General features: G+C 41.5%; 3 protein-coding genes across 6 annotated transcripts; 1 reads left to right on the forward strand and 2 right to left on the reverse strand.

Annotated features, from left to right (window-relative positions):
* Positions 1-246: 246 nt before the first annotated feature.
* Positions 247-6,817, forward strand: gapdh.L (glyceraldehyde-3-phosphate dehydrogenase L homeolog; the record flags this gene model as incomplete). Its single annotated transcript, NM_001087299.1, is given in 12 exon segments — positions 247-261; positions 853-907; positions 3,334-3,433; positions 3,515-3,621; positions 3,724-3,814; positions 3,897-4,012; positions 4,664-4,745; positions 5,785-5,936; positions 6,028-6,106; positions 6,214-6,297; positions 6,407-6,504; positions 6,636-6,817. Coding segments are annotated over 11 exon segments (1,002 nt in total). The 3' UTR covers positions 6,706-6,817.
* Positions 6,818-13,936: 7,119 nt separating this feature from the next.
* Positions 13,937-43,054, reverse strand: iffo1.L (intermediate filament family orphan 1 L homeolog). Of its 2 annotated transcripts, none has more exons than XM_018225056.2 (9): positions 42,105-43,054; positions 33,159-33,219; positions 32,327-32,422; positions 31,014-31,154; positions 27,293-27,435; positions 26,955-27,075; positions 25,430-25,525; positions 17,040-17,170; positions 13,937-15,517 (listed from the first exon to the last, which is right to left on the reverse strand). In XM_018225056.2, the coding sequence occupies exons 1-9, from the start codon at positions 42,662-42,664 to the stop codon at positions 15,427-15,429; spliced, it is 1,440 nt and encodes a 479-aa protein (XP_018080545.1). In that variant the 5' UTR covers positions 42,665-43,054; the 3' UTR covers positions 13,937-15,426. The 2 variants fall into 2 exon arrangements, with proteins under 2 accessions (XP_018080545.1, XP_018080544.1); XM_018225055.2 differs by having other exon boundaries at positions 27,293-27,459; positions 42,105-43,051.
* Positions 43,055-50,360: 7,306 nt separating this feature from the next.
* Positions 50,361-62,316, reverse strand: nop2.L (NOP2 nucleolar protein L homeolog). 3 transcript variants are annotated; one of them, XM_018225057.2, is made up of 17 exons: positions 62,164-62,316; positions 59,616-59,728; positions 59,383-59,422; positions 59,213-59,277; positions 58,643-59,019; positions 58,483-58,532; positions 58,002-58,099; positions 57,662-57,858; positions 55,431-55,520; positions 54,850-54,937; positions 53,518-53,658; positions 53,280-53,419; positions 52,840-52,929; positions 52,397-52,519; positions 52,020-52,117; positions 51,542-51,672; positions 50,361-51,037 (listed from the first exon to the last, which is right to left on the reverse strand). In XM_018225057.2, the coding sequence occupies exons 2-17, from the start codon at positions 59,719-59,721 to the stop codon at positions 50,667-50,669; spliced, it is 2,205 nt and encodes a 734-aa protein (XP_018080546.1). In that variant the 5' UTR covers positions 59,722-59,728; positions 62,164-62,316; the 3' UTR covers positions 50,361-50,666. The 3 variants fall into 3 exon arrangements, with proteins under 3 accessions (XP_018080546.1, XP_018080547.1, XP_018080548.1); XM_018225058.2 differs by having other exon boundaries at positions 62,168-62,275; XM_018225059.2 differs by lacking the exon at positions 62,164-62,316 and adding an exon at positions 61,995-62,142.
* Between the last annotated feature and the right edge of the window lie 8,121 nt (positions 62,317-70,437).

The raw sequence follows: 70,437 nt of genomic DNA on the forward strand, positions 1-70,437 counted from the left end.
GAGGGGGGGTTGTGTTTGTGTAAAAATAGAAATAACAAGAAAGACGCGGGGCGGATGCGCCTCTTTTACCAGTGTTACGGGAGCAGCACGTAGGCTTTTTCTAACGGTGTCAGCCAGAGAGGGAGGGGCGCTGTATACCCTCACGCCACGATTTGTCACTGATTGTTGGTGGGCGGGATTAAGTTGGCCCACTTTGCCGGGTATATAAAGGCGCTTTCGCAGTCTATACGTCACTCTTCTACAGGACACAGACTTACACAGGTGAGTCCGGGAGGGGTGTGGGCTGAGCGGGGGGCGTGGCACGGTATGTAGGGCAGTTTCTTCTACTGCGTCTTATTACTTCGTCTGCATTTGCTGCTTATCTTTCCAGCGCGGGCGAGAACTAAAAGAGGTTTGTGGGAAGTGTAGTTTGGGTTCCTGATACTGAGGCTCAGTAATGGGGATCAGGTGACTGATAATGGGGTGACACATGGGCTGCAGGTACTTGGATAAGACCTCTGGGGAAGTATTGGGGGGGTGTGTGTGGAATGAAGGGGTTCCAGTAGGGACTTGAGATTTATTGTATAGTGAGAGGCAGGTCTGAGCTGTCTGTATGGATTAATGGGGGGGCTGTCTGAATGGATTAATGGGGGGGGGGGCTGTAGGTTAGCGTGCCCTCTAGTGGCCAGGTATTATGGGCTGTGTGTGGGGGACAGTCAATGAGAAACTAATTGGGGGTTCAGACTGCTTTGGGGAGTTAGTATTAAAGGCAGACAATTGGGGCACGGGGGTATATGAGCTGGACTGGGACTTATTGGGGGGGTTGCCCTAATTTTCTTCTGTTAACCCATTAATTTCCCTTCTTGCTTTCAGGGGTTGATAAACCAAACCAAGGGACCACAAAAATGGCAAAGGTTGGAATCAATGGGTGAGTAAAAGGGTTAATGGGGGCGGGGATGATGCTGGGGTTTAAGGGGGTAACTAATGAGGAGCAGCTAATGGGGGGGGGGGGTAATTTAGCTGATGAAAGGTCAGTGAAATGGAATTCTCTGCAAAGTTTAGTGTCGGCTCAGAGTGAAAGGCCCTTTATTTCTGGTACAGAAAGGGTTACAGGTAATAGATGTTACACACCTCTCTCATAAATGGTTAATGGTCCAGGCCTGTTGATCAAAATGGCTGCTGCTCCTTAACCCCACCCCTGCCAGAACCATGCGGAGTGTGCAGCTTCCTCACGTCCCACTGAGTCACCTCACCCCCAACTCCTCCTTCGTCTGCTGCGGCTTCAGATTGCCCCACCTTCTGCCGGATGGATGGACAGTCACTGCGCATGATGGTGTCCCCAATCTCTGGCTGCATCTCAAGGACACCCCAAGGTCACTGTCCTATTGATGAGCTCTACCTGGCCGGCTTCTGATGCACCTCTTATCAGTCTCCTCCCCCTGTTTCAGCAATGTAACGTGTAGTCGGTAATTACACAAGTGTAACGAGTAGTCGGTAATTACACAAGTGTAACGAGTAGTCGGTAATTACACAAGTGTAACGAGTAGTCGGTAATTACACAAGTGTAATGGGGAAGCTGAGTCACGTCCTGCTCCCTGGTGGCGGTTGCTGCACGTAGTCCCCTGAGTTATTTTATTCTGCTCACTAACCAGAAGCCTCGCTTATATCCGCACTGAGACCGACTGATAATGTCCCAATTTAACATGAGCAAGTCTCTAAAAGTCCATCCCAGACACTAAGATGCAGCCTCCTCCCTGCATGGATAAGGGTTCCTATTAATATAGTTGTGGCCAATTACTGTAACTCTCACCAGTGGGACATTATCATTCTGCCGTGCACATCTGTACAGTCACTGCCAGGATTCTGCTCCAGCCAATCACTGCTCAGTCTCACTACACACCCTCCTGTCTGTCCTTAATGCACCATAAACTTCACTCCTGAGCAAAGTTCAGGCCTGAATGTTTAGCAGCTCTGCTTGGTCTGAGCCACAAAAAACTGACCGATTCTTCCTGTAATAACAGCCTTTCATGTTGTGCTGAGTGAGCAATGCTTGGATAAACTGCCCCAGGCTGCGCTACTTAACTGCGTTAATGGGGATTTGTCTTGTCAGCAGGTGTTAAATCTCGAATGCCGCTTGCTCAAAGGCCAAGTAAAAAAAGTACATTTATTCTGCTTGGTTTTCAGCTGCAAAACCCTATTTAGTAAAATGTGGCATATTTATATTTGTGGCCCTCCTATTATATTCACTTGTGCCGTTTAGATGACTATTCAGATTACTTGACCCTTTGTTTTATAGGCTTAATTAGGGAGGAACTCCACAATGCGGCTGGTGCAGACATATCGCCATGCAATGAAACGCATGCGACGTGTTGGATTTCTCCTTCACTTCCTGTTAATCTTCAGAACACCAGACGCGTCGCATGCATTTTGCCGCATGGCAACGTGTCTGCACCAGCCGCATTGTGACGTTCCTCCCTAACATCTCTGCAGAAGTCGGTCATAAATAGCAACTTGCCCCCATTTAGTTGTATCACTCAACTGATGACTATTTAGCATCCTCTTGTACCTCTACTGCAAAACTGTTCCCCCCCCCCTGATAACTGCATTATGGGCAATGTCACGTGATGGTCTAACGTACTGATCAGCAGAGTCTAACAGTCGGTGCTCTACTCAAGCCAAACACCTGCCCACTATTTGATTTTTGGGTTGAGGACGTGACTATAGCACTGTCCCTCAGCCATTGCAGAAACAAAATATCCAGCTTGTATTATGGGAGCTGAGGTTTAGAATTTGTTTCAATGCCTATTTGACATCACAGTTAAAGGAGAGAAATGAGAACCCTAATCTTGTAGGCAATTATTAGTAATATATGGTTTCTTTTTAAAATGTAATCTCTAAATAGTCCCTTTATTGGAGCTCCCTATAGATGTTCACTGGTCCCAGTTTCAAATGAGTTGGGCGTGTCCTAACGGTCCCTGCCAGGAAGCACAGTAGGAGGGGACAGCCAATCACAGCCCTGCAGTTACACAAGCGCAGACAGGCTTCAGTTCCCTATCAGGTCCTGCTAGCTGCTGATTGGTTCCTGTCCTACAGTGCAGTGAGCTGAGTGCACAGCCTGGGAATTCAGGGAGCATGATGTGTAAGACAAGGGAAGGATTTTGCAGAAATATTCAATAAATCTGCCTGAAATGCTTTTTTTTTTTTTTTTTTTTGCACAATTCTATCTAAATGAGACACTTTCTCCTTTAAGGGGAACAGTCCAGATATAGCCTCAGAACTGAAGTACTGTTAATAGTTAAACTGCTTCAGTCATATCTCTAGTTATTTGCTTAACCCCTTGTGAACTATTTCTAGATTTGGCCGCATTGGGCGCCTGGTGACCCGCGCTGCCTTTATGAGCGGTAAAGTTCAAGTCGTCGCTATCAATGACCCCTTCATCGACTTGGACTACATGGTAAGGGCTTGTGTTATCTGCGTCTCCTACTGGAATCTAAACGTTCTATTTGCCAGCGCTAACTCCTCCCACTTTTTTCAGGTGTACATGTTCAAGTATGACTCCACCCACGGGCGCTTTAAGGGAACAGTGAAGGCTGAGAATGGCAAACTGATTATCAATGACAAAGAAATCACCATTTTCCAGGAGTAAGTGAGATTATGGTGCTCTTAAATTGCTGGGGTGCAGAACAATGACATGAGGTGTTTGTGGGGTCCCTTATCAGTATTAACAGTCTCCCCTCTGTTTAGGCGTGACCCCAGCAACATTAAGTGGGGCGATGCTGGTGCCGAGTATGTAGTGGAATCTACTGGAGTCTTCACAACCAAAGACAAGGCTTCTGTGAGTAGTGATACTCTGGTTATAGCTCAGGATCTAGAACCCTCCGACTAGAACACTCTTTGACAGTTTATTTTACTTGCAGCTGCACTTGAAGGGAGGTGCCAAGCGTGTGATCATCTCTGCCCCCTCAGCAGATGCCCCCATGTTTGTTGTTGGAGTGAACCATGAGAAATATGATAACTCTCTTACAGTTGTGAGGTAAGCATTATGGATGCCGGAGTACCTTAAATGGAAAGCAACGACCACTTAAGTGCCACAGGCAGCTGCAAACTCTCTACATTAGTGGATTAATTCGGGGTTTGCACATGCCATTGGCTGCACCATTCCCTGCACTGCAGACCTTGCTGTTGAGTATCCTAGCAACCATGCAAAATTCAAAGCATAGATGTTGCAGAACAAAATCGTACACTAAAAATCAGCGAATACATAGTGGTGTTGGGATGCCTGTTCACAGCATATGTTCCAATAAAAATTTGGTTTTTCAGGTGCTCCTCTACTGGCTATATGGAAACTGCAGCCTGAAAGGGAAACTTGACTAGACTATACCTGATCTTTTTTCAAATGGTCCATGAATGAGCCCTTTGTCCATGTACAAACACTGGTGTCTCATATAGGTCTCCTTTACTGAGATTGGCAGCCATGTGCACTTGGCTGAGGAGCTTCAATGTTTATAGTAAATCTCCCAGGCAATCTTCTAAAGCTAGTTGGAAGCCAAAGTAACAGTATCAGTCTTCCCTGCATGTCTTGGGCTTACCTGCCTGTAGCTGGATTACACTGCTGCCAGCTTGAGTTGTACTTTGTCCCATCTGCTGTGACAATGGAATTAACGTTCCCTGTTTTCCCCCACAGCAATGCATCCTGCACAACAAACTGTCTGGCTCCTCTTGCAAAGGTCATAAACGACAACTTTGGCATTGTTGAGGGACTGATGGTAAGTTCAGAGCTCAAGAATTGTTGTGGGAATAAAAGGGCATGAGCTTTACTTGTGCTATAAGGCTTCCCCCCTCACCTGCATGAGGAGTCCTTGTAGCAGTCAAAACATATGGTGGTGACTATAGGGGGGGGGGGTATTATGGAAAGTGTCACACTTGGCCAAATAGAGGTTCAGGGTCTGTAGATGCACATCACACTTAGTGGCACATTTATCAAAAGTCAAACTTCATTTTTAAACTCTCCTAATTCAACCAATGGAATTCTATGAAAACATTGAATTTTCAAAACTCTGAATGGAATCAAACGAGTTGCACTTCAATTCAAATTTTAAGGACTCTGAAAAACTTGAATGTCAGGAATGCTGCACACAACTCAAAATTGATCCTGGACCTCATTGATTTAAACAGCAATTCAGCAGGTTTTAGGTGCACGAGTAGTTGAATGCCAAGTTCTTAAAGGAGAAGGAAAGGTTAAAACTTAAGTAAGCCTTATCAGAAAGGTCCATCTAAATATACCAGCTCTGAGTCCTCTGTCAAAAGAAACACCACATTTCTTTCCTTCTATTGTGTACTCATGGGCTTCTGTATCAGACTTCCTGCCTTCAGCTTAAACCTCATTGCCCTGGGCAAGAGCATGCTCAGTTTGCTCCTCTCCCCCCTCCCTTCTCTACTGTAATCTGAGCCCAGAGCAGGGAGACTCAGGCAGGAAGTGATGTCACACCACATTAATACTGCAGCTCCTATCATAAACAGAGTTTCGAGAGCTTTTTACTCAGGTATGGTAAAACATTCTACAGAATAAATATAGCATTCTAGCTTGCACTATTGCAGCTAATCTATTGGCAATAAAATGCCTCTGTAGCTTCCCTTCTCCTTTAAAGGGCCATAGTGTGCTAAATCATAAAGCTCTTTTTTTTTTTTTTTTTTTTTTTTTTTAACTTTAATCAAATTTGAGTAACTCCTTAGTTGAATTTCCGTTTTAACCATACAGACTCTTAACAACGCTTGATAAATCTGCCCCTGATTTTTTTTTCCCAGACAACTGTCCATGCTTACACTGCCACCCAGAAGACAGTGGATGGCCCATCAGGGAAGCTGTGGAGAGATGGAAGAGGTGCCGGTCAGAACATCATCCCCGCCTCAACTGGTGCAGCAAAGGCTGTCGGAAAAGTTATCCCTGAGCTGAACGGGTAAGATGCATTTTAAAGGCCGCTCTAATGTGATCTCATATTGTGTGCAACTGTCTATATCCTTATAGTAATTGTTGTGTCTATTCTTTAGCAAACTCACAGGAATGGCTTTCCGTGTCCCCGTTCCAAATGTGTCCGTTGTGGATCTGACCTGCCGCCTGAAGAAGCCTGTGAGTTGGGGACAAGGATGGGTTCTATGTCAAAAGCTCTTAACAGGAAAGTCTTGGGCAAACTGTAGTGATATTGGGTAATTCTAACTTACACTTGTCTCACTCAGGCAAAGTATGATGATATCAAGGCTGCAGTTAAAGCTGCAGCAGAGGGACCAATGAAAGGAATCCTGCAATACACACAAGACCAGGTGAGTTATATTCCTGTATGAAGACTGACCCTCCCTCCAGATGTAAGTGTTCTAAGCTGATCTGTAGCCCTAACAGGCCATGTCTACTTAATGAATCTCTTGCCATTAGGTTGTCTCCACTGACTTCAATGGCTGCACTTATTCCTCCATCTTTGATGCCGATGCTGGAATTGCATTGAATGAACACTTTGTGAAGCTGGTTTCCTGGTAAGATTTTTTTTTTTTCTTTCGTTTCCCAGTGATGTAACAAACTTCTCTGTAGCTACACCCCTTGTTGGGGCTGAACCACCCTGCTGGGAACTAGTTTCCTTGTCTCTAACCTCTCCTCTGTCCTGCAGGTATGATAATGAATGCGGCTACAGCCAACGTGTTGTGGATCTTATGGCTCACATGGCATCTCAGGAATAAGCACTTATCCATCAGTCAACCCCTCTTCTGTCACTGAAGGGGTCCAGAGTCACCAATCTGCTAGTTTGTCTGTGTCACTGTTTGTGTTACTAAATAAAACAATGAAACATCACTCCCTTGTCTCTTTGCCCAATCTCTGGGTCTATAATGGGTTCTCTAATCTGGTGTAAGGGTCCCGGGTGAGAACAATGACAGATCTATAGAACAGTCAGGTAATCTTCTGTCTGCAGATATTGGTGAGTGTGCATGGCCAACAGCCTGGGAATAACCTAGGGAACTAGTTTGATGGCTCTAAGCTTTCCCTGTAACTAGCGTCAGACTGGGACACCAGGGGTCCCCCCCAAAAGAAACCGTAGACTAGGGAACTAGTTTGATGGCTTTAATCTTTACCTGTAACCAGTGTCTGACTGGGAAACCAGGGGCCCACTCAGTATACTTTCTCAATCAACCTAGTGTCTTATCTTTATATACTATAACCTGTTATTCCATCTAGTTAGTCTTTTGTTGTCATAGAAATAGGGAATGGCCATGAAATAGGCCAAATGGTTAGAAACAAGAGGCCCACTGGGAGTTTTCCTGGTATCCCAGTGGGCCCATCCAACACTGCCTGTTACTGTTAATTCTATGAAGGGTTGAGTGTGGCTGGAGAAAGTTGGGATTTTTCTATATTGTTTCATGGAACAATGCACCCCTCTCACTAGGGATCTTGCTGATATAGTGCACAAAAGTATAATACAAAATGGATTTGTAGAGCAAGGGATTGGGTGCACTATAAAATACAACTCAAAAGGCTTAGCATGGTTTCCTGGTTTCAGCAATTATAGGTCAGTCTGGTAGTTTGTGCTACATTTCTCAGGAGCTTGATATAAGCTTAAAACATGCAGATGCTGCTTTCAACCACAAGCAACTGTTCCTAAAACATTTAGCTTAGCTTATATCATAAGTGACACAAACTTTTCAAACGGGTTTATATATAAATATTGCTCTTTTAAATCTCTTGCCTTGAGCCATCATGTATTTACTTCTGGTCAGGTGATCTGAAGCGGCACACAAATCATGTTAAAAAGTGTGGAAGTAAAAGTCAATTGGCTCATGTGACCTAACATGTATGGTTTGTGTGCACTGTGAATCCTACAATCCCAGGGGGAGGCCCTTTCATTATTGTGAAAATGTATATTTACCTGAAGCAGGGTTTTATGCAAAATCTTAGAGGTCTACATTGTTCAGGGGGTATAGTCTTCCTAACACTGGAGACAAATGTCACCAGTGATGTTGCCCAACACAACTAGTGATGTGTCAGCATTTTCCCAACTGTAACGCGCCTGCCCTTATCTGCACTTCCGGGTTGCTTTTATAGACCCGACCCGCGATGACACCACAAAAGGGGCAGGGCAAGCAGATGAATCCTCTATAAAAGACTAACCCGAAAGTCGGCATTCAACGGTGGCGGGGAGAGCAGGAGAAGAGCTCAACTGCCACCCACGAAGAAGCATTTGAGGTCGGCCCGACCCATGGGTATCGTGTCGGCCCACACATGACTAATGGCAACCTTTTTTTCTTGACTTGTATGGCTAATGTTCAAATAACTGCTGATTGGCTGCTATGGGCAGCATCACTGGTCATGACTCCAATGTTAACGAATACACCTATAGGCTTGTTTTGCAGGGTTTGAGTACAATGTGATTATTGGTTCCAATACACCAGTAATTTACTGACTGTTGCAGCTTAATGGCCTTTATGTTCAGAATAAACTCCCGCCCTGTATTGGGTTCCAGGAGCCGGGTACATATTTACACATGATACATTATGGCTCTCAAAGTATAAATGTTAAGGCACGACCTGGCCTCTCCCTCCTATTTGTTGTTATACTTTGAGGACCTTGTTATAAATATACTTGTAGTGGTGATGGGTCCCAGGTCACACCAGTCAACTGGGGACAGCCAAAGACAAATGCATCCGCTTGTAGCTTTTCTTAAAGGAGAACTAAACCCTAAAAATAAATGTGGCTTAAAATGGCATATTTTATAAAGTGAACTTATTGCACGAGGCTAAAGTTTGAGCTTGTCAATAGCAGCAATGATCCAGGACTTCAAACTTGTCACAGGGGGTCACCATCTTGGAAAGTGTCTGTGACACTCACATGCTCAGTGGGCTCTGATTGGCTGTTGAGAAGCTAAGCTTAGGGCTCGTCACTAATTATCCAGCAGAAAATGAGCTTCCCTGGCTGGAATATAAGCTGATGCTACAGGTTTGCTGATTATTCAATTCTGATGCTAATTGCACTGGTTTCTGTGCTGCCATGTAGTTATGTGTATTAATTACTAATCAGCCTTATATTGTGACATTTCTATTCTATGTGTACTGTATATTGTGAGTGGGTCCCTAAGCTCAGTAAGTGACAGCAGCACAGAGCATGTGCAGTGAATCAGCAGAAAAGAAGATGGGGAGCTACTGGGGCATCTTTGGAGACACAGATCTTTACTGCTAAAGGGCAGTTGTTGCCTTGGGCTGGTACAGAAGCACAAAACATAATTTCTACCTAGTTTCTAGGCTTTAGTTCTCAATGTTCCTACTGGTTTGCGACGTCCTAACAAGTTCAGGAGATATGGGGGAAGGGCTAACAAGTTCAGCAGATATGGGGGAGGGGATAACAAGTTAAGGAGATTTGGGAGAGGGGCCTACAAGTTCAGGAGATATGGGGGAGGGGCTATCAAGTTCAGGAGATATGGGGGGAGGGGCAAAAAGCTCAGGAGATATGAAGAGGGGCTAACAAGTTCAGCAGATATGGGGGAGGGGATAACAAGTTCAGCAGATATGAGGAGGGGCTAACAAGTTCAGCAGATATGGGGGAGGGGATAGCAAGTTCAGGAGATGTGGGGGGAGGGGCAAAAAGTTCAGGGCAAAAGTTCAGGAGATATGGGGGAGGGGGGGATAACAAGTTCAGGAGATGTGGGGGGAGGGACAAAAAGTTCAGGATATATGGAGAGGGGCTAACAAGTTCAGCAGATATGGGGAAGGGGATACCAAGTTCAGGAGATGTGGGGGGAGGGGCTTGTGGGGACATGAATTATCAGGGGAGCTTGTGGCTGGGTGTTTACAATACACATCATGACAACACTGCAAGGGTCTATACTGAGCTTACTGGGTGCTCATGCTCTAGAGCAGCTTGAGGCTAAAATATTTCGCTATTACCCTAATGAATGGGCCATTATTTCAAATCTGTGCTCCCAATAAATCACAATATTCCAGTCGGTCACAGACTCCTGTCTCACCAGCCGGCCCTCACCTGATCTGCCCCCAAACTTGCACAAGGACACGTCTCCCAGGCACATGAATAGGTTTGCTTGTCTGTAAGGCTAATATAGGCAATTAGTGGCTATGTACAGTGTGGGAATAAAGCCAATGATTTCTTTATGAGCTTTCAAATGTCAGTAAGCAGTGGCTGGTGTATATACTGTGTGTGCTGGGCCCAGACTCTTCCTAGAAGGAGGAATATGACCTGATTTTCCATTATTACATCACTCAATAACCAGGGACATAGAGTCGGTACATAAATCCTTCAACTCCGACTCCTCAGTTTATGTTACTTTCGACTCAATACTCCTGTTTTTTAAAGGAACAGTAACACCAAAAACTGAAAGTGTCAAAGTAATGAAAATATAATGTACTGTTGCTCTGCACTGGTACAACTGGAGTGTTTGCTTCAGAAACACTACTATAGTTCATATAAACAAGCTGCCGTGTAGCCATGGGGGCAGCCATTCAAGCACAGGATACACAGTAGATAACCGATAAGTACTACTATAGTTCATATAAACAAGCTGCCGTGTAGCCATGGGGGCAGCCATTCAAGCACAGGATACACAGTAGATAACAGATAAGTACTACTATAGTTTATATAAACAAGCTGCTGTGTAGCCATGGGGGCAGCCATTCAAGCACAGGATACACAGTAGTTAACCGATAAGTACTACTATAGTTTATATAAACAAGCTGTTGTGTAGCCATGGGGGCAGCCATTCAAGCACAGGATACACAGTAGATAACAGATAAGTACTACTATAGTTTATATAAACAAGCTGTTGTGTAGCCATGGGGGCAGCCATTCAAGCACAGGATACACAGTAGTTAACCGATAAGTACTACTATAGTTTATATAAACAAGCTGTTGTGTAGCCACGGGGGCAGTCATTCAAGCACAGGATACACAGTAGATAACAGATAAGTACTACTATAGTTTATATAAACAATCTGCTGTGTAGCCATGGGGGCAGCCATTCAAGCACAGGATACACAGTAGATAACAGATAAGTACTACTATAGTTTATATAAACAAGCTGTTGTGTAGCCATGGGGGCAGCCATTCAAGCACAGGATACACAGTAGATAACAGATAAGTACTACTATAGTTTATATAAATAAGCTGCTGTGTAGCCATGGGGGCAGCCATTCAAGCACAGGATACACAGTAGATAACAAATAAGTACTACTATAGTTTATATAAACAAGCTGTTGTGTAGCCATGGGGGCAGCCATTCAAACACAGGATAGATACCAGATAAACAATCAGTATTGTTCACATTTATCAATTACGTTTTTAATGAAGAGGGTCGGACTGGCCTACCAGAGGATCTCCTAGTGCTCATACTGTAGCTCATCCATATCAGCACCCTTGGCTCATATAAACCTATACCATCAGGCACTGTCTATATCCAATTTCTGGGAGAGGGGTGCTAGAGTCAGGTTCTCGTGGGCCCTAGGATACTGCAATAACCCAGAGAGCTGAACAACTGCCCAGACCATAACATCTGTATGTAATGTACATATGGTGTACCGAGGACCTCCAAACCTCCATCTGAAAATTCAAAATGGGAGCATTTTAGGAAAGCCCTTACTCTCTTATGCCTCTTTAGAGAGTCCATAATTTGGGATTTTCTCACCTAAACTGGGGTTGTAATTATTTTAATGGTTTTCAGGGGTAACCCAAAATCAGTTTAAAGTCTTAGTTCCCGTAAGCAGATTCTCGGCAAGAAATATTGGTGCCCAAAGCAACTCTACTTGGCCAGATGTCCTGATTGGCAACCCCCCAACCCCAGCTGCTTGGTCTGCACCCATCTTTAACCCCAGCTCCTTCCCATAGTTCTGGTCCCTCTCTTTTTAGAACATCTCTACAGCAGCAATGGTTTATATAGTGAATAAAGTACCCCCTCTTGTAAATTATAAGGATATTATAAGTTACCGAGGAGTTTCATGTCCATATAAAAGTACGAGGCCAAAGGCCATGGAACTCCGAGGTAACTTCTAATATCCTCATATTTTGCAACTGGGGGTACTTTATTTATTATAATACACAAGCTTCAGTGAGTCATGTGACAGAAATGACATCAGGACTCACCGTTTATAACTGATGACATCAGAACTCACCGTTTATAACTGATGACATCAGAACTCACCATTTATAAGGATACAATTTACAAGATATTCAAGGCTTTTGTGTATTATATAAATATTAGGGATGCACCAAATCCACTATTTTGGATTTGGGTGAATCCCCGAATCCCTTATGAAAAATTCAGTCGAATACTGAACCAAACCAAATCCTAATATGCATATGCAAATTAGGGGTGGGATAGGAAAAAATGGGAAACATTTTTGTGATGAAAAGTCACTTGATTTGCCTCCCGCCACTAATTTACATATGCAAATTAGGATTTGAATTCGGTTTGGCCAGGCACAAGGATTCGTCTGAATCCTGTTGAAAAAGGCGGAATCCTGAATTCGGTGCATCCCTAATAAGAGGAGTCTCTTTCCCCCAGTCTGAGTTCTTTGCCCAATGGTTTCCTGACACAACAGAAAGGATTACACACAGCGAGACCCCACAATAATAACTTGACACAAGACACATTAGTGCTGTAAAGATCTGTTTTATAGATTTTTTTTTTACTATATACAAGTGATTTGATATGATATATATATAATATATACATCATATTGTCTGGGCTAAGGTCGAAAGCTGTCTCGTTTCAGCATCATTAAGCAACGGGTGGATAATGTAGGTCCATGTGTGAGACTTGGGCTCATTTTCTATAGATCAAGGAGCTCCATCTGCAGTTAGTGATTTAGAGCACCCACATCTTCAAGGATCTTGGGAAATGTAATCAGTTTCAAATACAAATATAGAAATTGTTCACTAGTTTCAATGCAGCTGCTAGTCTTTATTTGTACCCCTCCAATCCTGACATTAAAATCACTTATGCTCATGGAATGTTCTATATTCTCCCATGGTTTTCTATTTATTGCTTTTTTAACACAAAACCCTGCTTTTTGGCCAAGTTACAGCAGTAGGTCAATACAGAATTTGATTACAGGTTTTTTATGCTGCTGCAGACAGTTTAGACCTTAGCCATAGAATGTAATTACTATATATATATATATATATATATATATATATATATATATATATATATATATATATATATATATATATATATATATATATGTTGTATATCTACTAGGCTTTGAGGTTGTATGGAGCAAACACAATGTACCTGTAACACCGATGACGAGCCTCTGTAAATTGGATGATAGAGTTTACCCTAGGGGTGCCTGGGTTCTCCACAAGTAGGTTCAACACTTCAGGGTCTTTGCTGATAGACCCATCTAATGATACATCAACATTCGGTCATGTAAAGTAGAGTCAGTCCAATACATATGCTGTAAGGCAGGGATCCCCAACCTTATTTACCTGTGAGCCACATTTAAATGTAAAATAAGTTGGAGAGCAACACAAGCATGCAAACTCCTGAGAGTTCCAATTATGGGCTGTGATTGGCTATTTGGTAGCTCCTATGTAGACTGGCGCCTACAGGAGGCTCAGTTCGGCAGTACACCTGTTTTTATACAACCAAAACTTGCCTCCAATCCTGGAATACAAAATTAAGCACCTGCTTTGGTGCCACTGGGAGCAACATCCAAGGGGTTGGTGAGGGACACATTGCTCACAAGCCACTGGTTGGGGATCACTGCTGTAAGGGATGGAGAACGAGCCAAGTTGGGTGATGACTTCTTGGTTTGTAATATGATGTACTTGATTGAGGTTCCATAATAGACCCAACATGATCCTATAAATCCCCTATATCCAGTAGCACCAAATATGCATCCCATGAGGAGGAGGATTCATGCACAATAGCAGATTCTTCACGAGCCAAAAATGCTTACAATCTGCACAAAATCTCTTGTCATCAGGATGACCTGTCCATTGGACAGTCACCCTCTGGTCTTCAAGTTCCCTAGGGACCTGGCAATGTTTAACTTAAAAACAAATAAAACAGAATTAAACAATTCTACATCACAGAAACTCACTTGCCTACAACAGGTAGGACAATAAAACACAGATGGCTGTAATTGGTAGCTGCTATTTATAGGCATGGTTTATATGAACCCTTGTTTGTCTTCACTTGTCCTACATGACAGGGAAGGAGAATAAATCTCATTGCGCTGCCGTATGGGACGTAAGGGAAATGTGTAGTCGTGTGGTCTCATTATATATGATGGTTCCTCTGTACCAATACGAGCACCCAAGTAACAAGTTCAAGGTTCTTCAGCCATTGAACCCTACCAAGAGTCAGTGTAGACCCGTCTTTGAGTTCTCTACAGGATTATTGTAACAGGTTTACAGGCAATCGTCTCAATAATATTATATCATGATATTACACCCTCTGCAGCCATATTCCCTAAGTGCATGGAAGCAAGCATCCCAGAATGCCTCTTCCTCTGCTCTAGATCTATACATTTGCACACAGTTCCCCCGGCGGGTATATACACTTTATTTTCACATGCCAAAGCTTGGATCTTTTATTTATTTACACATACTTATTACCCGCCTTGCAAAAGGCAAGATAAAATGTACATTATGTCTATGTGCGGGGCTGAAGGATTTCTGTAATGGACCAGAACAACCTCACAGCCCTTTGCTCAAATGTAAAATACGAGATGAAAAACCTCAAAACTAATTTTTGATCCACTCCCCCCCCCACACACAAAATATGCAGAAAATATCTTTATCTCGGTATACAAGAGCTAGGGTTGGCTTCTTGCCTCTTTAAGAGTGGATACATATTAAGTCTACGCACCGCATGGGATATTGCCAATGGCAATGAAGCCATGCAGCACTGGGTTTTTTATATGTTTCCAGTTTTAAAGGGGCCGAGGGGTTAACCCTAGTAAAAGTGCATCAGTGTATACCCATTGGCTGAGAATACTGCAATGGAAAATATCTTTTTTATACAGATTTGTATCCACTATCCATTACCCCTCTTTTTTTCTGTTAGTGAACAATGCTGCACAGACCTGTCAGAGAATTCCAACCCCATTTCCCCACCATCTTTATTACTGCACCCCAATATAGCAATTAAAGAGCTTCACACTCCCCCATAATAAGTTTGTGCCTGAGCCTAATAACCTAAATGCATTGCACTCTCTCACACACAGCGTTTAACAGCATGGCAGCACATATATACTTATTCAGCACCCCCCACCCTATATATCAATTTATATATATATATATATATCAAGCAACTTGCAGCATTCAACTCCCAACTGTCATGAACGCTAATATATATCTGGCAATCACAACTGCCTGCACCAGGCTCCCAGAGTGACAGTTCCAATGGCAGTGCAGGATATGGAGTGATGGGAGGGGGGAAGTGTCCTGTCCCCCCATCATCTGGCTGAACTGTCAGAGGACGGGGGGTCCCGATCAGAGTCCTCCGGATCCTCATTACAGGCTGAGTCACTACTGGGTGGCGGTGACCTGCAGAATGAAAATCAGTCACTCACAAAACCATCAAAGGAGTGGTTCATTTTTAGTATGTTATACAATGGCTAAATATAAGCAACTTTTCAACTGGTCTTAATTTATTCTTTCTTATAGCTTTTGAATTATTTGCCTTCTCCTTCTCACTGACCCCATCTAAAAAACAAATGCTCAGTAAGCCTACAAATGTGTTGTTATTTTTTTTTTATATCTCATCTTTCTATTCAGTCCCGCTCTTATTCATATCCCAGCTCTTATTCAAATCAATGCATGGTTGCTAGGGTAATTTTGACCCTAGCAACCAGATTGCTGGATTTGCAAACTGGCGAGCTGCTGAATAAAAAGCTAAATAACTCAAAAAGCACAAATAATAAAAAATGAAAACCAATTGCAAATTGTCTCAGAATATCAGTCTCTACATTACACTAAAAGTTAATTTAAAGGTGAACAACACCTTTGAAGCTCTCTGTATTAAAATGACATGCCCTACACACCCCTGCAGCGACTTGTTGCTATGTTGGAATAACAGGCACGTAACCGCAGGCACAGAGGGCGGAATGACTACAACCCTGGCTGCAAACCAGGAATCTCTCTGTAGAGAAAGAGGAATTTGATATTTCCTGATCTCTGTCTGGCAGTTTGGCCTATAATACTGTATCTTAGGAACGGCAAGCTGCAGGACTGAGAAACGAGTGAAGCTGTGGCAATGCAGGATGGTTTGGGCACCCGTGTGTAGGGAGGGGTAATTACATTTAATGACATAGACCAGGGATCCAACCCTTGGCTTTTAGGTATTGCAGCCCATCTGCTGCAGTTGAATGTACAGGAACGTTCCTCTTGCTTTGTTTCTTTTCGTTTCGGAGAAGGTGCTGCCGACTGAGCCAACAGCTTTCCATTAAATTCTATTTTACCCGAAAGATTGTGCCATGGCCGTGTTAATGGCATGGCCAGCCTACAAGGCAGTAATGCAAAACCAAAATGCAATATAATCTAGCAGCTACTATGTACCTTAGGGCCCTAAAGGGTTAGTCATTCAAATTTGGTTGCAGTACAGGTATAAGTGTCATTATCTGGAAACCTGTTATTCAGAAAGCTCCGAATTACAGAAAGACCATCTCCATAGTCTCCATTTTATCTAAATAATCCAATTTTTAAAAATGATTTCCTTTTTCTGTGTAATAATAAAACAGTAGCTTGTACTTGATCCCAACTAAGATATAATTAATCCTTATTGGAAGCAAAACCAGCCTATTGGGTTTATTTAATGTTTACATAGTTTTCTGGTAGATTTAAGGTATGAAGATCCAAATTACAGAAAGATCCATTATACAGAAAACCTTTATACAAATACATTATACTCCAAAGCATTCTGGATAACAGGTCCCATACCTGTACTTACCTGCTTTCTTTAACCTACGCTTCTTAGTCTTAAACTGGTTTGTACTGATGGTATAAAATGGCCAAGCAGTAATGTCTACACTGATTGGATTACTAGAAAAAAACTGATTATTTATTTTACCTCTCGTCCGATTGGTTGATCAGGCGTCTGCACGTCTCCATCTGTACGTCTAGCCCCCTCTTCATGCTGCACATCTCCATATATTCATGGAGATGGCGGTTCATGTCATTCTTGGCTGTGGTCAGTTCCAACTGCTCAAATAAATTTAATAAGAGCTGATTATCTGTTTTATGACATTTTATGTGTCCACATTGATAGTGTATTTAACAGTGTAAATCTATATACACACGTAATAAATTAGCTAGTCTGGAGAGGGGGCAATTGGAAGGACAGCCAACTGGAGAAAGGGGGGAAAAAAAGTACATTTTTATAAAAACAGTTTATTTAGATGAAGCAGGGTTTCACATATGTGCAATATTTTTTTTTATAAAGACCTATATTGTTCCGGGGTATAGTTTGGAAAATTGGGAAATGGCTGGTAGGACTGAAGTGGAGAATGGGACAGATGGCTAGCCTTATCTGTAGAGTGGAAAATGGGAGAGATCACTAGCTAGAGTTGATGATACAGGCTCAGTATGGACCACTTCATTTCTCTATTATTATCTATTATTTTTACAGTGACCAAAACCCAAAAAATTTAATCAAATCAAATACATTGCAGATCTCTGCGTATATGTCTCAATAGTCTCCCTTAAAACAGGTCTGCCACTGGTATGCAACAGATATACATATATATGATACATATGTAAATATAGCCCCTACATACTGGAATTATTTTATACCTAAAATTTAGCCTTGTGCTTTCTAATATCCTTATTTATAGTAGGGGGTACATTATTCCTTATAATACATGAGTGATACTCAGAGTTCCCTGTATAACTCAACATTATGCCTTTATATGGTCACAGAAACAGTCAGTGACTTCTAATATCCTTATAATTTACAGTAGGGGGTACATCATCCCTTATAATACATGAGTGATGCTCAGAGTTCCCTGTATAACTCAGCCTGCAGCCTTGTGCCTTTATATGGTCACAGAACAACCCCTCAGTGACTTCTAATATCCTTATCATTTACAGTAGGGGGTACATTATCCCTTATAATACATGTGTGATACTCAGAGTTCCCTGTATAACTCAGCCTGCAGCCTTGTGCCTTTATATGGTCACAGAACAACCCCTCAGTGACTTCTAATATCCTTATCATTTACAGTAGGGGGTACATTATCCCTTATAATACATGAGTGATACTCAGAGTTCCCTGTATAACTCAGCCTGCAGCCTTTTGCCTTTATATGGTCACAGAACCCCGCAGTTACTTCTAATATCCTTATCATTTACAGTAGGGGGTACATTATCCCTTATAATACATGAGTGATACTCAGTTCCCTGTATAACTCAGCCTGCAGCCTTGTGTCTTTATATGGTCACAGAACCCCTCAGTGACTTCTAATATCCTTATCATTTACAGTAGGGGGTACATTATTCCTTATAATACATGAATGATACTCAGAGTTCCCTGTATAACTCAACATTATGCCTTTATATGGTCACAGAAACAGTCAGTGACTTCTAATATCCTTATAATTTACAGTAGGGGGTACATCATCCCTTATAATACATGAGTGATGCTCAGAGTTCCCTGTATAACTCAGCCTGCAGCCTTGTGTCTTTATATGGTCACAGAACCCCTCAGTGACTTCTAATATCCTTATCATTTACAGTAGGAGGTACATTATCCCTTATAATACATGAGTGATACTCAGAGTTCCCTGTATAACTCAGCCTGCAGCCTTGTGCCTTTATATGGTCACAGAACAACCCCTCAGTGACTTCTAATATCCTTATCATTTACAGTAGGAGGTACTTTATTCCTTATAATACATGAGTGATACGCAGAGTTCCGTGTATAACTCAGCCTTGTACCTCTCTCTATATATATACTGTATAAAATAAAACAACTGTCACACAGCATTAGTCAGCTTATATTAAACATTAGTGTGTCGCTGCCCTTTAGCAAAACTACAAACACCTTCAATTGAATTAAGGCAGGGTCTATGGGATCTGTTTCCTCTCAATGCTCTGGCACAGCACCATAAAAATAAAGAGCAATTGAAGAGTAAATTATAAATAGAGAAGACACAGAGGCTGATTAGCAGAATACAACAAGATATTATGCAGTTGAGTCTCTGTGTCTCATCTTTACATGGCAGCTATTAGGGTTGGTCTTACATCAGTTAAAGGGGTGGTTCCCCTTTAAGTTAACTTATAGTATTCCAAGCAAATTTTTAATTGGTCTTCATTATTTATAGTTTTTGAATTATTTGCTTTCTAGCATTCAAATGGGGGTCAGTGACCCCATCAAAAAACAAATGCTCTGTAAGGCTACAAATGTATTGTTATTGTGGCTTTTTATTACTCATCTTTCTATTCAGGCCTCTCCTATTTATATTCCAGTTTCTTGTTGATAGAAATGCATGGTTGCTAGGGGAATTGGGACCAGAGATCTGCTGAATAAAAAGCTAAATAACTAAAAAAACGCAAATAATAAAAAATAAAAACCAATTGCAATTTGTCTCAGAATCCTCTCTACATCACACTAAGGGGCCGATTCATCAAGGGTCGAATATCGAGGGTTAATTAACCCTCGATATTCGACTAGGAACTAAAATCCTTCGACTTCGAATATCGAAGTCGAAGGATTTAGCGCAAATTCTGCGTTCGTACGATCGAAGGATTATTCCTTCGATCGAACGATTAAATCCTTCTAATCGAATGATTCGAAGGATTTAAATCCAATGATCGAAGGAATATCCTTCGATCAAAAAAACTTAGGCAAGCCTATGGGGACCTTCCCCATAGGCTAACATTGACTTCGGTAGCTTTTAGCTGCCGAACTAGGGGGTCGAATTTTTTTTAAAGAGACAGTACTTCGACTATCGAATGGTCGAATAGTCGAACGATTTTTACTTCGAATCCTTCGATAGTCGTAGTCGAAGGTCGAAGTAGCCCATTCGATGGTCGAAGTAGCCCAAAAAAACTTCGAAATTCGAAGCTTTTTACCTTCGAATCCTTCACTCGAAGTTAATGAATCGGCCCCTAAAAGTTAACTCAAAGGTGAACAACCCCTTTAAGGACAGGCCTTGGGTTTTAATGTTGTTAAACTATAATGTTTCTATACAGCTCTGCGTCTCATATTCTGTGTATTAGATGAGAGCAGTGCCATGTTTTAAGCCGTATCTCCCATCAGAGAGAATGCAGGGCACAGAGGGAAAAACTGTCAATCATGGGAAAGGGTGTAATGCCCTGGAGACAGATAAGGAACATTGTAATGATTACAAACCCCACAAACTAATAGAAAAGTTTTCTATACCATAGCAAGCAGTATTTAATGGATGAACCTGATGGCAGTTGCTTGATACAGAGGAATGCAGAGAGCTGGCAGAAAACAATCTGGTAACAGCTATTCATTTATTCTCCCAGGACTTGACTGGGTGCCATGTATAATACAGCCATTTAATTAATTTGGAGATGCCAAGAGCTGGGGAAAGTAATTACACATGGGCACAATGCCGCCATCTTCTTTGCCTTAAACAAGGTCTTGTGGGTGTGAAATACAGGCGCCCCTGACATATTGGGGCCGATTCACTAACTTCGAGTGAAGGATTCGAAGGTAAAAAACTTCGAATTTCGAAGTTTTTTTGGGCTACTTCGACCATCGAATGCGCTAATTCGACTACGACTTCGAATCGAAGGATTTGAAGTAAAAATCGTTCGACTATTCGACCATTAGATAGTCGAAGTACTGTCTCTTTAAAAAAAACTTCGACCCCCTAGTTCGCCATCTAAAAGCTACCGAAGTCAATGTTAGCCTATGGGGAAGGCCCCCATAGGCTTGCCTAAGTTTTTTTGATCGAAGGATATTCCTTCATTCGTTGGATTAAAATCCTTCCAATTGTTCGATTATCCTTCGATCGAACTATCTGCGCTAAATCCTTCGACTTCGATATTTGAAGTCGAAGGATTTTAATTCCTAGTCGAATATTGAGGGTTAATTAACCCTCGATATTCGACCCTTAGTGAATCGGCCCCTATGTATCTACTCTCATAACACTCTAACTGGCAAATGAAAATATTCTAAACAATTTTTTACACTTAGAACAGAAACGAGAACTCTGCAATATCCTTGTGACTCCCACACTTCCCTTTTGTATCCGTCCTGCCAACTTGTGTTGCTGCCAACAGGCATTCATCTCATCTGAAGCATTATAGCAATGACAAAACCCTGTACAGGACCTACACACTGAGGGACATGTGCAGGAATGCCTACAGATCCTACAGTTGGCATTTGCTACATTTTTTCAGGAGTCAGAACCAGCAGTGAACGAGAATATTAGTCTTTTGGCAGCCATTAAAAAGCTGGAGCATATAATAAAAGGGCAGGTCTGGTTATGTCGGGTGAGAGTGATTCGAGAAATGAGAGCAACGATCTCTGTTCAAACATCCTAACCACAGGGGCAGAGTAAAGGAGGTACAAACAGAAAGGGGAAGTCAAACATAAGACAGAGCCCTGTTTTCTGCTTCATTCAAGCTTTTCCTGTTTGGTCTCTTGTATATTATCACACACCTCTTGCTTTGCCCTCTGGCAGGATATTTCACATTATATCCGTACAGCTGAGAAAAATAATAGCAGGGGTATAATAAGAAGTCATCCCTGTGAATGCCTGGTAGTCAATTTTGAGGCAGATAAAAAAGTAACAATTAAACGGGTAGTTCCCTTTCGCTTAACTTTTAGTATGTTATAGAATGGCCAATTCCTAGCAACTTTTCAATTGGTCTTCATTATTTATTTCTTATAGTTTTTTTCAATTATTTGCCGTTTTCTTCTGACTCTTTCCGCCTTTCAAATACGGGTCGATGACCCCATCTAAAAACAAATGTTCGGTAAAACTACAGATGTACTGATATTGATACTTTTTATTACTCTTCTTTCTATTCAGTCCTCTCCTATTCATATTCCAGCCTCTTACTCAAATCAATGCATGGTTGCTAGGGGAATTTGGACCCTAGCAGCCAGATTGCTGAAAATGCAAACTGGAGAGCTGCTGGATAAAAAGCTAAATAAGTCAAAACCCACAAATAATAAAAAACTAAAACCAATTGCAAATTGTTTCAGAACATCCCTCTCTACATCATAGTAAATGTTAATTTAAAGGTGAACCACCCCTTTAACAAAAACACCTGATACCAATCATGGGGTGCTTCTTACTAAACTGGGATAGTGCCACGAGTTGCCCTCCCTGCAATGAGTTACCGTCTGTTTTCATGGGAATGGTGCCCGTTCTGGGTGACCCATGACACTTGACACTCAAATGAATCCCATGTAACTCACAGTAGGAAGAAGTCGTTCAAGGAGGAGCCTGTGTGACTTGCACGCTGTATATAACTGCTGTAGTTGCAATGTCACTGAATCTCAGAGGATAATGGAACAGTGTCTAAAATGAGAACTGACCTTCCCAAACCAAGACTGTATTCTATATTGTTCCCAGGGCCGGATTTACATAATGGGCACCCCTAGGCCCACTGCCGTTCGTTGCCCATGTCGCCTTCCCTTTATTCGTGCAAATTTTCAGCAATGGGGATTGGTGCATGGGAAGGTTAAAAATGAGTTTAAAAATCCAGCACATTCCAGTGTTTTTGGACCAATGTGGATGTGGTTGGGCAGCATGCCGCCCCCCTAAAATCCTGCCGCCCTAGGCCCGGGCCTAGGTGGCCTTTCCACAAATCCGGGCCTGATTGTTCCTACTTCCCCCAGGTTTGTTGTGGCCCCTATCCCTGCCTGTACACTGACCCTGTGGGTTTCTAACAGAAGCATTGAATAAGCAGCCCCCAGGGAGGCTTTGCTACAACTGTACATATTATTTACACTCCTTCCTTTACTGATGCTCTTTCCTCCAATTACAAAATAACCCAGAGGCCCTCCTACTGTTCCGTGCATAAAGTGTCCAATGAGAATTCTTGTAGCTGTTTCTTGTTTTTGCACTCCCCATAGTGCTGACACTTGTGTTCCAGGACATGTTATTTGTGCACCGATGACACAACCTTTACCCTGAATGCGAGGTGAAGTGTAACTGCCGTGTTATCCTCTTTATAGCAAGAATGCTACAGGCTATACACTTTTACCTACAACTTGTTTTTTATTGGGACGGTCACAGTGCACCAGCCTTAGGGGCTAAAGAAAGCTCTGGAACTGCAGTGAGTAAGTGGCACTTAAAGGGTAAGAGTCAAGGTGCTACAATTAACCATTAATGGGATCCTATCATACCAAAACATCTTTTAAGCCTGTTGTAAGTTTTCTTACAGTTAAATGGGATTGTTCACCTTCACATTTCTTTCAGTTCAGCTGGTTTCAGACAGTTCATCAGAAATAAAGACTTTTCCCTAATTACTTTCTATTTTCTTTGTGTTTTTCTAATACTGAAGTGTATATTTTTCTTTTTCTTCTACAGCAGCTCTGGGAGTGGGGGGGAATCATCGACTGTTCGAAATTAACATTTAGCTGATACATTTCTTATCTTTTGTCCTTGCTGAGAACCCCTGGGTTTCATTAAAGGGGTTGTTCGCCTTTAGGGTCAGGGCACACGCTCAGCGACAAATCTCCTCTTCTTCGGGTGACTAATCTCCCCGAACTGACTCCCGTCGGCTAGAATGTAAATTGCTGGTGAGATGGCACTCAGATCGCTTTTGTTTTCCGAAGTCTCTCGAAGTTGCCCCACGAGGAAATTTTGAGCGACTTCGGAAAACTAACTGCTCCAAGTTCCATCCCGCCGGCGATTTACATTCTAGCCGGCGGGAGGCAGGTCGTCCCAAAGATGAGGAGATTTGTCTCTGGGCGGCTAATCTCCCTGAATCTGAGCTTGTACCGTGACCCTTAAATTAACTGTTAGTATGTAGTATGATGTAGAGAGTGATAGTCTGAGACAATTTGCAAATGGTTTAATTGTTTATCATTTGTGTTTTTTGAGGTGTTTAGCTTTTTTATTCAGCAGCTCGCCAGTTTGCAATTCCAGCAATCTGGTTGCTAGGGTCAAAATTACCCTAGAAACCATGCACTGATTTGAATAAGAGACTGGAATATGAATAGGAGAGGCCTGATTAAAAAGATGAGTAATAAAAAGTAGCAACAACAAGATATTTGTAGCCTTAGAGAGCATTTGTTTTTTTAATAGGGTCAGTGACCTCCATTTGAATGCTAGAAAGAGTTAGAAAAAGAATCATTTAAAAACTATAAAAAATAATGAAGACCAATTGATAGGTTGCTTAGAATTGGCCATTCCATAATATACTAAAAATTAACTTAAAGGTGAACAACGCTTTTAAGAAGCTCAGGCCATTGGAAGTAGCACAGCAGCCCCATCTAGTAAGACCAGTAGATGGCGGCATGCTGCAAAATAATAAGGGCAACTTATCTGCAGTTATTTTTAGCTGGATAAAGGGTGTTGAGACCTCCAGTATATCTGCTGTTCTTGCAGCCTTCTGTCCTTGTTCAAATGAAATCCCTTTATGGATGTGCTGCCCTTGTGCTTCCTTGGTGCTAAATTTCCGGTGCAGATTTCCATACATTAATAACATCCTGCTTGTTTCGTTTATATGTATATATGAGAAACTGACGGTTACAAGGTTAAAAGGGGCAATTTTTCCCACCATTTTCTGGGTTTGGGTACAGTCGCTCTTTATATTAGTGGCCCTCCCATTCCAAACTATGTTGCACTGGTTTGAAAAATGGCGCATGAAAAAACGCCCACTGACTTTAATGTAAATGTTTACCATTTCGGTCATTCAGGCTGGGCACCCAGTCAGGATAGTGTGTGCATTTACTGCTCTCCACCTCATCCATATATCTTCTGGTACAATGATATGGGAAGGTGCTGATTTATTTGTTTATTTGTTTTTTTATTTTGTTTATCAGGATGCTGCATTCTTTTGATCCTCTGACTGGTAGTTCCTTGACCTTCTGGGCACACAAGCAATGCATTCTATGCCCCTCCTCTTGCTAAACCTTAACATTGGCCCTGACACACCAGAAAGGCTAAATTTGATAATTGCAAATTGATTTATAATTGGTATGTCTGATTTCAATAAGTGTTTATTAGTGTTCTTGCACTTGGGGAAGTGGCCAATAATAAAATAAAACAATAGTTTGCCCAATCCAGTAACTCACTACAACCAATCAGATTACTTTCTTTAATCTAACTGCAAATTACCAGAATCTGACGATTGGTTGATATGGATATGATCTGTCCATCTATCTATCTATCTATCCATCTATCTATCTATCTATCTATCTATCTAGTTTTTTCATTTCAGCTGTTCCCCTCTCTTTCTTTTCCCTTTCTCCCCCATTAAAGCAGATGGGTTCTCTCCTAGCTCAAATCCATCATTCTCTCTCACCTCTATCTGGTCGATTGTTTCCTGATATTCCTTTTCTCGATTCTTGAACACCGATTCCGTGTCTTTTATCACCTCTTCCAGACTGTCCTCCTGTGTCTGGGACATAGAAGAAGACAGAGTTCAAGAAAAGAACTACATCTGTGTATCCCTGGCATCAGCGGGTTACTGGCCACATTATTAATGGAAAATGGAATAAACTGGGCAAATAGATAAATTAAAAACATTTTCAATATAGTTAATTAGCCAAAAATGTAATGTATAAAGACTGGAGTGAGTGGATGTGTAACATAATAGCCAGAACACTACTTCCTGCTTTTCAGCTCTCTTGGTTTCCACTGATTGGTTACCAGGCAGGGGGCCACATGGGTCATAACAGTTTGCTCTTGAATCTGAGCTGAATGCTGAGGATCAATTGCAAACTCACTGAACAGTTATGTCCCATGTGGGCCCCCCTAAAGTCACTGACTAAATCTGAAGCTGAAAAGCAGGAAGTTGGATTTCTGTTCTATTATGTTAGACATCCAGTCACGCCAGCCCTTATACATTACATTTTAGGCTAACTAACTATATTAGAAACATTTTTTTATTTTGCACAGCCTATCTATTTACCCAGTTTTTATTTTTACGCTAAACTGTTCCTTTAAGGTCACAGGAAGCAGTATACATTCATTTGATGGATTAAGGGCTCCCTCTAAAGGACAAACAACCTCCTAATGACTCTCCATAGTGATCAAAACAAAGGGAAACCATCCCTTACTGGCTTTTATGTCAACCCACCCATTCTATGCATGACCAAGGTGAAAAGGGTGGCTCAGGGACAGAAAGTACATATAATCAGAGCTCTGTACCCATGTAAATACTCTGGAATATATAAGTGAAGAACAGGACATGCACAAGTTAAGCTCAACCTAACTCACAAACCAGAAGGTACTTGTATCTGTCTTTGATAACAGAGATAATGTCTGAAAAGACGCTCTTTGTAAGGGACCTGTAACCCACCTGTTTAGTAGGATATTAACCCAAATCCACCTGAGCTGCAGGGTTTGAGCGAACCCGTGCAGCACTACTGTGAATGAACAGATTCACATAATAGGTGGCAGTTTTAAATATGGCATTTTTGTAAATGATACCTGAAAGTAGACTGATGCTTTTAGGCTATTGTATTTAAGGTTCAAGCCCTAAATGGCGGGGGCAGACACATGGACTTGCTTCTTCTGGAAGGTTAGAAGAAGCAAGTCCTGGGCTGATGATAAGCTTGAACATATGGGTGTTGCTTTTACCCAAATGGATAGAAGGTTTTTGCTTTCCACTAAAAGGAACAGGTTACACACCTAGTGATGGAAATATCTATGTACTGAGAGAACTTTCTAAAGTTTAATGGGTAAGGTGAAATTAATAAGTATACCCAGTGAAAAGCATAGTGGTCTTCTTGAAAGAAGCTAGACAATGGCAGCACCACTAATACTAACTAAGGGGGTGTCCTGGTATTTGAGACAAGGGTTTTGCAGACTCTGAAGATACTTACCTCCCCCTGAGTCTCCACTGCAGACATGGCGTATCCAGAAAAATCCTCCCACAATAAGAGGGTTTCCTCGGTCTCCTCCCACGCAAGACTGTCACAGTCGTCCTCAAAATCACACTCCCGCCTATGAAATGGAGGAAAGTGAGGGCTAGATCAGTGACTGTTATATTGTAGGGCCCCTAGCCTCAGAAGGGACTCCAAATCATTAATTATATATGACTGCAACATATTGTTATAATTCATATTTGCAGCATCTAAACGGATTCCAGTCCTTATGTACGTCACTTTTCAAATGCTGAAAGCCTGTGCCCCCATCTTGCTGTTGGATGGTGGTTACTCACAGCTGATTGAGCATTCGTTGCATTTCCTCATTTATACTCATGGCTGTACTTTCATCCTCATCTCCCCCTCTTGCACTCTCGCTCTCACAGACTGAAGTCTCATCATCAGTAGCCGGTTTCCTCTCTTTCCTTCTCCCCAAAACCTTCATAGGAGAGAGATGAACAGTCTGGGGACATAGGAGGAATCAGAGAGAGAGAAGAGCAGGGAAAAAAGAAGAGAAAAGGAGACAATGAGACTCAAGAGAGAAAGGGAAAGTATCTGAGAAGGCAGAAGGGAATAAAAAGAGACATCACAAAATCAAAAGGAAGCGTAATAGGGGGAGAAATATAGAGACCAATACATATGGAAGTGGGTCAAGAGGAAATAAAGCAGAGTGGATAGAGCAGAACAAATAAACACATTGTGGCACTAATTTACTGATTAAAACTGAGACCTGTGTCAGATCAAGGCACCGTAAGAGGCAAAGCCCATCCTAATAACAGAGGCACGAGTAATTCTGTATGTGCAAGTTTCCCATTGATTGGCTGTCCAGCACAAGCAAATAAGCAAACTTGGCATGCCATTTGCTACTTTTATTCTGCATCTAGTACCATAAGGGCAAAGACACATGCTGCTATTTAGAGAGATAAGTCGAGACAAATCGCTTCTTCTTCAGGCGACTAATCTCCGCAAACTGCCTTCCCGTCGGCTAGAATGTAAATCGATGGCGGGATGGCACTCGGATCGCTTCGGCTTTCCAAAGACGCCCGAAGTTTCCTCCTGAGGTTTGGGTGAGTGAGTAGTTGTAGCACATGTGTGAAATCTGTACAACACCTGTTCAGGCCAATAAATGATTTTATTTAGGAACCCTTGGTGCCAAATGATTGTGTGTGTGATGTTGTGTAATGCCTTGCCTTCAAAACTGACACACTGAAATCCTAGGTGCAAAAAAAGGTTGGCAGGGGGCATTGTGGGAAAAAATGCCATTCTACACCTAACCATCCCCCTTATTTTGTAAATGAGCCCTCTAGTATCTCACAAGACACAGGGTAGGATCAATCACCCTTTATCTGAAAAACACATGTACATTTATAGCTTGGCTGACTATGCTTAGTGTTTTATAAAAGAATACACCCATCCTTGGGGGCTGAAACCCGTGACACTGCGTGGAATGATCTTAGCATGGCAAAGATGCAGGAAAACACTAACAATCATTCCAACTGCCCCAGCACAAGAACTGATCCCTGCATCATCAACGCTGAGCAACAACGGAATTTTAAAAAACAATCTCTCAAAAAAACTGTGAAATTTAATGGTGGGGCAAAAGCCAACCTTAAACAGGAAGTACCCCTTTGAAATGTTGTTTCGGAATGTTGTACATGGGCCTACACTACATGATATTGCAATCCATCTTAATATTCTTGTAGTTTCATTTCCAGCTTCATGGCTGCCATCAGGGGGAAGCCTCTGGGAATACTGCAGCAAGAGCTGTCTTTATCGAGATTCTGTCATGATTTTATGACGTAGTTTTTATTTCTAAATGACACTGTTTACACTGCAAACAATTCACTCTACAATATAAAATTTTATTCCTGAATCAGAGAGTGTATTTTAGTTGTAATATTGGTGTGTAGGTGCATCTCAGGTCATTTTGCCTGGTCATGTGCTTTCAGAAAGGGCCAGCACTTTAGGATGGAACTGCTTTCTGGCAGGCTGTTGTTTCTCCTACTCAATATAACAATATGTCGCAGTGGGGCCTGGATCTTTATTACTGAGGCAGCTGTTATGTTGTGTTAGGGAGCTGCTAACTGGTTACCTTCCAATTTTTCTATTGTTCGGCTGCTGGGAGGGGGGAAAAGATGGGGCGATATCACTCCAACTTGCAGTACAGCAGTAAAGAGTGACACATGCTGCTATTTAGAGAGATAAGTCGAGACAAATCGCTTCTTCTTCAGGCGACTAATCTCCGCAAACTGCCTTCCCGTCGGCTAGAATGTAAATCGATGGCGGGATGGCACTCGGATCGCTTCGGCTTTCCAAAGACGCCCGAAGTTTCCTCCTGAGGTTTGGGTGAGTGAGTAGTTGTAGCACATGTGTGAAATCTGTACAACACCTGTTCAGGCCAATAAATGATTTTATTTAGGAACCCTTGGTGCCAAATGATTGTGTGTGTGATGTTGTGTAATGCCTTGCCTTCAAAACTGACACACTGAAATCCTAGGTGCAAAAAAAGGTTGGCAGGGGGCATTGTGGGAACAAATGCCATTCTACACCTAACCATCCCCCTTATTTTGTAAATGAGCCCTCTAGTATCTCACAAGACACAGGGTAGGATCAATCACCCTTTATCTGAAAAACACATGTACATTTATAGCTTGGCTGACTATGCTTAGTGTTTTATAAACAAATACACCCATCCTTGGGGGCTGAAACCCGTGACACTGCGTGGAATGATCTTAGCATGGCAAAGATGCAGGAAAACACTAACAATCATTCCAACTGCCCCAGCACAAGAACTGATCCCTGCATCATCAACGCTGAGCAACAACGGAATTTTAAAAAACAATCTCTCAAAAAAACTGTGAAATTTAATGGTGGGGCAAAAGCCAACCTTAAACAGGAAGTACCCCTTTGAAATGTTGTTTCGGAATGTTGTACATGGGCCTACACTACATGATATTGCAATCCATCTTAATATTCTTGTAGTTTCATTTCCAGCTTCATGGCTGCCATCAGGGGGAAGCCTCTGGGAATACTGCAGCAAGAGCTGTCTTTATAGAGATTCTGTCATGATTTTATGACGTAGTTTTTATTTCTAAATGACACTGTTTACACTGCAAACAATTCACTCTACAATATAAAATTTTATTCCTGAATCAGAGAGTGTATTTTAGTTGTAATATTGGTGTGTAGGTGCATCTCAGGTCATTTTGCCTGGTCATGTGCTTTCAGAAAGGGCCAGCACTTTAGGATGGAACTGCTTTCTGGCAGGCTGTTGTTTCTCCTACTCAATATAACAATATGTCGCAGTGGGGCCTGGATTTTTATTACTGAGGCAGCTGTTATGTTGTGTTAGGGAGCTGCTAACTGGTTACCTTCCAATTTTTCTATTGTTCGGCTGCTGGGAGGGGGGAAAAGATGGGGCGATATCACTCCAACTTGCAGTACAGCAGTAAAGAGTGACTGGAGAGTATCAGAGCACAAATCACATGACTGGGTGCAGCTGGGAAACTGACAACATGTCAAAAAATCTGTTTGCACTTTTGAGAAACTGATTTCAGTGCAGCATTCTGCTGGAGAATCACTATTAACTGATACATTTTGGAAAAAAAACATGTTTTCCCATGACAGTATCCCTTTAAGAGGGTGTGAATAGGGGACAATTGTCCTGGGCCTCACATAAAGTTGGAAGTAATAACCAGGTAACCCACAGTTTTAAAGCAATTTGTTGTATGGGTTACTAGAACCAAAGGTTATACCTTTTACTACATTACACCCTTTAGTAAGTAGCAGTCATAGATAAAAAGAATGGGAGGTTGGTGGGGGTAGAAGCTATAAAAGGACAAGATGGTGGCAATAAATCAAGACAGCAACAGTATGGCAAGAGGGAGAAAGCAGGGCAAAATGGAAAGTGGTAATGCTTTATATCCATACTGCCCAAACTGCCAGCAACAAAAGGGCCACAACTGAAGGGATAAACAGTCTTACTTCATACAGGAGATGATTTTCTCCAGTACACACCTGTAGCATATTTATCATGTCCTCACAGCTTCTTTGTTGAGCCACATCACACAGCTTTGCTGTGATGTCAATTCTGCGGCAAATATCCATATCCACCCGCATGGCCTTCTCCTGGATTTTGGTGTCCAGGTCGGTCAGGTTCTAAGAGTCAAAGATAGATAGAGAGGGCAGGAAATGAGCATAAGGTTTATTAAAAGCATGCCTTCTTCATTATAGTATACAGGGCACAGCACAGTGGATTCTATGAAGTCAAGGGTTAATGTTTTGTTGATTACTAAAAGAATATTTTTTAAAAATGCTATTATAATGTTTGCATTTTTATGTAACCCGACCTGGCTGCTGGAATTATCTCACCGATGGCTTACTTGGTTAGTAAAGGAGAAAGTGAGAGGTCAGAAAACATATCAGTCAGTTCTACAATTCCTATTAAGGTTATCCAGCCCCTAATTTTTAATAGTAGTGGCCTTCACAATTCACTTGAATGGTTTTATTAAGTATAAGCTCTGATACCAAACACCCATGGTTCATTTTCTATAGGCTTTTTGGTTTGATGAATAGAACAGTAGTGGTTCCTGGGTCATGTGTCACCCTCGGAAGCATCAAAATGCATGGGGACGTTAATTCTAGTTTTTGGTTTAAATCCAATGGGTTTGCAGCGTTCACTTGCCCACCACAGAGTGAAGGTAGAAGTCATGATGGGAGTTACACCACATTACAGTGATACCACTGAGATTGGGCAGTTTGTTGGATTTTGGCCTTATAGAGGAGCTATCTTTATATTTATAAGACTTTGTCCTCTCAGACGCATATTAATCCCTACTGGTGTGTCCTGCCTAGCAGCACCTGCAAGCCTTCCCCTTAATAGCCACACAAGTACACCAACCAATAGACCTCATTGGTCCAAAACTTAGTGGCTCATCTCCCTCATCTGTTGGAAATGTCGCTTAATTCAAAAAGTATACGCGTTCTCCCTTCAATTTGTTTTGTTCCCTTCCATCCAATAAGGATGAATTACATCTTAGTTTGGATCAAGTATTATGTATGGTTTTATTACTACAGGGAAAATTTAAATCAATGTTAAAAATCTGAATTATTCGATTAAAATGGACTGTATGGGAGACTGGCTTCCTGTAATTCAGAGCTTTCTGGATAATGGATTTCCAGGTAACGGATCCCATACCTGTATAACCAATAAAGCAAATTGAATAAGTTAGACCTGGGATGACAAGTTGGAGAATGGAGCTACTGTATATTTTATTGTTATGTATGTGGGTTCCTAGATAATAGATCTTCTCAGGGAATCATAAACTCACATTGCTCATTAAACCTTTGAAGACGACCAGCTCAGCCTTCAGCTGCTTCACTTTCATGGCCAGTTCTTCCTGATATAAAGCAGATTCTTGGGCTTCCTACGAGGAGAAAATGCAGGAGACTTATTTACATGTTGACACAACTTATAGCACTGGGTACATACGAATGCACCATGTGTCCAGCCCTCTGCATGTAACGCACACATATATATGGCTGTTAGATCTGCTAATGGTCAGTTCCTTTTGGACATAAGATCAAAATGGCTGCTTGTCCCACAAAAGGACCCAAACAAACTGTCCAGCCAAATGTATTGTATTTGTGTAGTATAAAAGTGGCACCATGATATAATACTTATTAACCTAGTTTTGTTTATTTTTCTGCCCTGTGGTTTTCAATACTTATGTGGTAACCCATAGCAACCAATTAGATGTTTGCTTACATTACTGGAACTGCAACCCAAAAAGTAAAAAAAAAAGCCACCCGCTAAATGCCCATTTTATGGCTTAAACATAGCCTGCTTATTGGATGTTACTTTGACCATTTTACCACATACGCCTTTAAATATTTACTTCTATTTATAACCCCTTTCCAGTCATGGATTCCCGGCATTGTTCATTTCGGAACAAAAATACTGTCTATGTTTCTGTGTGACATTAAAGAGAAAAAAGAGAGATTAACCGAGGGACATTGGCTTGTTAGATAGCTGCAATCAGTGCTGGGATGTTACAGTGAGACAGCGTCAATAACAAGCAAGTGATAGGACACATAGGAAAATGAACATTCTGACAGAAATTCAGGGCAGATCATGTGACTGGCAGCGTGATTTCTCCTCACCTCATCTAGTTCCGTCACCCTCTGCTGCAGCTGAACACGGGCTGTGTATTCCTCCTCCCACCTGCAAAAATAAGCATCTCTGTACTGACCGCACTCTTATATTTTCCACAGGATAGTGCACAATATGTTAGACATTACAGAACATTTCATAGCTATGGCCTTCAGCTCCATTATTCTCAGTGTATATAATGCTGACACATACACAGTCCCTGCCTAGCCTACAATATGATTTTTCTGTCACACACACTCACATTATGGTGCAGTTCCCCAAATGCCACATGGCCACCTGGTATGTTTTAGGGTTGTGAGAGAAATTCCACACAGAGAACAAATAACCTCCATGTAGATATTGTATGCGTCTGGTTGGGATTAAACCTTATTTCCCACCAGTACAAGGCAGTACAGATGCACCGAATCCAGGATTCGGTTCGGGGCTCAGCCAGGATTTGGCCTTTTTCAGCAGGTTCCGGCCAAATTCTTCTGCCGTCTGAACCCTAATTTGAATATGCAAATTAGGGACGGGAGGGAAATCACGTGACTTTTTGTCACAAAACAAGGACGTAAAAAATGTTTTCCCCTACCCACACCTACTTTGCATATGCAAATATTTGGTCAAATCTTTTGCAAAGGATTCGGGGGTTCGGCCGAATCCAAAATAGCGGATTCGGTGCATCCCTACAAAGCAGTAAAGCTACTGGGGCCTGGCTACAACACAGCTAAGCACCGGGTAATATTTCACTAAAAGGCAGGATAAAAATGATGCATTCAGTATTAGGCATTCAAGAATGAAAGTTGGTATAATGTATTTTAGGCCTCTCCTATTCATATTCCAGTCTCTTGCATGGTTGCTAGGGTCATTTGGACCCTAGTTACCAGATGCATATTGAAGAGCTTCTAAATAAAAAGATAAATAACTCAAAAAACCAATAATAAAAAATGAATACAAATTGCAAATTGTCTCAGAATATCACTCTCTACATCATACTAAAAGTTATCTCAAAGGTGAACAACCCCTTTAAGCTTGGCCTAAACCAGCAATGTTACTAAATTAGTTGATCTTTGCCTGATCTCCCTCCCACATATCAAGCTTATTCGACTGTCAGGTCCCTAGTCAATGTTCCTTCTAAGCTTGTGTGAAAATTCACCATTTTTTACTTATTCTGACTAGGGTTGCCACCTTTTTGCCCCGTGGAATCCGGGCAGGGGGCGGGCCATGACGCAGCAGGGACGGGACATCAATTATAGGAAATCCTGCTTGGTTTTCCTAATTTGGAAAACTGGGCAGGCAGTTTTGACCCAGGCAGCCCTTCAAAAAAAACGGGCTGTCCAGGTCAAAACCGGGCAGATGGCAACCCTAATTCTGACTTACCCAATTTTGTAAAAGTGCGTGCAAAATCATTTTTTATTAAAAAATTGAAGGGAACATTGCCACAGCCCAGCAATGAGATTATAACAGAGGCCTAGAGAAATCTGTCATTATGATCCTTGCCCATGGTTGCCACCTTTTCTAGAAGAAAAATACCAGCTTTCCTATATTTTTATCTTGTTTCCGTTTTAACAACACTTGAATCAAGTATCAGACCAGTAAAATACCTGGATGGTGGCAATTAGTGATGGACGAATCTGACTTGTTTTGCTTTGCTGAAAATTCACAAAACAGTCTCTGGGCGGCTTTGATGCATGAAAATTTTTTTTGACATGCAAAATGTTTTGTTCAACCACTGGAGTCTATGGCAAAACTTGGCGAAAAATTTCGCTAATCACTAGTGGCAATCCTATATTCACATGACAGGATTTTCACACCAGGCCAAGATAAATATCTTAGCAATATTCAGCCATTGGGCAGTATCCTAACATAGAAAGTCTGAAACCCGTGCAAAAAAATATATATTTGGAGGGGGGAGCAAAGTTAAAGTGGCAAGAGGCCTGGGCCCAGCTGTACATTAACTACACCACTGCCAGCAGAAAGGACCCAGAACACAATCCAATACGCAGTTAACTCCATCTAGATGGGCCAAAATGGCATTGTCACGATCGGCACCCAAAATCCAGAACCAATGCTAAGATCCCTGGTCTAGGCTCTTGTTTCTGTCTTTAGCAGCCGCCTTTCACCTCGGAAGGAGCCCTCGGGTAATTGGATGCCGCCAGGTCTTATAAAGAGAGGAGCCAAGCTAAGGATTCTGGACGAGCAAAGGGGCACAATCTTTAGCAAACTCTTTGGGCAGAAGGTCACAGTTCAAGGAGCAGGCAGAAAGCGTAGTCAAAACCAGGCCAGGTTGGGGCAGGCGGAATACAATCAGAGTCAGACAGGCACGGGTCAGAATACAGATTTTAGAATAGTCATTTACAAGGCAGGGGTCAGGATCACAGGAACCGGCACAGAAGAGGATGGGGAGCAGCATGGCAGGTGTCCCCGCCGATGGCGCAGCGGGTGTCCCCACCAGCCCACTAGACCGCCAGGGTGAGTGTCTCTCACAGGCAGCTTTACACAGAAAAAAGGGTTATATGAACAGTATTTTCTACACTCAAAGAAAGTAGTGAGTGTAGTGAAAATGGCACAGAGAATGCTGTGTGTGCAGTATAATGTTACACAGACAGTGAGACTGGGCTGTCTGTTCAGTATTTATAGACATACAGAGAATATTTTTAACAGAAAGTGCTGTGTGTACATGGTTATGTTACACAGAAGGAAACTGCTGCGCCGAGGGTATACATTTAAACACAGGGAAGGAGACAGTGTATAGTTATACAGAAAGTGGACAGCGTACAGCTTATTGCACATAGCTAAAATGGGATATAGGAGTAATAATACACAAGAGCCATGAATATCCTGTAAATTATATCCTTATAATACACAAAAGCTATGAATATCTTGTAAATAATATCCTTATAAACGGTGAGTTCTGATGTCATTTTTGTCACATGACTCACTGAAATTTGTGTATTATAATAAATAAAGTACCCCAGTTGTAAAATATGAGAATATTAGAAGTTACCTCGGAGTTCCATGACCTGGAGTTCGGCCTCGTGTTTTTATATGGTCATGAACCCTCAGTAACTTATAATATCCTTATATTTTACAAGAGGGGGTACTTTATTCACTATATATATATATATATATATATATATATATATATATATATATATATATATGTGTGTGTGTGTGCAATGGGGTTCCAACCCAACTTATTAACTATGTAACTTGGGATGGGGCACTTTTGTCTGCCTGTTAAATAATGGTGCATGCTACCACTTTAAAAGTGCGGGACAGTCCTGCTTTTGACAGCTCAACCCGCAGTCCCGGATTTGTACTGATAAGTCCTGATCTGCTTCACTGAACAGCCAGAAAAAGAAACAAAGTCTCTAACTTAATTGGCTCTTGGCAGATACTTAAAATACTTTTGTAACAGATAAGAAGTTAGACTCACAGCAATTCACCTTCATTAGTGAAACTATGATAACACAGAAAAACCACAGAAATGTGTTCAAACTTTCATAACCTGGCAAATTTTGTAAAATGGACATGGTAATTAGGGGTGTGGGCACAAAAATGGGTGTGGTCAAAAATAATTTGCTGCACAACGAATCTTTTTGTTCCTCTTTCTGAATGCAAAATGTAGGTCTGTATTTGTAAAGCACTGCACACAACTCTTGTAGATATCACAGGAGGGAGAGGTGGTGTCTCAGGCAGTAAGTGCTTTTGATACAGAGGCTACAGAGACTCCAGGGTCTGCAGACGGGAACACAGGCATTATCCAACAAGGAACTGATAATAAAATAACTGATATCTATCCGCCAACAAACACACCACAGCTAAATATAGAACCTACAGTATGAGAAAATAAGGATCCAGGCAGGGATGGACCCAGGGCATTTTTCTATTATGACCAGGGGCCGTAACATATTCACCATTAAAAACCACACAGGCTGCATGTGCTCCATTAATGCCCACCATGATATGTTATAGATGGACCAGTCATAAGCAACTTTCTATTTATTTTGTGTGGTTTGTATATATTTTCAATAATTCCAGACTGCAACTGCAAATGCTAACTGGTTGTTTGAGAACACTGGCCCTGACAACCAAAACACACTGACTGTGACTGACTTATTGATCTCTCACTCCCACACAATTCCTCAGCCCTTACTGTACTGACTGGCACCTCATACCTTAAATGGATATTAAGAAGAACTACTCTTTACATAAAGGCAAAAGGCTTCTGGCAGCACCCATTGGTCACCAGCATTCCCGCCACTCATACACAGGGAAAGCATATAAAGAGGAACCTTTTTATTTTACAGCTAAATACAGTCTGTTTACCAGTGTAACACATGCCCTGTGATGTTGATGCATCAAATTAATATAAAAAATATTAAATACAATTTTTCCACAAATAAGACTTTTCCTAAAAAGCAAAAAAGTGAAAAGTAGTGGGAAATCCAAATGTAATCCTCCATAGCAGCAAAGGTTTGACTGACAGTGTCACGGGCCAATAGGTCTAAGGAGGACATTTGAGGTAAATGCTGGTCATGTTTGAGGTAAATCACGGACACGTGCCATGAGGTGCCAGTGAGAACAGTAAGGGCTGAAAAGTATTTGCCGCGAGGAGCCAGTAAGTACAGTGTAAACTTGATTGATTCAGTTCCACTTTTACCTTTTTAAAGGAGAATTTCCAGTGCACGTGCAATTAATGGCCACCATCCATTCACATATTGCAAGATACTTGAAGTACATCATCAGTCCGTATTGTGAATAAAAAGCCTTTATTAGATATACATGGCAACAATCTGGATACAACAACGTTTCAGGCCCTCTTTGCGGGCCAAAGAGGGCCTGAAACGTCGCTGTATCCAGATTGTTGCCATGTATATTTAATAAAGGCTCCAAGTATCTTGCCAGTTAGTACAGTAACTGCTGAAAAATGTGTGCCGTGAGTAGCCAGTTAGTACAGTAATCGCTGAGGAATTTGTGCTGTTAGTAGCCAGTCAGTACAATAAGGGCTAAGGGGTTTGTGCTGTGAGGAGCCAATCAATACAGTAATGGCTGAGGAGTTTGTGCTTTGAGGAGCCAATCAATACAGTAAGGGCTGAGGAGTTTGTGCTGTGAGGAGCCAGTCAGTACAGTAAGGGCTGAGGAGTTTGTGCTGTGAGGAGCCAGTAAGTACAGTAAGGGCTGAGGAGTTTGTGCTGTGAGGAGCCAGTAAGTACAGTAAGGGCTGAGGAGTTTGTGCTGTGAGGAGCCAGTCAGTACAGTAAGGGCTGAGGAGTTTGTGCTGTGAGGAGCCAGTAAGTACAGTAAGGGCTGAGGAGTTTGTGCTGTGAGGAGCCAGTCAGTACAGTAAGGGCTGAGGAGTTTGTGCTGTGAGGAGCCAGTCAGTACAGTAAGGGCTGAGGAGTTTGTGCTGTGAGGAGCCAGAATAATGTGTGGGAGTGAGGCCTGTGTGACTGATGAACGATATAGCTCTGTGATGAGACTAGGGAACTAGAGGAGGGATTAAATCATAAAAAAGGAACTGATAACATCAATGCTAAATGAGAAATGGTTTTATAAAGGTCAGAAGAGTTACCAAAAAAGGCCCCAGAAGTCCACAAAGACTGGTTGCAAATAATCTCTTTGCAGGCAGATTTTATAAACTTGTTAACAATTTTCACCTCAAGAGCCAAGCAGATATGGGACAGTAAGGCAAGATAGTGTCAGGGATTATGGGATACTGCATATAATATGGCAAGATGGTGTCAGCAACACTTTATATCACAGCCTCCAGCTAATGTCATACTGCAGCTCCTGTGGCTATTGCTGTCAGAGGATACTTAGACTAGGTGGGAGTACCACGCCCCTCCAGTGATTGACAGGTTTCTCATGTACATACAGACAGACTCGTAGAGACACCAGGAAAGAGTAAACTACCCTGTGTACTGAAGAGTAATGCTGAAAGCAAGAAGTGCCATGCTATTCTTACAACAGTTATATATTCAGGGTAATAAATCTGAACATATATAAATCAGGGCTGTTGAAATGAAGGCCAGAGGTAGCTCTTCTATGCAGATTTACACCAAAAACTGAATGTGTATTGAAGTACTTACAATATAATGTACTGTTGATCTGCACTGGTAAAACTTGCTTTAGAAAAACAACTATAGTTTATATAAACAAGCTGCTGTGTAGTAATGTGGTCAGCCATTCAAAGCTGAAAAAGGAGAAAAGGCACAGGTTACACAGGAGATAACAGATAAGCTCTGTAGTATACAATGGGATTCTTCTGCACTTATCTACTGTGTATCCTGTGCTTGAATGGCTGCCCCCATGGCTACACAGCAGCTTGTTTATATAAACTATAGTAGTACTTATCTGTTATCTACTGTGTATCCTGTGCTTGAATGGCTGCCCCCATGGCTACACAGCAGCTTGTTTATATAAACTATAGTAGTACTTATCTGTTATCTACTGTGTATCCTGTGCTTGAATGGCTGCCCCCATGGCTACCCAGCAGCTTATTTATATAAACTATAGTAGTACTTATCTGTTATCTACTGTGTATCTTGTGCTTGAATGGCTGCCCCCATGGCTACTCAGCAGTTTGTTTATATAAACTATAGTAGTATTTATCTGTTATCTACTGTGTATCCTCTGCTTGAATGGCTGCCCCCATGGCTACACAGCAGCTTGTTTATATAAACTATAGTAGTACGTATCTGTTATCTACTGTGTATCCTGTGCTTGAATGGCTGCCCCCATGGCTACACAGCAGCTTGTTTATATAAACTATAGTAGTACTTATCTGTTATCTACTGTGTATCCTGTGCTTGAATGGTTGCCCCCATGGCTACACAGCAGCTTGTTTATATAAACTATAGTAGTACTTATCTGTTATCTACTGTGTATCCTGTGCTTGAATGGCTGCCCCCCTGGCTACACGGCAGCTTGTTTATATAAACTATAGTAGTACTTATCTGTTATCTACTGTGTATCCTGTGCTTGAGTGGCTGCCCCCATGGCTACACAGCAGCTTGTTTATATAAACTATAGTAGTATTTATCTGTTATATACTGTGTATCCTGTGCTTGAATGGCTGCCCCCATGGCTACACAACAAAATTATTTTGACGACCATTGACTTTAAAGTATTTGGACAAAAAACGTTGTGCATGTAAAAATTGTTGTTCCTGTAAAAATTGTCGTGCGTCAAATTCATCCATCAATAATTAACAAATTTACACCAAACTTGCAGGCACTATATATATATATATATATATATATATATATATATATATATATATATATATATAATTCAGCATAGGCAGCCGCACTCTGATCCGGATCTGTTAATTTGATGGTGGGTGCTGGATCAAAATTTGTTATCATAGAATTCCATAAAGAACCGCACTCTAGGACACGCAAATTGAACACAATAAATGTGAATATACACTTTAAGAGCTGCCTTTCCGCCACCCCAGGAAACAACTGTTTGGATTGTTAGTGAGTCACTTTCTACAGTGTATGACACAGCAGGAAGTCACAGGCATGAAATGTACGGGTCTTGTATTAAACCTAGAAGTGCATGCAGGGCAATATTTAGTGCTGTTTAGATATCCCATGCGGTGCCCTTTAAACAGACCTAGACCTAGAGATCCATTTGGGGTTCTTCTGCTCTTGTTGATGGGCTGTTCCATTACTTTGTAAGGCTTTTTGGTACTCATCTTTTTTGTGTATATATACTCCATACTCCTGATGACGGCTCGAGGCTCAGAGCCGAAACGTTGAATTAACCCATTTTTTTCTTCACAAAAGACCTATGAGTGCGGATTTCTTTGCTCTCTCTCTCTCTCTCTCTCTCTCTCTCTCTCTCTCTATATAAAAGCACTGTACAGCTAAACAATGAATTTGTAGTAACATACAAGGGGTCAGTGCAATAAGTAACAATAAGTGAATTATTAGAAATACAATTCACATAAATGTAAAATATAAATACAATACAGATTAAGTGAGACAAAAGGATGGAGGACTCTACCCCGTAGGGCTTACAGTCTAAATGAAGTCTGTTCAAGTGCAGGTGCACACTACACTACAAAATGACAATGCACTAAGCACTACATATTATATAGTGAATAAAGTACCCCCTCTTGTAAAATATAAGGATATTATAAGTTACCAAGGAGTTTCATGACCATATAAAAACAGGAGGCCGAGTGTTTTTGTACAGGTCATGGAACTCCAAGGTTACTTCTAATATCCTCATATTTTGCAACTGGGGGTACTTTATTTATTATAATACACGAGTTTAAGTGAGTCATGTGACAAAAATGACCTCACTAAGCTCCGTTCATAACTGATAACATCACTAAAAGATGTTTATATAGTGAATAAAGTACCCCCTCTTGTAAAATATGAGGATATTATAAGTTACCGAGGAGTTTCATGACCATATAAAAACAGGAGGCCGAAGGCCGAGTGTTTTCATACAGGTCATGGAACTCCGAGGTAACTTCTAATATCCTCATATTTTGCAACTGGGGGTACTTTATTTATTATAATACACAAGTTTTAGTGAGTCATGACAGAAATGACATCAGAACTCACCCTTTATAAGGATATAATTTACAAGATATTCATAGATTTTGTTTATTATATAGTGAATAAAGTACCCCTTATTGTAAAATATAAGGATATTATAAGTCACGAGGAGTTGCATGACCATATAAAAGTACGAGGCCAAAGGCTGAGTGCTTTTATACAGGTCATGTAACTTTGAGGTTACTTCTAATATCCTCATATTTTCCAACAAGAGGTACTTTATTTATTATAATACTCAAGTTTTAGTGAGTCATATGACAAAAATGACATCACTACTTACCGTTTATAACTGATGACATCACTAGTCACCATTTATAAGGATATAATTTATGATATTCATGGCTTTTGTGTATTATATAAGTATATGTGTCATACCTCTGCTTGTATGCATCTCGCTCTCGCTTCACCTTGCCCAGCACATTGTAAAGAGCTCGGATTTCTGGGGTGATTGTGTCAATCTGAACCCCAACTCCATCTGAGTGTCCCCAGTATGCTCCGCTCCCCGAGGCAACTTCACACCGGGTCCCCAGCCTGTGAGCTCCATATACCCATGGCTGGGGGGGAGGCGCAGGGCAGGGACGAGTGAGCCCCAATAATGGTGGAGGCAAGATGGGTCCCACAAATCCAGTCTGTACAGCCTGGTCCCTGGTTATAGGTCCTGCCCCTTGCGCTCGCTCCAGCGCCCTCTCAAGGGAACGGTTTCTTCGTTCCAGCTCATGCACCTTGGCCAAGAAGCAACGGAATCGGAGGTTCAGGGTCTTCAGGACGTTGATGTTGGAGCCAAAATCATTGTGTAAAGCGCTGGCCCCTCCGGTTGGAGCATAGGAACCCCCCAGCAGCAGGGAGCCCTGGGGGGGAGATGAGGGGCTCTCCCCTGTCTGTAGGGGGGGATCTGAGGAGAGCAGGAGCATGTTGGGAGTCAGTAAGGGATTCATTGCTCTGCACTGCACAACTGACACAGGGAAGGAGGGGGAGGACCAGACTCAGAGATGGGGGAGGATGGAAGGAAGAGTCACATCATAGAGCTGAGCGGGGAGAGAAGAAGGGGAAGGTGGCACAGGGACAGGGCACAGCTAGAGAGAGACTGAGGCAGCAGCAAGAGGAGGGAATGGAGGAGATGAGTGTGAGAGGAGTTTTGGGGGAGAGGAGCACATCACAGTGACGCGCTGAGGGAAGGAGCTGGAGGGCTGGAAGGGGAGGGGGAGCATTCCTTCCTAAATCACCGCAGGCACCGCCACAGCAACTGCAGCACAAGGGGGAGGACAGAGAGGGACGCGAGGGGGAGAGCAGCGGGGAGAGGGTTATACAGCCAGTGCCCCGGGGGTGATAGGGACAATGAATTTGCCTCCTGCCTGTGCGGCGCCCTAATGGGACAGCAGAGATGTGACTGGCATGGGGCAGAATATAAACAGCCAACATCTGACTGACAATTCTCTAATCCTTCCACCCCCTCTGTTTATTGGTTTCTCCCTCCCTGTGAGATGCTTTAGTAATGTGACCGCTAGGGGGCGCCCTTCCATTGGCCTCTAGCGCTTATTCTTTGGTTCACCTTTGCAGGGGGAGACGCAAGGCTGTTTCCACAGACATAATATATACATACATACATATAAACTTGTAGATAAGCAGCAGCTCTGTGCAGAATGATGTACAATGGAAACAGTTTGATAAATGAGAATAAGCGTGTTTATTTAAATTAAGGGATATGGTTCATTTCAAGGGCAAATGCAGCCTCGAGTAAACCTAGTTTTGCTATATTAGAATATGGTGATTCTTCCTACAATCAGCAGCCAGTGTCTCTCTGGTTTCCACTTGATCTCGTGTCTTGAGCCTACAATATTTGCATTGTGTTACCCTGGGGTGTTGGGGGGTGCAGGTGGGTGTAGATGGGTGCAGGTGGGTGTTGGGGGGTGCAGGTGGGTGTTGATGGGTGCAGGTGGGTGGTGAAGCAGGAGGAGGGTCACACAGCAAGTAAAACCAGGGTCAAACAGGGACAGTATAAGGTGAGGATAGGGTTGCCACCTGTTCGGTTTGAAACCCGAACAATAATCTGGCCAATAAACGCAAAGCATTTAAATACTAAGATACTCACCTAAACATGTCTTACTTACTATCAAGTACAGTTCATTTCTTATTATTAAAGATACAAAAAAAAAAGCAAATCAATCAAAAATAAGAATGTTTTATTTCTGGATAATTGATTTCTGTATAATAGATCTCATACCTGTAATTAAAGGATCGGGTTTAATCATCAAGCAGAATATAGATAGAGATAGGGACAGGGGCGCTCCACCAATGAGGCGAGTTGAGACACTCGCCTCAGGCGGCAGCGCCCCCCTGGTTACCAGGGGCGGCAAAAATGCCGCTCCTGGTAACTAAGAGGCGAATTTCCGGTTTTCAACCCGGAAATTCGGCTCTTCTAGTGCAGAGAGCGCAAACGCGCTCTCTGCACTAGCGTCGTGCAGCGCCCCGACCCCCTCCTGCGCAGAAAATGTGAGCGCCGTGAGGAGGGGTCGGGGCGGCAACGGAAGGCCGCCTCAGGCGGCATAAAGGCGCGGATCGGCGCTGGATAGGGATGCCACGTGTGGTCTTGAACTGGGCATCAACACTTTAGAAATCCAGCCAGTTGTATCTAAGTGATGCAATAACCTTGCCCTGGTGTCATAACTCCACCAACATCATTGTGGCCACCTCTGATGTCATCATGCCTGTTCCTACATCGCTGTCCCACCCCCAATGTTATCTGCCCCGTCCCCCGTGTTCGGGTTTAGCCATCAGCAAAGGTGGCAACCCTAGGTGAGGACCACAAGGCTGCTGATTGTGAGAAGCAGCCCTCTGTCTTCATACATTTTTTCCATTTAAAAAGTTGTATTACACAGAGAGAATTTACATTGCGTTTGTATGAATACATAAGTGAAGCTTACAAGGGTATATACAGTATTCAGACAGTAATAAAACCCCAAACACTAAGGGGTAGGAAGGCAGGAGTTCCTGAGCTCAGACATGCTTCTTCATCATTCACTGCGATGAACGTGTCATTCTGACCTTCTGTGTAATAAACAATTTTATTAATAAACAATAACCAAATTAACAGAACAATTGAGCATTGTGGTGTCCTTTTTTCTTATTTTCATGTTTATTTTGTCATTCAGTTGGGCTAGCAATCAAGTTAATATTGTCCTTTATACACATAGGGCCTTGTCCATACTGGTTTGGGGTGGCCCTAATACATTTTTATGCCTTTAGTTGCCTTTTAATGCTGGGAAGAGCAACCTGCTCTTAGATATGTATATGGTTTTTGAATACAATCTACAGATCAAAGCTGTAATCTGAGCAACTATAGAAGGGCAATTCAATATGTGCCCTCCAGCTCCTTGGCACTTAAGAGGGTTTTATACTGGTTTCTGTGTCTCCCAGCCTTGCCAGGGGTCCCTGCACCCTCTATTGCTGCTACACATGACTTCCCAGAATGCCCTGCTTCCACCAGCTTTTGGGAGACAGCTGGCTGCTGAATGGCACGGACGAGACAGCTGGACACGACTGCCTGTAATTATCTTGGGAGAGGCATTTGTTAGATATCATCCAAATGTGCTCTCTCTATATTATATATATATATTATATATATATATACACACACACTATTTATAAGCTGGGTGTCTTCAGTTCATCATTTATAAATATAATCTAAAACAAACAAGAGAAAGTTGTGCTCACCACTCATGTTTAAACCTTTAGTTGGGGGTGCAATGAGGCTGTGCACACAAAATTCATATAAACAAATACACTCACCCATTATCATTATATTAAGGACATTGAGACATTTTGTGCCTTGAACGTCTAAAAATGTCTTACCCTTTAAACAACACAGGGATTGTTTGTCCATATATTGCAATATATTTAAGCTGCCAACTACGTCAAAGTCATCACTGGTCTGGCCAGTCCTACGCTTAATTTTCAACTGATTCATTAAAGGGTTAGTTCATCTTTTAATTAACTTTTAGTATGATGTAGAGAGCGTTATTCAGAGACAATTTGCAATTGGTTTTCATTTCTTATTTGAGGTTTTTTACTTATTTAGCTCCAGTTTGTCATTTCAGCAATCTGGTTGCTAGGGTCCATATTACCTAACAACCATGCACTGATTTAAATAAGAGACTGGAATATGAATAGGCGAAGGACTGAATAGAAAGATGAGTAATATAAAGTAACAATAACAATACATTTGTAGCTTTACAGAACATTTGTTTTTTAGATGGGGTCAGTGACCCCCATTTGAAAGTTGGAAAGAGTCAGAAGAAAAAGTCAAATTATTATAATAAGTATAATAACTAAATAATGGAGGGCAATTGAAAAGTTGCTTAGAACTGGCCATTCTATAACATACTAAAAGTTAACTTAAAGGTGAACCACCCCTTTAGGAATTCTGCTACTTCATTATACATTGTATACATTTTACACAGCGAGTTTACCTGCAACTTACTTGCTGCTTTCAAGGTTCAAACGCCCAAACTTAAGGACATTGAGAGTTTTGTAATATAATGCACTAGGTTTGCCCAGGAGCATTAACCCATAGCAACCAGACACTTGGTTTAGAGTCCTGCGCGGGTCCATTTTTTGGGACCCATACCCGACCAATACCCGCAACATGCAATCCGCATTCTTACCCGATTGGAACCGCAACCCGCAAGTACCTTATCCACAACCCGGACCCGTGACCATCAAGAATCGGGAAGTGATGTCATTGTAAACCAGAAGTGACATCAACGGAAGTAGCCGTGACCAGAAAAAAGGAGTAAATATCGCTATTGAGAAGACCCGCAGCCCGAGTCTTTACCCGCACCCAGAACTTCTGCCCTCAACTCGCAAGGTACCGCAGGTTTTTGCGGGTAACCCACGGGTACCCAACCCTATGCAGGACTCTAACTTGGTTTACTGGTTATCTGTTTAAAAGCAAACATATTATTGGTTGCTATGGGTTACTGCTCCTGGGCAAATTTATTCTCCCACTGCTGTTTGTGATGAGTGCAAGGCAACAGGGAGCTGCGTGGGAATCTGTAGAAAAGGAGGCATTGGTGGAATGCAGTGAGACCATCTCTCCCCCAGGCACGAGTGAGGAATTCTTTGTGCATCATTTGAAAAACAGCAGCCGTTGGTTATTCTTGTAAGTTTTGTAAATCCATCAGCTGTCATACATATCCAGACATAGCACAGTCAGGATCAGATTAACATGGGGGGTTGGAAAAAGCAGCAGCCTCGGGCACCTCAGTTTCAAGGCCTTATCCAGTCACATTTGGCTTCATAGTTATACTGGGTTGAAAAAAGTTCAAGTGCAACCCCTCCATATGTGCACTATATATATATATATATATATATATATATATATATATATATATATACACACACACACACACACATATATATATAAACCAATGTCTATACTAATTGTAGATTTTGGGATCACAATAGCCCATGATATTCTGCTTGTCTAAGAAATCAGCCAAGCCTCTCTTAAAGGAAAACTATACCCCCAAAATGAACACTTAAGCAACAGATAGTTCATATCATATTAAGTGGCATATTAAAGAATCTTACCAAACTGGAATATATAATTAAGTAAATATTGCCCTTTTACATCTCTTGCCTTGAGCCACCATTTCGTGATGGTCTGTGTGCTGCCTCAGAGATCACCTGACCAGAAATACTGCAGCTCTAACTGTAACAGGAAGAAGCAAAAGACACAACTCTGTTAATTGGCTCATGTGACCTAACATGTATGGTTTGTTGGTATGTTTGTGAGTGAATCCTACGATCCCAGGGGGCGGCCCTTATTTTTTAAAATGGCAATTTTCTATTTATGATTACCGAATGGCACATACTACTAGAAAAGTATATTATTATGAAAATGGTTTATTTACATGAAGCAGGATTTTACATATGAGCTGTTTTATGCAATATCTTTTTATAGCGACCTACATTGTTTGGGGGGTATAGTTTTCCTTTAAAGGCATTAAAGGAACAGTAACACCAAAAAATGAAAGTGTTTTAAAGTAATGAAAATATAATGCAGTGTTGCCCTGCACTGGTAAAATTGATCAGTTTGCTTCGGAAACAATACTATAGTTCATTTCAACAAGCTGCTGTGTAGCAATGGGGAAATTGAAAAAAAAGGCTATTTGTCACAAGCTAAATAGCAGATTACAGATAACACCATTATGTCCTACAGAGCTTACTGTCTCTACTATCTGCTGTGTAACCTGAGCATTTTCTTTTAATGGCTGACCCTATTGCTACACAGCATCTTATTTATATAAACAAGTAGTGTTTCTGAAGCAAACACAGCAGTTTTACCAGTGCAGGGCAACACTGCATTATATTTGTATTACTTTAAAACACTTATTTTTTGATGTTACTGTTCCTTTAACAGAATCAGCCATCACAACATTATCCGGCAGTGCCTCACTATCCTCATTATGAAAAACCACCTACTCTGATCAAATTAAAGTTCTGATCCTTCTAAATTAAGGAACCCCCAACACACTGCATTTAGTGTATAACTCACTTTTATGTTTCTACCAAAATGCATAACCTGTAATTTATCAACACAAAACCTTATTTTCCAGTTTGTTGACCAAGTTTCTAATTTAGTCACATCACTCTGCAAAGTGACAGCATCCCGCATGGAACTAGCTTTGCACATTAGTATCATCAATAGAAACTACTTTCCATGTAGTAATTATCTGTATTAATTACTAATCGGCCTTATATTGTGACATTTCTATTCTATGTGTACTGTATATTATGAGTGGGTCCCTAAGCTCAGTAAGTGACAGCAGCACAGAGCATGTGCAGTGAATCAGCAGAAAAGAAGATGGGGAGCTACTGGGGCATCTTTGGAGACACAGATCTTTACTGCTAAAGGGCTGTGGTTGCCTTGTGCTGGTGCAGAAGCACAAAACATAATGTACAACATTTCTAGCTACTTCTTTAGTTAAGCTTTAGTTCTCCTTTAATACCCCTTTTCCATCACCGATGTCAAACGAACTGGTCTATAGCTTTGAGCTTAGAGAACAGGATCACTTTTTGAAGTCTCTCAGCACCATGCCAGACCTCAAATAATCCTTGTAGAATACCCTGTGATGAATACCATCCAGTTCTGGACCTTTGTTTACTTGCATGTTCAAGTCTCTTTTTAACTTCCTCCTGGATGACCCATGCATCGGTAGTTCTATTACTAGAATTGGGTCTATTAAAAAGGAAAGTTCTTTAGCTGGCTCCTCAGTTGTGTACACAGACAAAAAAAAAATAAGTCAAAATCTCTACTTTTACCCTGCCTTCATCAATCAAATGACCCTCCTCTGATAAGGGCCCCACCTCTTCTGCTTTCATTTTTAGCCGAGGAGCATGAAGAAGAAACAGTAGGGTAAATCCCTATTGAGATATCCATCAGTAACCCAATTTCTGTAGAGAGAAATGTATTCCTTGGTAGTCCCATTAAGTGTCCTACTTCTGCGGTGGCATTTTTGAGATCCACTGTGGTGTTGGTATGCCCCCAATATACACTGAAACAAGTCCCAGTTCTACTAAGAGTAGCCTTGGGCATGTGTTTGGCCCAGCAAATTGACATTAAAATAAGCTATGATGGAAGGTTCTAGCCTAGGGCATGTTGGGGGTTCAGCACTAGTAAGCAGAGCTAACATTCTGGAATGTACAGTATATAAATGGCTCAGGTACGTGACAGCAACCCAGAGCATATGCTGTGAATCTGTTTTAGTTCTCCTTTATTTCTATACATGAGTACATATTGCAGATACTTTTGCAACCTTTACATGTTTAGTATCTCTTGAACCAGAAGCAACGTGAATTTAAGGAATTCTAGAACCCATTTAGAAATTGCCATGAGTACAGTAACCACACTGACCTAGGGGAACACTTGCTTTGCTCATAATGAGTAACCAGCCTTCGGGGGTCATGGCTCACCAAGTGTAGGGCTTATGATTCATGGCTTATATATTTCAAGGACGCCCTCTGCTGGGAATACCCTACACTGCCTAATAACCATTGTAGGAAGCATACAATAGTGCGGAGCCTTCCTCATGAACATCTCTCATAAAGGCTTCTAAATCTGTAAGATCTGCTTGTTTTACTGGATGCACAGGGCCATTTATGTATGATGCAATCAGTTGGTTCCCAGGTCTACTGTTGGATTATCCTGGGGCCTAAGACAACCTGCTTGGAGAGGACTACATCAGGCACCTTGTACTGTTGGTGGAAAAATTGGGTGCACTTAAAGTGCTATGATCTTTACCCTGCCCTCAAAATTCCTTGGGAAAAAGAGAAGCTTGGTGGTTAAATAAACTCTAATCCTGGGAGATGCAGATTCCTTTTTGCGTAGTGTTTTTTTTCACCTCATTGGCAAGCTTTACCAAACCACATCTTGTGAAACTGATGTGTCCTGACTGTGGGCACCTTATCTGCACCTTAGAGTATTTCTGGGCTGCCACTCTTTTGCACCAATTCATTATCCATTACAGAATAACTTTCACACATCATCATCAGCACTCATTCAGCCCAGCGAGCACTCTCCATTCCATGCATCTGCTCTCCGACAGATAACAGAAAGACCCAAAGGCAAACTCCATAAAAACATTTTTTTCTATTTCCATTTTATAAAACAGCATAGATATTTTACAGGGCCTGCTGCCTTTTAGGAGGAGTGGTGGAATGAGACCCAACACATTATAGGGAGCATCATCATGCAATGGTGCATTACAGCAGCCCTGCAAGAAATCTACAGGGAAACTAGAATGTTTATTTGGTCTGCTCCCAATCGCTTCTCAGTTCCCTTTGGGTCCTGCACATGAGACCAGAATGTACTGAGGTTCTGTGCAGTAGCAGGCAGGCTGAGTAAGTCGCAGGGCAAGTGATAGTGAATATCACATGTTATTTGTTCTTTTTTTGTTTGAACAACTTTTTTTTCTTATTTGCCACTTTCTTCTTATCTTTCTTACCAGTCATCTTTGCAGCTTTCTTCATGTAAGCTTTCTTAACTACAACTTTCTTCTTCTGAGCTTTTGCCTTTGGTGACTTCTCATTTCCTCCTTTCTCCTTTGGCAACTTCTCATTTACTCCTTTTTCCTTTGGCGCCTTCTTATTTCCTCCTTTAACCTTTGAAGCTTTTTGATTTTCGCTTTTCTCCTTCGGTGCTTTGTCATTTATGTCATTCTCATCTGGAGCTTTCCTCTTTGCAGCTTTCTTCTTTGCGACTTTCTCCTTTTTCAGTTCTTCTGGGCTGGGGGTTACGGTCTCTTCATCTGAAGGATGAACACAAAACAAATGGTATGGGATCATGTGGACTGTTGAGTCATGGTCAAGGGACTACATAATGAAGGAAAGTTACTGCTAACTGGTAAAAGAAAATGAGTATAATGTATACTGAGACCTGGATGAAAGTGCTGGAAATGACTTTGCACCCATGCTTAGGAAGAGAACTTAAAGCTTGTGTGGGCAGGGGGGCATTAACTCAGTTAAAGGGCAACTTGCTGATTAACATAGGCTTTTATTATAAGGGGATTTTATTATAAAAATAAGCATAATTAACTTGGGGTAACACTGAGCAAAGCACATACAAGTCAGACATACAAGACAAAACATTTGAGAAATGGTCATCAGCAGGTAGCTGGTCAGATTGCAGACCAGCAAAAATCAGTTTCCTTAATTCAGGCAATCTGGAATCACAATTAAATTAATCCTTTTTCCCTTTAAGATGCTCTACAGGCTTGGCCAGAAATGCATTAGCCATTATTGGAGGAGCTTACCTTTATTTGGGTTAGGGATGGCATTGGAGAACTTGCGGAGTTTTGCAATGAAGAAGCCATCCATATTGTGAGTGTGTGGGTAAAATCTTCGTGTCTGACGCAGTGAAGGGTGAAACCGCCGTTCCTTGAATCTGAGTGGGAAGAAGAATTATTTATAGATGGTCAGGTTGGCCACATTGCAGTCTAGCCAATACAGATTCTAAAATTTACACATGTTGTGGTGGCAAAGCATTATAAACACCTTTACCCAATGAATCACAACTACGCACTAATACAGAGTCTGCTCACATATGGAATAATCTTTGGAGAGTTAAAAGACTGTCAAATCCACACTCCTTGCTTTACTCTTTTACACCAAGAGGCACAGACTGACTGATCTATCCTCAGGGACCCTCATAGAAAAGAAATACGAGGAAACCCTAGCAAGCAATCGGCAGGGGGTATAAGAGCATATAAATACACAAGCCTGTAACCTTACCTTACAAAACCTTCCTTTCCAAAATCCAGTCCTGTTGGTACTAGTTTAACATTTCTCTTTTTCAAAGCATAATCCACTACACATTCATTTTCCTCCACCTGCAGAGACAGAATTCAGAATTAGTCTTGGATTGGATCTTCACAAGAGCAAGATTAAGGATTATGGGTCAACAGGAAAACAAGGGACACTGGTGACCCCTAGACAATACAGTAAAACTCTGACATGGGTTTATTCGTACATCATACAAACAGGAATTGGCTTTGGAGTTAAGTGGATCTCGTTGTCACTTGATCTCGGACTAAAGACATGAAATATCGGCGACAACCCCAGGTGCACAGAGGAAGCGCTGGTGAAGATATTCAGTCTGGCTCACTCACCGTTATGGAGCAGGTACAATAAACCAGAAACCCGCCTGTCTGTGACTGGGCATCCAGAGCATCAATAGCACTGAGAACCAGCTCCTTCTGTATGTGGGCACAACGCTGGATATCCTGTACGCTCTGTGTAAATACAAATGTATAACATGAATGTACTCATCTTATACATTCTTGTACAAGGCATAGCAATCATTAGAACAAGAAATACTGGGTTCCTGCCTCCCCAAGGGATTTAAGAAAAAGGTAATGACGTTAGGAATACAAAAATCCTCTTTTTACCATCAATTTGCAATTAACAGGCCATCATACTGTCCCTATTCCACTACTCTGGAGCCCCTAGGAAAGCCAGTACCACTGTTAGGATACCACTGCTATAGAGTAGAAACAAAAGGAGTCTAGAGCTGTTCAAGAGTAATCTATATAGAAGACCGGTACTGTGTTACCTTGTTTGTTTTAACTGCAGGGTCTTTGCTGATAATCCCAGTACCACTGCATGGAGCATCAAGAAGAACTCTATCAAAGCCCCCTAAAATCTGGTAGAGGATGAAAAAAAAAAAAAAAAAAAAGGGGTAACGGTTAGTAATAATTAAAAACCAAATTGCAAGGACTGACTTTAAAAACAAAATATATTAGTTTTGCAGCCACCTCTTTGTTACTTCACTCTTGAACATTTGACAAAGAAAATGAATAAACAATTTAAAAAAAAAAAACAAAAACAAAAACAAAAAAAAAACATTTAACATTTGCACAAATATCTCAGGCTTGTGACATGCTGATGAACAACCAAGTCCCAAAGACCTAGCTTTTCCCTGAAGAACCATGAAATCTCCCCTACCAGGCAATTTGCCCTGATGCCCTCAAGCACTTTTTCAGGCCAACTGACCTTGGAGATCTGCCGGCCATCGTAATTAGAGATGATGCAGTTTGTCACCCCCAGACGGTGAAGATTTCCCACGACGCTGCGAAGCCTCTCCGCATTCATATCATTTGCAACAACTGACCCCGTGTTCTTCATAAGCTGAGCTGGAGACATCAGGGGAAAACAGCACTGATAAAGAACGTCCTGACAGCACCAGATTACTTTAGTCCTCTGTTCCCCCTTTCTAAGCCGCTTTACTTACCGATGTAGCTGGTTTTTCCGCCTGGTGCGCAGCACATATCCAGCACCCTCTCATTCTCCTGAGGAGCCAGTGCAATGACTGGTAAAAGACTAGATGCTCCTTGCAGCATGTAATGTCCAGCTAAGTACTCGGGCGTTGCACCTAGGTACACAGGTAAGAAAATAAGACAATTTTCCCCTTGCACAAAACAAAGTACAGTCTGAACTCTAAAACTGGCCATAGACGTAACAATTACGATCTTTCTTGGAAAAGATCTTTCCAAAAAAGATTGTTCGTTTTAATACACACGTGTAGAGCTGAATGGTCAGATATACATATAGAAACAATAGAATTCTACCTGTATCTGACGATTCAGCACTAACAATGGCTGATGTTTGGGTGCCTTCAAATGCACCCGATCAGAATTTTCCGTCCAGCGCGATCTACGAGCCGACCGATATCAAAGTTTTATGCCGATATTGGTTGGCTAGTTTCCCACCATACACGCACTGAATATTGTATGAAAATTAGTTTCGTACGATATTATCTGTGCGTCTATGGCCACCTTAAAGCTGGCCACAGGCACAAAGATAAAGTGGCTTGGCTAATTTGATTTCTGACGGCTAACTATGATATCTCTCCATGTATTGCCTGTCTGACAATATCAATGAGTGCCTGTCTCTAGTATTTGTCGGTCAAGTTATAGCCAGAACATTGTCCAATGTTATTTTTAAATACTTAATCTGAACATTTATTTACAGGTCGGAAGATTGTGCCGTACGATCATTCATGCGTGTATGGCCAGCTTAAAGGAAAACTATACCCCCCAAAATGAATACTTAAGCAACAGATAGTTTACATCATATTAAGTGGCATATTAAAGAATCTTACCAAACTGGTCTATCTATTTAAGTAAATATTGCCTTTTTACATCTCTTGCCTTGAACCACCATTTTGTGATGGTCTCTGTGCTGTCTCAGAGATCACCTGACCAGAAATACTACAAGTCTAACTGTAACAGGAAGAAGTGTTAAAGCAAAAGCTAGAACTCTGTCTGTTAATTGGCTCATGTGACCTAACCTGTATGGTATGTTGGTATGTTTGTGTGCACCGTGAATCATATGATCCCAGGGGACGGCCCTTATTTTTTAAAATGGCAGTTTTCTATTTATGATTACCCAGTGGCACATACTACTAGAAAAGTATATTATTATGAAAATAGTTTATTTACATGAAGCAGGGATTTACATATTAGCTGTTTTTTGCAACATCTTTTTATAGAGACCTACATTGTTTGGGGGGTATAGTTTATAGTATAGCAAGAACTTGCATGAAAACAATCTATAAACTCACCAATTGGAACTGAAGAGTCGTAAATAACGAGCCCAGTTTTTGACCATTTACCCAAGGGATCCAAATTTACACTGCGGTTAATAAGAGCCTAAGAAACAATGGAAAAAAGGAAAAATAAAAGATTTTTGTTATATGCTTTGACCCATTACAGACTTCCTCCCAAAATTTGCAAATTTTGCAGTAATGTAATAAAATTTGCAAATCAGAGCAGGTGTTACCGGTAAACAGTTGCTTAACGAAAATCGCAATGTTATATTTGCCAGCGAATGATTTTACATTGCAATCAGAGCTAATCTTTTGCAAAGACACCATTTTAAAGAACGATTGCGACTTTTAATCATATTCCCTTTTTGTGCGCACCCAAATTTGTGTGTGCGCGCACAAGTACACATCTTAGAGGGAACATTGTCTGCAGTGCTGTTTTTGCAATTTGCTTCAAGCAGATATTTTAGTAGCAAATTCTAAGTGCTGACAAAGCAGGCCCCGAAAGGCTTAAACTGAAAAGGAAGAAGGAGCAACATTTCAGAACTCAACATTTCAGTTTCCAGAATTGAAAAGGGGGTTAAGGCAAAGTTCTCTACCTGAGCAAGGTCACGTCTTCTTGTCTTTAAGGTGTTGGTTCTGATTGTTATCGGACGATGAACTTCACAGGCCTCCAGGAAATCTACTAGCTGAGGATGAGTGAAAAGGATCAAAATAGACTGATTAGACAGGTTTAGATGAAATGAGACAAAACAGAAAAGAACCTGAGCAGCCACAGGACTGCTGCTTACAATGGGGATCAGATAGGATCTGTGCAGCCACTGGGACAGAATGCTCTGTTATACAGATAGCTAGAATCTCAGCTGCCATAAAGCAGGACAGGACTGCTGCTTACAATGGGGATCAGATAGGATCTGTGCAGCCACTGGGACAGAATGTTCTGTTATACAGATAGCTAGAATCTCAGCTGCCATAAAGCAGGACAGGACTGCTGCTTACAATGGGGATAAGATAGGATCTGTGCAGCTACTGGGACAGAATGTTCTGTTATACAGATAGCTAGAATCTCAGCTGCCATAAAGCAGGACAGGACTGCTGCTTACAATGGGGATCAGATAGTATCTGTGCAGCTACTGGGACAGAATGTTCTGTTATACATAGGGATGCACCAAATCCACTATTTTGGATTCGGCCAAACCCCTGAACCCTTCGCGAAAGATTAGGCTGAATACCAAACGGAATCCTAATTTGCATATGCAAATTAGGAGTGGGAAGGGGAAAAATTTTTTACTTTGTTTTGTGACAAAAAGTCAAACGATTTCCCTCCCGTCCCTAATTTGCATATGCAAATTAGGATTCGGATTCGGCCAAGCAGAAGGATTCGGCCGAATCCGAATCCTGCTGAAAAGGGCCGAATCCCGAACCGAATCCTGGATTTGGTGCATCCCTAGTTATACAGATAGCTAGAATCTCAGCTGCCATAAAGCAGGACAGGACTGCTGCTTACAATGGGGATCAGATAGGATCTGTGCAGCCACTGGGACAGAATGCTCTGTTATACAGATAGCTAGAATCTTAGCCATAAAGCAGGGCAGGACTGCTGCTTACAATGGGGATCAGATAGGATCTGTGCAGCCACTGGGACAGAATGTTCTGTTATACAGATAGCTAGAATCTCAGCTGCCATAAAGCAGGACAGGACTATTGCTTCCAATGGGGATCAGATAGGATCTGTGCAGCCACTGGGACAGAATGCTCTGTTATACAGATAGCTAGAATCTTAGCCATAAAGCAGGGCAGGACTGCTGCTTACAATGGGGATCAGATAGGATCTGTGCAGCCACTGGGACAGAATGCTCTGTTATACAGATAGCTAGAATCTAAGCCATAAAGCAGGGCAGGACTGCTGCTTACAATGGGGATCAGATAGGATCTGTGCAGCCACTGGGACAGAATGCTCTGTTATACAAATAGCTAGAATCTTAGCCATAAAGCAGGGCAGGACTGCTGCTTACAATGGGGATCAGATAGTATCTGTGCAGCCACTGGGACAGAATGCTCTGTTATACAGATAGCTAGAATCTCAGCTGCCATAAAGCAGGACAGGACTGTTGCTTACAATGGGGATCAGATAGGATCTGTGCAGCCACTGGGACAGAATGCTCTGTTATACAGATAGCTAGAATCTCAGCTGCCATAAAGCAGGACAGGACTGCTGCTTACAATGGGGATCAGATAGGATCTGTGCAGCCACTGGGACAGAATGTTCTGTTATACAGATAGCTAGAATCTCAGCTGCCATAAAGCAGGACAGGACTGCTGCTTACAATGGGGATCAGATAGGATCTGTGCAGCCACTGGGACAGAATGCTCTGTTATACAGATAGCAAGAATCTCAGCTGCCATAAAGCAGGGCAGGCCAATGGGTAAAAGAGCATTCTGTGACAGTGAGAACATATTTTCCCTTTCTATTAGAAGGCACAGTATTGACTGGAATATCAACCCTGGTACAAGTGGTGCAAATCTAGTGTTCCAGAACAGGTAGATAGGGGCACAGAAACAAACTACAAGCCCCCAACAAAGCAAGACAAACTGCACAAAGTTGCCAACTGAAAAAACACTCAAAGATTCAGGGCAGGTCAAGACCCAAACAAACATTAATAACCTCCCAAAGAATATAACCCAATAGAATACATCTGTTGTTTACATTTCAGCCAATACAGTTACTTTTGTCACACCAATTGTACCAGATATTTTCTGTATGACACACTGCCATGCCCTTTCCCAGGCACAACTCTCTTATACACATGACAATATATATCGCTCTCACCTCCGACACTGGGAAAAGGTCACTGAGCGTCTCAATCATGTAATCTCCGTAACTGTAGTAGGTAGCAAGATCCTTCTTGAGCACTTTGAGGTAATCCTGCCGTGTTCGACCTCCTCCTCGCTGTGCAAAATTCTGCAGAACCCCAACTATATCCTTAATGCGCTCCTGCATTGTGGAAAGATCTGGGGCAGTTGAGACTAAACAGGCAGTTAAGGAAGGGACATTCTAAGGAAAGATGTTTTGGAGTGCAGAGATTTTAAAGAACGAAGAGGCAAAAATAAAGGAAGTGTGTGAGAAATATGAGTCTGAGGAATCACAATCCTGCAAAATAAAAGGATACGCTCCTTTTCCAACTCTTCTTCAGTTGGAAGCTGAAACGGGTCCTCAGAATCCACATTCAACTGAATGCTGCTATCTTCTCCTTTAACAGCCTCTTCACTAAATGGAAGATACCAGAACAATGAATAATGGTAAGAGATTCTGGGATAAAATTCATATTATACACAGGAGAAGGGAACTGTGCAGCACGCTGGAAAGAAAGTGGGCAGGACAGGTGCACGACATGCTGGATAAATAGGAAAACTCAGCAGGATGAACAGAAAGGAAACGGGTGCACAACAAAGCAGACGGGGCAGTCAGAGATGCACCATAGGCTGCATAGAGACAGAAGAAAAGACAGTAAGCTAGAGAAAGTAGCAAGTGCACGAGAGTCTACATGTGCATGGAGTTTTGGCACTAAAGGATTTGAATACAAACAAACAGTATAGAGTGTGTGTGTGTTGGAAGGGGAGAGGAATTATTCTAAACAAAGGGGTTGTTACCTTTTTAGTTTCTTTTTCTCCTTCTTAGATGCCCGCTCTATTGGAAGAAGCTACAAAGAAAGAATCGGTCAATAAATATACATGGGGGGAGGGGGGTTTCCAAAGACATGGGTAAAGAAAGCACACTGTGAGGTGCACTTGAGAGGGGATAATGACTTACATCCTTCTCATCCCCTGATGAAGTTCCATAATCATCCTGTAGATCATCGCTGTCCGATAGAGAGAGGGATCCGCCAAACTCACCATTGCCATCCTCCTTATCATCATCATCTCCATCCTCACTTTCTTCTTCAGCATCTTCCTCTTCACCATTCTTCTCTTCCATTTCATCATCTCCGTCCTCCTCCTCCATCCCATCCTTTACTTCCTTCTCCATTTCATCCTCTTCTTCATCATCATCCTCTTCATTATCATCTTCACTTTCTTCCTCTCCCGCCTTTCGAGCTCTTTTCGCAGGCTTCAGCCATTGTGCATTGTCATCACTAAATCCTGGCAGAGCTTTCTTCCCTCCTGCTTTGAGCTTTGCATTGGCTGGAACTATAGATTGCAAGCAGTGTGAGAGAGAGGTGCAGTGATGGGGAGAGTAGTGTGCAGAGGAAAAGAAAGACCATAAGTAATGTAGTGACAGGAATAATAACATGAATAATGGGTAGCAAGAGAGAGACATCAAAGAGATTTTAACATAAATGAGTGGTGATGATGGGGAGAAAAGGCAAGAGACACTGCATACCATTGTTCTTTGCTGGGAGTTTGGCTGCTGCTTTTTGCTCCACTAACATGCGCCTTTTAGCTGCCCTGGAAAGAATGGACATGGGAAGAAAGATAGGAGATAAGTGTGAGCAAATACCAAGCACCAGGAATACTTGGCCCTGCCTGTACCCCAAGAACCAGCACTCTCACCTCTTTCTGCTGCGGCTGGACATGCGCTTTTCTTCGATGTCTGAGCGAGAGGGAAGGAGAAAGCAGAAAGTCAGCGAACGCTCAGACAGGAGACACACAGCTAAACCTTCATGAGGCTGAATACAATGTTGTAAACATCCAGCTTATGACACTTGAAGGGGAAGTTCAGAAAGAGGGAAGAAAATTTAGAATGGGAGGAATGGGTATTAAAGCCCAATCCTATTGACACTCACCCTCCTGCAGTATGTTCTTTAGTTCATTTTCTGCTCCATGCTGTTTCTTTGCTTTACGGCCTGGGCCACGAGGCACCTTCTTCAATGGGTCTAATTTTCTACCCATGATGCACCTGTATGAATAGTGAGCATGTTTCAAGAGACATGTGGTTCCTTTAAAGCGCGTATCTACCAGGACAGGTGAAAGCAAGGTTTCATGCTGACTCTGTTCTTAAGGGTGTAACTCTCAATGTATAACATAAAAATGGGCAACGGATACACCGGAGATATTTTAGCCACTGGGCAAGGCATGCTCCCTCTTCACAGTTGGCAGATGTTGGGATCTCACAAAACTCTCTTTATTTGTGAGGGCTTCTCCCACATTAGGCATTACTTTCACCATGTTATCCTACTGTCATGTTGATTTGCTTTACTTATTATTTTCCCACTTTTCCCAAGTACTGCCATAGGACAATTGGCCATAGATGCCAGTTCCTCCCGGATTTGTAGCTCAGCCATCATTATTTAAAGGGGTTGTTCATCTTTGAGTTAGCGTTAAGTATGATGTAGAGCGTGATATTCAGAGACAATTAGCGATTGGTTTTATTTTTTTTAATTTAAGTTAGTTATTTTTTTTATCAGCTCTCCAGGTTGCGGTTTTTAGAAATCTGGTTGCTAGGGTCAAAATTACCCCAGCAACCAGGCATTTAAGTTACTGTAATATGAATAGGAAAGGACCCGAATAGAAAGATGAGTAATAAAAAATAGAAATAATACACTTGTAGCCTTACAGAGTATTTGTTCGTTTACATTACCCCATTTGATAGCTAGAAAGAGTCCCATAAGAAGGCAAATAATTGAAAAATAAATAATGAAGACCAATTGAAAAGTTGCTTTGAACTGCCCGGTCTACAACATACTAAAAGTTCAATTAAAGGGGATGTTCACCTTCAAACAACTAGTTTTCAGATAGATCACCAGAAATAACGACTTTTTCCAGTTACTTATTATTTTCAGAGTTTTTCTAATATTGAAGTGTAAAGTGTAATTTTTCACCTTCTAAAGCAGCTCTGGGAGGGGGTTTCAGACCCTTTAAATTGTTCTAAATTGATACATTTAGTTCATAAATGTTTGGTCCCTTGCTGAGCAGAATCTCTGGGTTTCATTACAGGCAGTCGTTAGACTTGATACAATAGTTGCAAATACTCCAGAGATGCTGCTGAAAAATGGATCAACTAAATGTTGCAAAATTGTAACAGTTTAGAGTCTGCGCCTGAATTATTGAGTCAAACACCAGAGACAGGAACATTACACTTTAAACTCAGATTTTGGAAAAACAGTAAAAATTAAAAATGGAAAGTAATTAAAAAAAAAAGTCGTTATTTCTGGGGAACAATCTGAAAACAACAGAACTGATAAAAAGTGTTTGGAAGGTGAAGAACCCCTTTAAGTAAATGAGATGTTTTGCTTTGTAAAGTACATTTAATATAGGCATGTTCACTTGTAGAGACCTATGGTGCCTTTTTTTCCTATTCAGTTTGTTTCAGATAGTTAGACTTTATCCAACTACTTTCTATGTGTGATCGTTTTTCTAATATTGAAGTGTATAGTGTCATATTTTACATTCTAAAGCAGCTCTGGGAAAGGGGGGGGGTCGCCGACCTCTAAACTGTTAAAAATGGATACAATTGGTGGATACATTTCTTATCTTTGCCCCTGCTGTTGCTAATACTCCAGAGATACTGCTGAGAAATGGATCAACTAAATGTTGTACAATTGTAACAGTTCAGAATCTGCACCTGAATTACTGAGCTGCCAGACTCAAACACTAGAGACACAACATTCAGCTTTAAACTTTTTAACTTTTAGTATGTTATTATGGCTAATTCTACGCAACTTTTCAATTTGTCTTCTTTCTTTATTTATAGTTTTTAAATGATTTAACTTTTACTTCCGATTCTTTCCAGCTTTCAAATTGGGGTCACTGACCCCATCTAAAAAAACAAATGCTCTGTAAAGCTACCAATGTATTGTTATTGATACATTTTACTACTCATCCTTCTATTCGGGCCTCTCCTATTCATTGCCAGTCTCTTATTAAAATCAGTGCGCCGTTGCTAGGGGAATTTAGACCCTAGCAACCGGATAGATGAAATTACAAACAGGAGAGCTGCTCAATAAAAAGCTAATTAACTCACAAAAAACACAACTAATAAAAAATGAAACCCAATTGCAAATTGTCTCAGAATATCGCTCTACATCATACTTAACAGATAAGTCAAAGGTGAACAACCACTTTAATTATGTGTGTGTGAGTATAACGTTGCTCCAAGGGCACCTGTAAGAACAAGAGACAAGGAATAAAGATTCCCCGATCCCAATACACCCAACTATCCTTACACTGAATGGCGGCTGTTTGACTGTATAACGCCCGGCTGATGGATCTCAGCGTAACGCACTGGGTACAAGCGTGAGACCCCTGAACGTCGTATCCCACTCTTCCCGTCACTACACACAGACTAATAAATGGGAAAGGAGTACAGAGAGGGGACACACTATTCGCCTTTACCTACTGTCTTTGCTTCTCTGTTCGCTCTCACGTGTCGACCAGGCAGGCTTCCGTGGTGTCGCGCTGCAATGACGTCAACCATCGGCCTTGCTGCACGTGGCGATGAACCGGAAGTTCCGGAAAGGGGGGTTGGCATGCAAAGTGGGCACATGTTAGAAGAGACAGTGTTGGCGAGGGAGAGAGAGTTGTTAAACCCTGTGTTTGTACTTTGTGGCTCAGAAAAGTTGTGAATTACCGATTGGGCGTGTAACCAACATATACGCGCTGCCTTTATTGGTATTTTGTATCTATAGCGACCTGCTGGGAACGGGCAAATATTATGTACAGATAAAAGTTATTATAAGTCATTAGTTATTATAATGTACCCCCTGCTGTAAATTATAAGAATATTAGAAATCATCGAGGGGTTCTGTGACCATATAAAGGCACAAGGCTGAGTTATACAGGGAACTCTGAGTATCACTCATGTATTATAAGGGATAATGTACCCCCTACTGTAAATGATAAGGATATTAGAAGTCACTGAGGGGTTGTTCTGTGACCATATAAAGACACAAGGCTGCAGGCTGAGTTATACAGGGAACTCTGAGTATCACTCATGTATTATAAGGGATAATGTACCCCCTACTGTAAATGATAAGGATATTAGAAGTCACTGATGGGTTTTGTGACCATATAAAGGCACAAGGCTGCAGGCTGAGTTATACAGGGAACTCTGAGTATCACTCATGTATTATAAGGGATAATGTACCCCCTACTGTAAATGATAAGGATATTAGAAGTCACTGAGGGGTTGTTCTGTGACCATATAAAGACACAAGGCTGCAGGCTGAGTTATACAGGGAACTCTGAGTATCACTCATGTATTATAAGGGATAATGTACCCCCTACTGTAAATGATAAGGATATTAGAAGTCACTGAGGGGTTGTTCTGTGACCATATAAAGGCACAAGGCTGAGTTATACAGGGAACTCTGAGTATCACTCATGTATTATAAGGGATAATGTACCCCCTACTGTAAATGATAAGGATATTAGAAGTCACTGATGGGTTTTGTGACCATATAAAGGCACAAGGCTGCAGGCTGAGTTATACAGGGAACTCTGAGTATCACTCATGTATTATAAGGGATAATGTACCCCCTACTGTAAATGATAAGGATATTAGAAGTAACTTAGGGGTTGTTCTGTGACCATATAAAGGCACAAGGCTGCAGGCTGAGTTATACAGGGAACTCTGAGTATCACTCATGTATTATAAGGGATAATGTACCCCCTACTGTAAATGATAATAATATTAGAAATCACTGAGGGGTTGTTCTGTGACCATATAAAGGCACAAGGCTGCAGGCTGAGTTATACAGGGAACTCTGAGTATCACTCATGTATTATAAGGGATAATGTACCCCCTACTGTAAATGATAAGTATATCAGAAGTCACTGAGGGTTTGTTCTGTGACCATATAAAGGCACAAGGCTGCAGGCTGAGTTATACAGGGAACTCTGAGTATCCCTTGTGCATTATAAGAAATAGTGAAGCCTCTACTGTAAATGATAAGGAGATTAAAACTCACTGCTGGATGCAGTGACCATATGTATACATGCTCAGAAGAAAGGGCAGTACTGTCACACTGAGATGGACTTATCTGAAAAAAGTAAATATACCCTATGTTGCCTGACTAGTCATTTTGGTCTAAAGAGTAGTTGTCTTATGAAAACATTGTTGAACTTGATAGATGAAATAGTATAGCTGTCTGACTTTAGTTGCAAGGCAAACTTGTGGTCAGGGGCTCCAAACAAGAACATCACCGAAAAGGTAGTCCTTATATGTCCGGCAAAATCTGTTCTTGAATTGGAGGCAAATAGGGTGTAAATCCACCACTGAATCTGTAAAAGCTCAGCCCAAAATCTCTTGCTACTGTAGTTCCTGAGACTGGGAGAGTAGTGTTCTCTGACAACTAACAGTGGAGAACTTAAAGCAGTGTTAGATAAGAACATGCTAAATTAAAGTGGTCTGTTTGCTGAAAAGAAAAAACTATGCAGGTCAATTCCATTCAGTATGCGTCATTCTTGAAGGGAGATCTGGACAGAATATGGGATATTTGTTGAGAAATGTAAGGTTATGAATTTAGGCTATAATCGTCTGCAGTTTCTTATACCCTTAATGGGACTAAGGGAAACCTTTACATAGATGTAGCAAGCAATGCCAATCAGCAGTAGCAAGGGCCAGTAATATTCTGTCCTGTATTTAAAAGGGGTTTAGATACACTGGATGAGAGGGGTGTTCTTCCTCTTTAAAAAACATTGGTAAGGCCCCATCTTGAATATGCCATGCAGTTTTGGTCGCCAGTGGTCAAACTGACAAATAAGCTGATAGAGGGTATGGAAATTTAATTATGAGGAAAGGTTGTCAAAGAAACAAATGCATACAGCACTCTGAAAAAGAATCCAGAATTAAAAAGCATTTATTGGAACATTGTCTTAGATCACAAATGGAACACACATCTGGTGTTTTATTCACTAGAAGGTCCTTCCAGCAGGCATGGGAATCCATTTAGATCAGAAGAATGGAGGTTTAATCTTCAGGTGCCAAAAGAGTCTGTGAAAGTGCGAGCTGTGAAGTTGCAGAATTGCAGTGGCAGATACAGTAGATCATTTCAAAAAAGGGGTGGATTTTGTTTAATGTTGTAGGCAATAATGTATGATTTTATGATTTATATATTAATAAGAGACATATCAAAGAATCTTCCCGAACTGGCATGTTCATATGTGTAAATTTCCCTTCAGCCACCATTTTGTGTGACTCAGAGCAACATTTTGTCCTGTGAGGGAGCACAAACTGTAAAAGGAAGAAGTGTGTGAGCATAGGCCCCGCCTCTGCCCATTCATTGGCTGATGACAGCTAACTTTCATGCGAGTCAAACTTCTCCCAGTTGGGCCATAGTGTGTGAATGTGATAGGGGCCTTAAATCAGCGACATGTATTAATTTTGATTTTATTATTAACATTTATTTAAATGGCGCCAACATATTTTGCAGCGCTGTAAAGTAAATGTGTTTTTACAACTAAATCACATGAATTATACATAGAACATATGGAGTTACATACATCACAACCAATACTGTACAAAAGGTGAGGAAGGCCTTATGCAAAAGAGCTTACAATCTAAAGGGAAGGGAATAAGACACAAGGTGTGGGAGTGGGCAAGATCAGAATTAATTGGGTGAGAGATGTTTTACTGTTCGTGGTGTTGCATTTGGTAGTTACGCAGAGTGAGGGTAGGCTTCTCTAAATAAGTGTGTTTTTAAGAGATCTTTTGAAAGCAGAAAGGTTGGGAGAAGGTAGGACAGACCGTGGGAGAGAATTCTAGAGGAGGGGTGCAGCCTTGCAAAGTCTTGAATGCGAGCATGTGAGGAGGTAATGAGAGAAGAGTTGAGGAGCAGGTCAGTAGAGGAGCGTAGTAAGCGATTGGGTAAGTATCTAGAGAGAAGTTCAGAGATGTAGGGAGGGGCAGAGTTATGAAGTGCTTTTCAATGTCAGGGTCATTAATTTGAATTTTATTCTGAAAGGTAGTGGAAGCCAGTGCAGGGATTGGCAGAGTGGCCTGGCAGAGGAGGAGCAGTTGCTGAGGTGTATGAGCCTCGCGGCAGTTTTTATTATGAACTGGAGAGGTGACAGTCTCTGGCAGGGAGGGCCAATTAATAGAGAGCAGGCCCGGACTGGTGATCTGTGGGTTCTGACAAATGCCAGAGGGGCTGCTCTAAGTTGCCATAGACAGTCACTATTTAGTGGTCTGGTGGGGGCTGTTGTGTACTTGAAATGCCAGTGCCTATTCTGAATCCCGGTCCAGGCCTGAAAGAGGGTTACAGTAGTCTACACGTGATATGATGAGAGACTGAATAAGAATTTTGGCAGCATCTTGGGTGATAAATTATGGTATTTTGTATACAGTATGTTCCTTAGTTAGAAGTGACATGATTTAATAAGTCCAAATGTAAAAAAACGAATCCGGGATTGAAGTTCCCCCAAAATCCTAAAACCTAAGTGCCAGAAGGACTTTACAAGGACATTTCTATGCGATATACCAGAGTGTGTTTGTGAGTGTGATTTAACTTTTTTTATTAAAATGTTTTAAAAACGCTTCTGCACAGGATATCTGTTTTATCTCCCCATCAAGAGATTCAAGAAGAAGGAGCCTGGATGAGAGACCATCCTGTTTGTGTTTCACATTAGTTGAAACTCACTTCTTGTGAGTATATAATACCACCGGAAAGCAACAATCCGGATTTATGTTGCTAACCTCACTATCCCTTAGTTACGGACCCACCCATCCCTGTCTGTTCTCTTTTCTTCCTGTTTAAAATAAGGGTGAAAAAGCTATAAATGAACACACATGGCGAATAAGTTAATTTAACACACAAGTGTATGTTCTTTTTGCATCACAGTAAAAAAGTGTTTTAGTAAGGTTTGGAGGACACTGTGGGTATATTTTACTTAATATTGAAATTACTACACTATATAAACTTTCTGTTATCTCCCCCCTCCTCTCTGAGGGATACAGCAACATTGTTTATTTCTGTGATGATTTAATAAGTGACTGGATGTGAGGAATGAAGGACAGAATCTAATATAACCCCAAGGCACCAGGGCCACATTAATGGGCTTTGCTTATCCACCTTACAGGGAGGCTTGGTTAATTGACAGAGACACTTCAGAGTTGCAGTCTAATTAACTTTTATATTATCAATAAAACAATTTGCAGATTCATTTAATCTCTTTAAAAGATCCATCAAAGAATCTTCCTGAACTGGCATGTTCATATGTGTAAATTTCCCTTCAGCCACCATTTTGTGTGACTCTGTGCTCCCTCACAGGACAAAATGCAGCTCTAACTGTAACAGGAAGAAGTGTGTGAGCACAGGCCCCGCCTCTGCCCATCCATTGGCTGATGACAGCTAGCAGACCTGTGAGGCAGTGGGATAGAGAGCAGAGGTTTTCTAACATCTCACAGTTGGGCCACACTGCGCCCACACACACACACACACACACTGTACCTTCCACTCCACTGTATATTGGTATTTTACCTATTAAGATACTAACTCCACATTTATTTAAAAAAAAAAGTTAAGTTTCAGTCTATTATATCACACTTTCCCTCAATTTTTTCCCTCTTTTTTGTGCTCTTCTATTTCCTTCCTCTTCCCCTAATAGAAAACTTTCCTTTTTCATTGGCTCTTCCCTTCTCTGGAACCTGTTTCTCTTGGATTTTCCAACCCTCTCCTGTTCTCTCGGGCTTCAGTCACAAACGCACCACTCCCTGTACCTACCATTCCTTTTCCCTACTCTTCCCCTCTATTGTTTTACCTTCTATAGTCAGGTGGTTGCCATAGGTTTATAAACGTAACCCTGCAGGTACCAAGCTGTTCTACAGAAGAATGCACCCCTGAGTCCAAACAGCAAGTAGTCAGGCAGGTAAGAGCGTCCGTTTCTGTGTATTGCTTGTTGCTATTTATTTATTCTAAGGATTGGCAGTTTTGCACTGCTAATATTAGGCTTTTGACTGAACATTGAGGGTGATTTATCAAAACTAGACAAATTGCACCGGAGCAGGCTTTGGCTTAAAGGAGAAGGAAAGGCTAAAAGTAAGTAAGCTTTATCAGAAAGGTCTATATAGATACACCAGTAAACTCTCAAAGTAATGCTGCTCTGAATCCTCTGTCAAAATAAACTACAAAATGTTTCCTTCTATTGTGTACTCATGGGCTTCTGTATCAGACTTCCTGTTTTCAGCTTAAACCTCCAGGACTAGGACTTGAGCATGCTCAGTTTGCTCCTCTCTCCCTCCTCACCTCCCTGCTGTAATCTGAGCCCAGAGCTATGAGTGAGCAGGGAAACTCAGGGCGGATGTGATGTCACACCATGTGAATATGGCAGTTGCTATCCTAAACAAACAGAGAGCTTCTAGAGCGGTTTACTCAGGTATGGTAAAGCATTCTGCAGAACAAATAGTGTTATAGCTTGCATTATTGTGGCCAATCTATTGACAATAAACTGCTTCTGTACCTTTCCTTCTCCTTTAAGAGCTCTCTGTAAGGGTAATATTAAGTTAAGTAATAGGAATGTCGGATGTTGTCACTGCGTGAATCCAACATGACGGTTGGATGAAGACAACATGCAGCATTCGCATGCGACAATCATGACAGATGCACGCAGCGACAACATCCGACATTCCTATTACTTACCTTAGATTCGGCGCATCTGTAACGACGTCTGCGATTCATCTCAGCACGTCGTAAAACAGAAATCAATTATGGGGTAGCTGCTGTCTATACAGCGAGTACTGTGCACAGGTCCAATTAAACCAAAGTAAATATCAAAGACATGCACAGTTTCTCGCTTAAAAACATTTATTGGTGCATATAAACCACAAAAAATAACATATCAATATTCAATTCACACACCACAAAGCAGTGTCTCCCCCCCAGTCTGCCTACCTGTTGTTAGCCACACCCTCCTGACGCGTTTCACGCTATTGGGCGCTTCATCAGAGGTTTATATGCACCAATAAATGTTTTTAAGCGAGAAACTGTGCATGTCTTTGATATTTATCTCAGCACGTCGCCCGTGTTCTACCCTAAATCTAAGAATTAGTTAACTTACTATACAACATGGGAAGCGGACATGCTAATCTATAAAGAGAGTCAACATTGGGGTGCATTTACCAACACTGGGCAAATTTGCACCTGAGCAGTCACCCATGGTAACCAGTAAAAATGTTGCTTTCATTATTCCACCTGCAAAATTTGATAGGCTTGTATATGTTACTGCCCAGGTGCAAATAAGACCAGTGTTGATAAATGAGTGCAAAGGTCTCTGAGGGTTAGTGTCTGTGTCCCTTCCTCTATAGTCAGTTAAAGGACTTTTTTCTCCTTTGAGTTAAGATTTAGTATTACGTAGAGAATTTTTATTTGTGTTGAGTTCTTATTCAGATATATAATAAATACCAATTGAAAGGTTGCTTAGTATTAGCCATTCTAGAACATACTGAAGTTAAATTAAAGTTGAACCACCCCACCAGAACTGTTGAGCCTCCAGCTTCCAAACCAAAATTTGATAGAGGCCCACATAACACAGAAACCCCAAATATACCCATCATAGTTACCCATTTTGTCAAAAAGTATGGTTTTCTATGCTGAAATCCAGCTGTTCTTCCCTTTCTGCATAATTTGAAATCAGACAGGGAAGGAGGGACTTAATGATGTTACACATTGTAACAACTTCTCAACAGCTTACAGACAGCATGCAGGAACTACATAACCCACAATGCATTGCACTGGGATGTTCCTTTCTTTATTGAAATCACATGTGCAGGGAATTGTGGGGTTTGGAGGATGAAGGCTGAGAACAGAGGTCTGTTGATACAAAGTAACAGTAGTCAGCTTAGCAAAGTAGTCAGATCAGGAGGCTAGGCTTAGGGAACTGTCAGAAACCATTAAAAATCATGAAAAGTCTGAAAATCTTTCAAATGTATATTGCAAAGTTGCTTGAAATAAGGTTTACTTTTCAAAAACCGTAAATGTTTTTGTGGGGTTCCCTTTAACAAAGCACATGGAACTTATTGCCGAACATCTTTTCTGCTTATTCTTTTAAATTTTCAAGGTTGTTCACCCTTTAAATCAACTTTTAGTATGATGAAGAGAGTGATATTCTGAGACAATTTGCAATTGTTTTTTTTATTATTTATGTTTAAGTTATTTAGCTTTTTATACAGCAGCTCTCATTTGCAAGTTTAGCAATCTAGTAGCTAGGGTCCGAATTACCCTAGTAACCAAGCTTGATTTGAATAAGAGACTGGAATATTAATAGAAGAGGCCTGAATAGAAAGATGAGTAATGAAAAGTAGTAATACATTTGTAGCCTTACAGAGCATTTGTTTTTTAGATGGGGTCAGTGACCCCTATTTGAAAGCTGGAAAGAATCCAAATAAGTAAAAAAACTAAAATATATAGATAGTAAAAATGCAGCAAGGGACGGCACTCCTAGGAATTTTAACAAAACAACAATGATATGAAGCAACAGTGGAGGATTTATTAAACCTCCACTCTTGCTTCATATCATTGTTGTTTTGTTAAAATTCCTAGGAGTGCCGTCGCTTGCTGCATTTTTACTATATATACTTTTGACTGGCACCCAGGGCAAACATGGACAAGTGGTTGTGCGCTCCTTATGACTTTTTCTATCTATCTATATAAATGGATACCAATTGATAATTAG

Source organism: Xenopus laevis, chromosome 7L (assembly GCF_017654675.1).
Source record: "Xenopus laevis strain J_2021 chromosome 7L, Xenopus_laevis_v10.1, whole genome shotgun sequence".
Classification (NCBI taxonomy): Eukaryota; Metazoa; Chordata; class Amphibia; order Anura; family Pipidae; genus Xenopus; species Xenopus laevis.

What these genes read in the sequence shown, in the direction of transcription:
- iffo1.L (XM_018225055.2), bottom strand. Translation starts at nt 42,664, where the DNA reads ATGAATCCCTTACTGACTCCCAACATGCTCCTGCTCTCCTCAGATCCC. An exon ending in TCAAAGGTTTAATGAGCAAT is followed by an intron (nt 31,155 to 32,326) that starts GTGAGTTTATGA and finishes TTTGACTCTTAG; the next exon opens with AACCTGACCGACCTGGACAC. An exon ending in AAACAATCGACCAGATAGAG is followed by an intron (nt 17,171 to 25,429) that starts GTGAGAGAGAAT and finishes TTATTTGAGCAG; the next exon opens with TTGGAACTGACCACAGCCAA.
- nop2.L (XM_018225057.2), bottom strand. Translation starts at nt 59,721, where the DNA reads ATGGGTAGAAAATTAGACCCATTGAAGAAGGTGCCTCGTGGCCCAGGC. An exon ending in CGACTCTTCAGTTCCAATTG is followed by an intron (nt 53,659 to 54,849) that starts GTGAGTTTATAG and finishes CTGTGTACCTAG; the next exon opens with GTGCAACGCCCGAGTACTTA. An exon ending in ATGGCCGGCAGATCTCCAAG is followed by an intron (nt 52,930 to 53,279) that starts GTCAGTTGGCCT and finishes ATCCTCTACCAG; the next exon opens with ATTTTAGGGGGCTTTGATAG.